The sequence below is a fragment of the Canis lupus genome, chromosome 7 (assembly GCF_048164855.1).
Source record: "Canis lupus baileyi chromosome 7, mCanLup2.hap1, whole genome shotgun sequence".
In the NCBI taxonomy this organism is placed as follows: domain Eukaryota; kingdom Metazoa; phylum Chordata; class Mammalia; order Carnivora; family Canidae; genus Canis; species Canis lupus.
The window spans coordinates 12048244-12120332 of record NC_132844.1 but is presented as its reverse complement, the minus strand read 5'-3'; the positions used below and the strand labels follow the sequence as shown (position 1 = coordinate 12120332).

The 72089-nt window shown below is 34.7% G+C and overlaps 2 long non-coding RNA genes across 3 annotated transcripts; one reads left to right on the top strand and one right to left on the bottom strand.

Annotated features, from left to right (window-relative positions):
* Positions 1-11842: 11842 nt before the first annotated feature.
* On the bottom strand, positions 11843-37141 carry LOC140636582 (uncharacterized). 2 transcript variants are annotated; one of them, XR_012033795.1, is made up of 5 exons: positions 36765-37141; positions 36446-36607; positions 17251-17363; positions 16074-16183; positions 11843-13043 (listed from the first exon to the last, which is right to left on the bottom strand). It is a non-coding gene; the product is annotated as an uncharacterized lncRNA (long non-coding RNA). The 2 variants fall into 2 exon arrangements; XR_012033794.1 differs by lacking the exons at positions 16074-16183; positions 17251-17363 and having other exon boundaries at positions 11853-13043; positions 36765-37133.
* An 87-nt stretch (positions 37142-37228) lies between these two features.
* Positions 37229-43819, top strand: LOC140636583 (uncharacterized). Its single transcript, XR_012033796.1, has 3 exons — positions 37229-37383; positions 38087-38257; positions 43664-43819. It is a non-coding gene; the product is annotated as an uncharacterized lncRNA (long non-coding RNA).
* Positions 43820-72089: the final 28270 nt, after the last annotated feature.

Genomic DNA, 72089 nt, shown 5'->3' with positions numbered 1-72089 from the left:
GGATGTAACTGACTTTTAAAAAAATCAATTCTCTTAGTTTATTTATAGTTACTTTTTTTGTTTATTTGTTTGAGAGAGAGAGAATGTGCAAGTGGGGAGGAAGGGGCAGAGGGAGAGTGAGAGTGAGGATATTAAGCCCCAGGCCAGAGCTTGATCTCATGGCTCTGAGATCATGACCTGAGACAAAATTAAGTTGGATAATTAACCAACTGAACCACCCAGATGTCCCTTATAAAATTACATTTTTAATTTTGTTTACATTGAGAATTAGCTCCACCATTCACTTATTTCTTCTTCAGCCTATTTTGCAGCATAAAATTGATAAGTACTTGCTCTATGTTGAATTTATCATAGTAAGTAGTTCACCGTCCCTACCCTGAAGGAGCTCAGAATACTCACAGTACAGTAGGGAAGATAAACAGATTATAACACTCATCCAATACAGAATGATGTAGGATTTTACAGCCTTACTTATAGGATGCTTTGAGACCTATACCAGCACCTCAGCCTTATATAGACTTTAAAGTCCTATTAGAGTAACTGATTCCAGTAACACTAATCCTAAATAAAAAGATGAGGAGGAATGGTAAGACTGGATTTCAAAAAATAAACAGCATGTGTAGAGAAGTAAGTTAAAAAATGGAATTGAAAGTTCCAGAAAACTAGAAGCTGAAACAAACAGGAAAAGAATTGTGAAACATGATACTAAAATACATATAGAAGTGGGTTACAAAGTGTTTTTTCTATGACATTTAGTTTTTTCAACTTAGAGAAATATTGACATGTTTTAAACATAGTTCGTACATATTTTTGAAGGTCATTTTAGGTCTAAGATAGGGAATGGTTTCCAGTAGGAACAATCTAGAACTTAATCTAAGTAGGGCTGGGATGGTTGAATTAACTGGAGCTTCTCTCTCTCTCTACCTAAAGTCCTCTCCACATGCTATTTAAGCTTTCTCATGCTATGGGGTCAATCTTCTTACATGTGTATCCTAATAGATATGGAGACTGCTCTTAAATCCAGGACCTGGAAGCTGACACATTATTATCATTTCTTCCATATTCTGTTGGTCAAAGCAGATACCAAACCTTACCCAGTGTAAGGTGAGGGATCATTGACTTCGACTCTTTATGGGACATCAAAGAATTATTTTTGGCCATCTTTAATTTGCCACACCCATTATTGTTACTAATTTATTCCTTGAGAATTGACAGAGGAAAAAAAAGGTTATAGAACATCAGAGTAATTGTTAGACTTCTAGCTATTGAAACTCTGAAAAGGAAAATGGTTTGAAAAAGAAAATGAATTCTATCTAGATAGCTGTCAGAGTATTCAGGAAAGATAAACAGTCGCATTTGGATCGGGAGACCCGAAACTGGGATCTCCTTTGGAGTTTGGCTTTAAAATGATTCATCCACACATTATGCAAATGGCAACTGAAGATCTAACAGTGAAGATGAACATTCAGGGAAATTAGAACAGTAAGTAGGAGCCTCAGAAAATGACAGAAGAAATGGTCACTTTTGTATGGGCAGAGGAAGAGAGTCTAGTGATAAATATTGGAAAAGAGTGGTCAGATATGCAGGTAGAAAACCCACAAAAAGTATTTTCTTAAGAGAAGCATTCAATCATGGCTTGTGCTGAGAGAGTAACTGACAGTTTATATATGTAGTATGCATTGTGTGTTGCCAAAGCAAAATTCGTGGTGAATTTAGCAACAGCATGGGAGTAGTTCTCTAAGAAAATAAATCGCATTATGAGTTTAGGCAAGAATGAAAGCTGAAAAAAAAAAAAACAACTAGATCTAGAAAAGATTCTGAGAATGAGTGCTATTGTCATGGATAACAAACAATGTTTTTATGTAAATTGTTTATTCACTTATCACATAAAAACATAAAAATATACAACTCAATACATTCTTAAAAGTGAGCACTCGGGGTGGCTCAGTCAGTACAATGTTGATTTTGGATCAGGTCATGATCTCAGGGTCCTGAGAAGGAGCACCTAGTTAGGCACCACACTCAGCAGGGAATCTGTTTCTTCCAGTCTTCCTCTCCTTCTGCCCCTCCCCCGACTCACACATGCTATCTTATCTCTCTCAAATAAATTTTTAAATAAATAAATAAATCTTTAAAACAAAGTGAGCACTAGTGTATTGTACACCCAAATAAAAATGCTATTAGAAGCTGGAAAGCCTCCCATCTACCCTTTGCTATATTCCATGATATTTTTCTCCAAAAGTAACTACAATCCTGACTTCTAACATCACAGACTAGTTTGCCTGGTTTTAAATTTTATGTAAATGGAATCATCAGGCATATACTCATCTGCATTTTTATTCTTTTACAAATACAACGTTTGAGAGATCCATCCATTCTGTTGCATGTAGTTAACTGCATTTATTCTCATTGCTAGTGCTGTGTAGTATAGATGAGTGTATTTTGAAGAAAAAAAAATTAGAAGTTCCCTCATGTTCTGAAATCACAATAAATAATTCAGTAGAACTTTACACAGTGAAAAATACTGTGTTACAAACCTGGTAATGGTTTCACATATATATAAAAAGATGATGTATTACAGAGAAGGCATTGCAAACCAGTGAAAATAAAATCAAATGTTCAATAAGTGACGCTGAAATAATTAGTTTTCCATATGGCAACAAAATAAAATACTCCTATACATACACACAAAAATATTTAGGTAGATCAAAAACCTAATAGGAAAGGTAACATTTTAAAATACATTTTATAATAAGCAAAAATGTCTGAAGTGATATAAAGAAATAGTCAAAAATAAAATACTAATAAATTACATTAAATTTTAAAAATAGACACAATAATAAAACTTAATAAGGATAACATAGACTCAAATAACACATTTACAATCCATATAACCAAAAGAACTTATAAGTTGTCCTGTGATTAGACAGCCCAAAAGAAAAATGAGAAAAAAAAAAAGCCCAAAGGAAATGTAAACATGAAAATAATGATTTACAAAGGTTCATCCAGAAGTCAATAATACTTGAAAACATGTCCATCCATTCTGGAGTGGACTAAAAACTACCAAATTCAGGTTCAGATTGTCTAATGGAGGAAAAACAGGAAAGTCATTAGGGAGAGGGGTCTGTAGGGATTGACTATTAAATAAATGATGTCATGTATTTAATTATAACTATTGTAAGTATAGAGAATGATAGCATTTGATAGAGCTGAGTAATTGCTACTCTTCTTCATGTAGGTTTTCATTTTTCTTTTTTTTTCATTTTTCTTTTATATATTTCTATGTGACTTGAAAATTTTATATTACTAGTTAAAAATTATTTCTGGTTTGCTTGATTTTAAATGAAAGATAACTGGAAAAATACTGACTGGAATAAACCAGAAGAAAGACAGAAGATACAATTGAGAGATACATTAATTAGAACACAAATTCCCTGAAAAATACAAGGAATTTCAAAGCAATTGTCTTTGAAAGTTGTAGGGTAATCTTCTTTTATTGTAGGTCCAGGTTAAGGAAATTAATTAATGAATAAGATTAAGAAGTATTAAATTGGAACTAAGTTTTTTGTATTTTTTTAACTTAATTGTATCTTTTAAAATTTAAATTCAATGAATTAGCATATAATGTATTATTGGTTTCAGAAGTAGAGGTCAGTGATTTATCAATCTTATGTAATACCCAATGCTCATCATATCACATGTCCTCCTTAATATCTGTCACCTGGCTACCCTGTCCCCAATCCGCCTCCCCTCCAGCAACTCTCAGTTTGTTTCCTATGATTAAGAGTTTCTTATGATTTGTCTCCCTCTCTGATTTTATCTTTTATTTTTCCTCTCTTCCCCTATGAACCTATTTTGTTTCTTAAATTCCACATACGAGTAAGATCATACAGTTATGTTTCTCTGATTGACTTATTTCACTTAGCGTAATACCCTCTAGTTCTACCCATGTCTTGCAAATGACAAGATTTCATTTTTCTGATAGCTAGGATATATATCCCAACATTATATATGGTGGGATATATATCCCAGCTTCTTTATCCATTCATCTGTTGACAAACATCTGGGCTTTTTCCATAGTTTGGCTATTGTGGACATTGCTGCTATAAATATTGGGATGCAGATGCCCCTTTGGATCACTACCTTTGTATCTTTGGGTAAATACCTAGCAATTGCTAGGTCATAGGGTATCTCTATTTTCAACTTTTTAAGGAAACTCCATACTGTTCTCCGGAGTGGCTGCACCAGCTTGCATTCCCACCAACAGTGTAAGAGGGTTCCCCTTTCTTGGCATCCTTGGCAACATCTGTTGTTTCCTGATTTATTAATTTTAGCCATTCTGACTGCTATAAGGTGGTATATGTCATTGTGGTTTTGATATGTATTTCCCTCATGCTGAGTGATGTTGACAATTTTTTCATGTCTCTGTTGGCTTTTTGTGTGTCATCTTTGGAGAAATGCCATTCATGTCTTCTGTCCATTTATTGATTGGATTATGTGTTCTATTGGTGTTGAGTTTGATAAATTCTTTATAGATTTTGGATACTAGCCCTGTATCTGATAAGACATTGCATATATTTTCTCAAATTCTGTTGGCTGTCTTTTAGTTTTGTCAACTGTTTTCATTGCTGTGCAAAGCTTTTTATTTTGATGAAGTCCCAATAGTTTATTTTTGTCTTTGTTTTCCCTTGCCTTTGGAGATGTGTCTAGCAAGATGTTGTCATAGCCAAAGTACAGAGGTTGCTGCCTGTGTTCTCTTCTGGGATTCTGATGGATTCCTGTCTAACATTTTGAGTCTACTTTTGTATATGGTGTAAGGAAATGGTCCAGTTGAATATTTCTGCATGTGGCATCCAATTTTCCTGACATCATTTGTTGAAGAGAATGTCTTTTCCATTGGATATTCCTTCCTGCTTTGTCTAAGACTAATTGACCATAGAGTTGAAGGCCCATTTCTGGGTCTTCTATTCTGTTCCATTGATCTATGTGCCTGTTTTTGTGCCAGTACCATACTGTCTTGGTGGTTACAACTTAGTAGTAGAGCTTGAAGTCTGGAATTGTGATGCCATTGCTTTTGGTTTTCTTTTTCAACAATCTTTTGTCTATTCAAGGTCTTTTCTGGTTCCATGCAAATTTTAGGATTATTTGTTCCAATACTGTGAAATAAATTGATGGCATTTTGATAGGGATTGCATTGAATGTATAGATTTCTCTAGGTAGCATAGATATTTTAACAATATTTCTTCTTGCAATCCATGAGCATGGGACGGTTTTCCATTTCTTTGTGTCTTCCTCAATTTCTTTCGTGAATGTTCTATAGTTTTCTGAGTACAGATCCTTTGACGCTTTGGTTAGGGCTATTCCTAGGTACCTTATGTTTTTGGGTGCAATTGTAAATGGGATTAACTCCTTAATTTCCTTTTCTTCTGTCTCATTGCTAGTGTCTAGAAATGCAACTGATTTCTGTGCATTGATTTTATATCCTGCCACTTTAGCAAATTCCTGTATGAGTTCTAGCAATTTTGGGGTGGAGACTTTTGGGTTTTCCACATAGAGTATCATGTCATCAGCAAAGAGTGAGAGTTTGACTTCTTCTTTGCCAATTTGAATGCCTTTTATTTCTTTGTTTTGTCTGCTTGCTGAGGTGAGGACTTCCAGTACTATGTTGAACAACAATAGTGAGAAGGGGCATCCCTGCCATGTTCTTGATCTTAGGGGGAAAGTTCTGTTTTTCTCCATTGAGAATGAATATTTGCTGTAGGCATTTTGTATATGGCTTTTATGATATTGAGATATATTCCCTCTATCTTTACACTTCCAAGAGTTTTATCAAGAAAGGGTGTTTTACTTTGTCAAATACTTTTTCTGCATCTATTGAGAGGTTCATATGGTTCTTGTCCTTTTATTTATATAATGTATCACGTTGATTGATTTTTGGATGTTAAAGCACTCTGACAGCTCAGGAATAAACCTCACTTGGTTGTGGTGAATAATCATTTTAATGTACTGTTGGATCCTATTGGCTAGGATTTTGGTGAGAATTTTCACATTCATGTGCATCAGGAATATTGGTCTATAATTCTCCATTTTTGTGGGGTCTTTGGTTTGAAGTAAAAATGCTGGCTTCATAGAAAGAGTTTGGAAGTCTTCCTTCCAACTCTATTTTTTGAAACAGTTTCAGAAGAATAGGTATTAGGTATTAATTCTTCTTTAAATGTTTGATAGAATTCCCCTGGGAAGCCATCAGACCCTGGACTCTTGTTTCTTCAATTCCCTTGCAGATGTTTTCAGGTTTTCTATTTCTTTCTTAGTTTTGGTAGTTTATACCTCTCTAGGAACGTATCAGTTTCTTCCAGACTGCCTAATTTGTTGTGTATAGTTGCACATAATATATTCTTATAATCGTTCATATTTCTTTGGTGTTGGTTGTGATCTCTTTCATTCACAATTTTATTTATCTGGGTCATTTCTCTTTTACTTTTGATAAGCCTCGTCAGGGGTTTATCAATCTTAATTCTTTCAAAGAACTAGCTCCTAGTTTTGTTGACCTGTTCTGTTCTTTTGATTTATATTTCACTGGCTTCTGCTCTGATATTTATTATTACTCTTCACCTGCTGGGTTTAGACTTTATTTGCTATTCTTTCTCCAGCTCCTTTAGGTGTAAGGTTAGATTTTGTATTTGAGGCCTATATTGTTTCTTGAGAAAAGCTTGTGTTGCTATAGATTTCCCTCTTAAGACAACCTTTGCTGCATACCAATGGTTTTGAACAGTTGTGTTTTCATTTTCATTTGTTTCTATGGATTTTTTAAATTCTTCTTTAATTTCCAGGTTGACCCATTCACTCTTTAATAGGAGGCTCTTTAGCTTCCATGTATTTGAGGTCTTTCCAAATGTACCCTTGTGATTGGCTTCCAGTATCAAAGCATTGTGTTCTGAAAATATGCAGGGAATGATCTCAGTCTTTTGGTACCAGTTGTGACCTGATTTGTGACCCAGTATATAATCTATTCTGGAGATTGTTCCATGTCCACTTGAGAAGAATGTGTATTGTTATTTTAGAATAAAATGTTCTGAATATATCTGTGAAGTTCATCTGATCCATTGTGTCATTCAAAGCCCTTGTTTGTTGATCTTCTGCTTAGATGATCTATCCATTGCAGTGAGGGGGTGTTAATATCCCCTATTATTATTGCATTATTATAGATGTGCTTCTTTAATTTTGTTATTGTCTTACATAATTGCCTGCTCCCATGTTATGGGCATAAATATTTGCAATTGTTAGATCTTTTTGAATAGATCCTTTAGTTATGACATTGTATCCTTCCTTATCTTTTATTATAGTCTGGTTTAAAATCTTATTTGTCTGATATAAGGATTGCCACCCCAGCTTTCTTTTGATGTCCATTAGCATGATAGATGGTTTTCCACCTCCTTTCAATCTGGAGGTGTCTTTGGGTCTAAAATGAGTCTCTTGCAGACAACACATTGATAGGTCTTGCTTTTTTATCCAGTCTGATACCGTGTGTCTGTAACTATTGAAAGATATGAATTTAGCACCATTGTATTACCTGTAAAGTTACTGTTTCTGTATATTGTCTCTGTTTCTTTCTGATCTATGTTACTTTCAGACTCTCTCTCTGCTTAAAGCCTCCCTTTTAATATTTCTTACAGAGTTGGTTTGAAGACCACAAATTCATTTTCTGTTTGCCCTGAAAGCTTTTTATCTCTCCTTCTATTTTGAATGACAGCCTATCTGGATAAAGTATTTTGGTATGCATATATATATATATATATATATATTTTTTTTTTTTTTTCTTATTTAGCACCCTGATTATATTGTGCCAGTCCTTTCTGGCCTCTCAGGTCTCTGTGGATAGGTTGCTGCAAGTCTAATGTTTCCACCCTTGTAAGTTATGGACCTCTTATTCTAAACTGCTTTCAGGATTTTCTCTTTGTTTCTGAGATTTTCAAGTTTCACTATTATGTATCAGAATGCTGACCTATTTTCATTGATTTTGCGGAGGGTTCTCTGTGCCTCCTGGACTTGGATGCCTGTTTCCTTTCCCCAGATTAGGGAAATTCTCTGCTATTAATTTGCTCCAATGTACCTTCTGCCTTGCTCTCTCTATCCTCTTTTTCTGGGATCCCAATTATTCTAATATTGTTTCACTTTATGGTATCACTTACCTCTCAAATTCTCCCCTTGTGACCCAGTAGTTATCTCTCTTTATCTAGTTGATTTTCTGCTTCTTTATTCTCCATTTTGTCTTCTATATCACAAATTCTCTCTTCTGCCTCATTTATACTAGCAGTTAGAGCCTCCATTTTTTATTGTATCTCATTAATAGCCTTTTTGATTTCAACTTGATTATAATTTAGGTCTTTTATTTCTCCAGAAAGGGATTATCTAGTATCTTCTATGCTTTATCTTTATAAAGCTAGTATCTTTATAATCATTATTCTGAATTCTAGTTCTGACATCTTACTTAGTCCACACGGATTAGGTCCCTGGAAGTCAATATTGCCTCTTGTTCCCTTTTTTGAGGTGAGTTTTTCTGTCTTGTCATTCTATCCAGAGAAGAATACATGAATGAAGTAACAAAATACTGAACTGGCAATAACAACCTCAGAGAAATATACACTCCACAAATCAGAAGTGACCCAAAACCAAATTTTATATATATATATATATATATATATATATATATATATATATATATTTACATATATTACATATATATTATGTAATATGTATATTACATATATATTACATATATATATATATATATATATAAACTCAGGTGAACACAATAGAGCAAAACACTGGATCCTGTGTATTTTGAATTCTAAATCAGAATACTAGATCCTAAAATTTTAAAGTGAGAAAAACTTATATATGTACAAAAGTAAAATTAAATCCAATGAAAAGATAGAAGGTAAGTGTAAAAATGAAAATTAAAAGAGACATATGCAAAAAAGAAGGAATATCAACAGACAGGTGAACAGAACAGAGCAATACGCTCTATCCTGAGTGTATTTTTCTTGGTTTGTTAGAAGAAACTCTATCTCAAAATTAAAAAGAAAGGAAAACATATATATGTAAAAATAAAATTAAATACATTGAAAAGATAAAATGTAACTGTAAAGATGAAAATTAAAAAAGACTTTAACAAAACAAAAAGGAAAAAAGAAAGAAAAAAAAAAACACAAACATACAAGAGAATATGACCAGACATGTGAAGAGAACAGAGCCGTATACTAGATTCTGGGTGTATTTTGGTATGTTAAATGAAATTGCATCCCAAAGTTGTAAAGAAAGACTTACATATATACAAAAATAAAATTAAATACAGTGAAAGGATAGAATATTAACTTTAAAAATAAAAATTAAAATGATTTTTAAAAACGGTTGATAAAATGAAAAATTGAAAAATAAAGAGACAAAAAATTGAAAGACTAAAGAATAGTGGGTAAAAAAACATGAATTCTAAGTTATATTCCCCAGAGCTGGAGGTTTGCAGTTCTCAGTGATCGGTAAACTTGTTCTTGGCTGGATGTTGGTGTTGATCTTCTCAGAGGCCTGTGCTTTGATTCTCAAGTGTCTTTGCATGGCACCACCATTGCCAGTGGGCTAGGTTAACTAATGCTCTAGATTGCCCTATGTGGGCCTCAGAGGATGAGAATGAAAATGGCAGCCTCCCAATCTCCAGCGTGGAGCTGAAAGCTCAGGGCCCTACCCTTTAGTGTACCTCAGTCCATCATTCCTGTTTCCCTGCTCTGGGTCTGCATTTTGTGCTCACCCAGCATGTGACTCCATTTCAAGTCTCCAAACCCTGAAGACTCCTGTGGCATGCTCTTGTGATGCTCCTCCCAGGGGAGGGAAGGGTTTATTGCCAGTTCTTCTGTTTGTAGAACCCCTGCTCAGACAGCAGTCACAGAAACTGTGCCCCAGTTTGTGGTTTATGGCAAGCCCGAGCTGGGCTCACTTCTGGGCTCATTGATTACAGATGGTTTCTCAGCTCTGATGCTTGAGAACTCTGATGCTCTCAGGCACTCCGGGTCTCCCCATGATCTCAAGAATCCTGAGATCACTCCGTTCCCCCTGCCCCAGCTTTACCACCTGAGTACCTTTCAGGCAGGGACCCTCATCAGGGCAAACTTCTGATTTTACACTTGGCTGCTATATTACCTTACAGTAGCCAGCTGATGGAGACTCCCTCTCTCCTGGGTTTATCTTCCCACATATCGCCTTGGATTCACTTCTCCGCACCTCCGATCTTACAGAAAGTGGTTGCTTTTCTATTTGTAGAGTTGCAACTATTCTTTTCTTTGATCTCCGGTTGAGCTTGCAGATGTTCAAAATGATTTAATAGCTATATAACTGAATTCCTGGGACCAGATGAAATTAAGTTCTCCTACCCCTCCACCATCTTGGACTCTGGAACTAAGTCTGGAACTTATGTGTGTTATCATGTTTGGGAAATGCTTTTTTAAACGTCAGCTTTGTGTTTAGAATTATTTTTCTTTTTAATTTTATTATGGTTTCAGTTTCATTTTAAATATTATATTATATAAATATATATAAACATATATGCTATGCATATATTTGGTCCATCAATGCTTTCTTATAATTTTGTGAGCACCAAAAAGTGAAAAAGTTGTAGGATGTCTGACAAATTTTTGTGGTAAACATTTTAAGGGTTAGACCTTCAAAATACTTGAAGTTTCTTTAAAGTGCCCTCTTAGAGGTTTCTCTTTTAACATTTTAGACGCATTTGGCTTTTCTAAAGCTAGGTATCAAGACAAAGAGATTTTGCAGAACATGCGATATCCAATCTGTCATGGGAGGCTTTGCTGCCATTTCTAAGAAATCTCCCTTTTTAGATATGATCTTTCCTAGAATAGAAAAAGATTTCAACCAGAATACAGCCTACAATAAAATGTCATTGTGCCATTCCAGAATTACTTATAAGTCTCATTAGAAGTCATCTCTGTTTCTGCATGAATAGTAAATATAATAAGTTTTCATGAAAGAAAGTATGAGTAATAAAATAAAGTCATTATAGTGAATACTTTAAAGGTAAAAACAGAATATATGCTTTATTTCCATAAGATGAACAGAATTTACAGTTCTAGAAGGAGAAAATTAGTCTTTTTTATATACTGGCTGCCATTGACTTGGGCTGTCATTAACTTGGGTTGTCACTATCTAGTTCATATATATATATATATATATGTACATATATATACACACACATATATATATGTTGAGAGAAAGAGAATATATATGTGTGTATGCATGTAAGTGTAATGAATACATACAGCTAAAGAACCATATCCAACTTTAATAATATATGGATATTTATCTGTGCTGAAAACTTCAAAATAAAATGCTTAGAGCTTAACAGTTTAACACATGTGGCCATATCTTTCTAAAGGAAAAAATATTTGTCTTCTCAATAAGAATAACTGTGAAATAAAACACTAACAAAACCTTGCATATTTCTTTTAGATGTTGCAAGTAATGCCATAAAGTATAATTATTTTCTTAAATGTCTCAGAAGGAAAACATCTAAATATTCACTATCAGTAGCTGAAATATTTGTTAGCTCTCAGTCTCAGTATTGATCATTAATTATAGAAGCAGTGGTAGGTAGGAAAATCTTCACAAACAAAAGCCTTTATGTCCAAATCGTGAAAGGGCATATATAGAAATTATGATAATACTAAATGCATAATTTATTTTATAAAATCTGATCAGGAAAAAATAAAAATAGGAAACAGATATCAGACATTGGATATATTTGATTATTTGCTTTTATGATGTCAAATTTCTCATACTATCCACTCACTAACAGAGAAAGGTATTATTAATTTTCAAAGGTATCATTTTAAATGAATCTTAAGATTAAACTTACATTATTAAGTTATTTTATTCAGAGCCAGCATAAATAACTAGTATAATTTCTAGTTCTATTGCTTCATCAGCTTCATACGATGTCTTGATAGCTTGGCCACAGAGCCTACAGAATTAAGTATGAATATGTTTACAATTAGACTTATGAATAGGGAGTTAGTGGACCTCTTCATACTCATTAAAAATATGCAACACCCAACCTCTACAGGAGAAACCAGCAGCCCTGCAGCTGCAGATGTTGAGCTCAACGAAAAGACAGCATGGGATGAAACTCATTACAAGGATAGAATTCCTCAAATAATTGCAGCATCCTGGTTAGCACATATTTGTCTAAGGGCTCAGGTTAAGAGAGGGGCTGGACAATCCTGAACAATTCATGAGGGTATTCTTCAATGAGAAAAATTAGAATGATCTTTCAGAAAGGTGACATAGTTTAAATTTGAAGACTGTAACAATGATACTATATATAGGACTGGTGACCAAAGCAATGAAGAATTTTGGAACAGGCCTTTAAGAATAGATTCATGTAAACATATGGAATATCATTATGTTACTTCTCTGCAATTTTCAACGAAATTGTGGGAGTAGAAGAAAAGCACATAAACCAATCGAAATGAAAGCTATGCCCAGCATGAAAGATGGCATCAATATAATGTAAAAGGAAGTTTCTCACCCATGGTGAGATGATGAAGGTAAGAACAGTAACAGAGGTTGATCCCACAATAATTGTTATAGCTATTTCCACATAAAATGAGTCATACATCAGGTTGATAAGAACTCAAATTCTGTGGAAAGATAGATTAATGCTCATATTTTAGGTTTGAATTCACAGTAAAATATGAATACCTGTTGTACTGTTTTTTTGCTTTATGAATCACATTGATTTCATACGTTAGTGGGATACAGCTACATACTAGGCTAGTTTTCCATAAATGAAATATAGATTTATTTTTTTAAGATTTATTTATTCATGAGACACACACACACACACACAGAGGCAGAGACACAGGCAGAGGAAGAAGCAGGCTCCTCACAGGGATTCCAATGCAGGACTCGATCCTGGATCCTGGGATCGTGCCCTGAGCTGAAGGGAGATGCTCAACCACTGAGCCACCCAGGTGTCCCTGAAAGATAGATAGAATGATTTCATATATGTTTAATCCACAAATTAAAATCTAGTCTAAATATCAATAAAACATTCAATTCAATAATGAAATTTGAAGGTTAAAAATAAGAGGATGCAGTTCCATTTAATTGTGTGTGGAATTCAATTAATGGGGTCCAATTGATAGTTTTCCTAATTTGTGCTGTATTTTTCAGTACTCATAGCCTTTGATGACATAAGTTGTAGCTCAGTCTTTGAGCTTAGTGAGAATCTTCTAAAGAAGATTTTAAATTTTGGTAGACTTAAAAATTCTTATTTAAAAGGCCACTGACAAAAAAAATAAAATAAAAAAAAATAAAAGGCCACTGACAGATCCAGAATAAATCATTCATTCATTTAATTACATTTATTTATTTATTTATTTATTTATTTATTTATTTATTTATTTATTTATTTAAGATTTTATTTATTTATTCAGGAGAGACACAGAGAGAAAGAGTGGCAGAGACATAGGCAGAGGGAGAAGCAGGCTCCATTGCAGGAAGCCTGACGTGGGACTTGATCTTGGGTCTCCAGGATCACACCCTGGGCTGAAGGCGGCGCTAAACTGCTGAGCCACCAGGGCTCCCAAGAATCATTGTAATACTTTATGAACTATCCATTTTTCCTATAATTTTCTATGAAACACCTTAGAAATGTTTTGAAAAAAAAAATCAATACCACTGCTGAATTTCATATACACAAAGGCAACATTAAACCATGTCTTATCATGTATCAGACTACAGTGGACAATGATATGTAGTTTGCAGTTTTCAGAAGTTGGAATATAGATTACATCATGAGCAATGTCGGCACTGTAAACAAAACCAGGGTTTAACTTCATATGTATGAGACTATCCATAGGAGCACTTGAATTACAGAAAAGACTTTTCTGTGATTTCTTTTAAAAGCAATTTTCCCCATGCTTATTTTTCTTGTCTTTTTAAATATCGCCAGACCATTCAAAACTAAGGCTGTTAATTAACTGTCAATATAACAAACAATCTTTGCTCTCCTTACAGCAAGATCACAGTGTGACAGCTGAATCCTCAAAGATAATGACCTAATATGTGTTGAACTGCAATTGAAAAGGGAGTAACCAGGAAAGGCTTTAAAATGTGATATTTTTATTTTTTAATAAAGTGTTTAATATCATGTAAAATATTAGAATACTGCCAGTGAAGAATGTTTGAACCATGATTAGAGTCATATTGAAGATTATATAGTTAATAAGAAAATAAGAATAACTGAAACAATGTTATGGATTGGTAACTTTATTTTTAAAAATCTGAATCAGGGATCCCTGGGTGGCGCAGCGGTTTGGCGCCTGCCTTTGGCCCAGGGCGCGATCCTGGAGACCCGGGATCGAATCCCACGTCGGGCTCCCGGTGCATGGAGCCTGCTTCTCCCTCCTCCTGTGTCTCTGCCTCTTTCTCTCTCTGTCTATCATGAATAAATAAATAAATCTTTAAAAAAAAAATCTGAATCAATTCTGTTGAAAAGTATTAAAAATATCCAAATAAGTACAGGATTATATGAATAAATTATTTCTAATCTTCACTGCAATATTATTTTAATATTTTAGGCCCTATTTTTTTCTACATAAGGGGCAATTTTCATGGTTGATTTATAATAACTTCAAAAAATTGATATGTATACAAAAATGTGCAAACATATATATAAAAATGAAAACTTTCCATATCAGTATGTTAATAACTTTCCCTCATTCTGAATGAATACTACTGCTAAATGTTGAGAAAACAATACTGAAGAAATACTAGATTTGGAGGATAAGTAACGAATATCTTTTAGTGTTGAATTGGAAGTCCCTTTAAAAAAAAATCTAAGTACAGAAGACCACTAGTTAGTTTAAATTGATTAGCTCTCAATAGATACCTGAGCTAGAAATATAAATTCGGAAGTATGAATACATAGATGGTAGAAAAACAAAAGGTAATATAGAACTGACTGCTGATGTTATGTTGAAAAAGAAAAATAAATCACAGATTCCTGAGAGACACTAATTCAATCTTTAGGGATAGATTAAGGGAAGAAAGCCAACAATAGGAATTAAAAAAGAAAAAAAGAATTACATTTGCCCTTTCCATTTCTTTAGTTTCACATATAACCCATCATCAGGTGTTGGGGTTTCTTCTGTTCAATGTCACTAGAATATTGTTTCTTCTTTCAGAACTTACTAGTTAGCTCCTTTCATCTCCTCAATCCCAAACTCTACCTCATGTTCATTTCCTGCCTTCTCTGGAAAAAAATGCACCCTGTTGCTGTATCTTACACACTCTACTATTTATAATTTCCACTATATAAAGCAGAATTTATGGTCACTACCAAAAAGAGAAATTGGCAACGAATACAAACAATACTTGATGGTCTTAGTAAATGTGATACTGAATTTACCTTGTTTTACTAAATGGGAATGGTTGAGACAGTCTTTCATAGTAGAAAGCATACATCCTTGGGAATTAAGATAGGCAGGAGGAATAGCACACATGGATTTCAGGTGTCAGACAAAAATCAATGAGGTCACCAGCTCACAGACATAAGGACATGGCCCCTTTCAGTTGTATAATTTCAGAGCAAAATGTTCAAATCAATAACTGATGTCACTGATTGTTAGTACAATCTTTTCTGATGTAGAATATAAACTTATTTTTTAAATAGATTGGAGAACATTATTGATGAAATCTTAGTTTGAATATTGTACACATTAGAATCCCCAAAATGTTGTATTATAGATCATCTGGTTAGGCAAAATCTATTGAAGAAATACATGAATTTATCTGAGAAAAAGTATCAAACTCATTTCTGTCATTAAAGACAAAAAAATTCAATTCATAACTTCTTTAATCATATAACTTTTATTCTAGATGTGGAGGCAAATAAATACAATATCGTGTTATGTTTCATGCATGTACAGAATGCTGACAGTTCATAGGAAAATGTGAATGTCTCTTTCTTAATTAAAAAAAAGTAGACATCTTATTTAAAGTACCTAATCACAGAGTGAGGTCCATGTAGTCTTCATCAATGCACCTTGCTCATTTGCTGTTCCTTTTAATGTCTGTATCAGCCATTCTGGAACTTACTCTTTCACCTGTAAATCTTTATTTTGCATGTAGAGTGGATGAATTTCTAGCAGTAAGATTATATTTAGTTTTTAAAAAATTTCTATCTATATTTAACAGAGACTTAGTCTTTACAGGAAGTCACTGAATACATATTGCATTTATTGGACTCCAGAGAAGAAACTGAGTTTCCATATCATGAGAATTGAACTCAGAAACAGAATATGTTCAAAGACCACAGAAATTCAAATTCAGATAAAATAAAATAAATAAAATAAAGGCATAAAAAGGCACAGAGCAACTAAGAGTAAAACTAGAAAATTTTACTGAGAAAATCTCTAATTTGACTTGGGTCATTTTCTGAGTTTTTCTTTCAGTCAAATATTTGTTCTTCTTTTTCTCACATAAGAGGAAATAAAGAAGTGAGTTCCTCACAAATTCTCATATTTGTTTTTCCTTTATTTAAACTTATCTCTACCTTGTTTTCTTCTTTTTAACATCTAGTGAGCTTATATATTTTATATCAGCACAACCATTACCTACAAATAATGCTCTTCATTCTTCCTACTCTTCACAGATTACCCTCAGAATAGAGGTAGACACATGGAAATAAATCCTTTTAGAACTGTTTTTAACCCAGGTGGAAGTTCATCATGCCAGCTTAGTTCTATGAGGCTACCATACCATATTATTGTACATATATTAACAATGAGTTCTCACTAGAGTCAGAGAATGATTGGTATATTAAAACCAATAGCAGAAATGAAATTTAATTGTGATATATATATATTTATTTATTTTTAGTTATAGAATCACATCATATTAAAACTTAGTTGTTTCATAAATATACATAATTATTTCATTGAGGGAGTATAGGGTCTATGTTAGATTTTATGAAATTTGTTGCATATTGGAATCACCTGGAGAGTCTTCAGTAATGACAATAGGTCGTACCTATACCCTCATTAAATTGATTTTCACTAATTAATTGAATTTTCAAAATTTCTTAAAACTTTTCAGCAAAGATTGAGAAACATTAACCAATATCATGTAAAACAGCTCTTAATTCCATACTGGTTAAGCTATATATATAAAGATACCTACATTAAGGAAGTATGGCAAAGTTCACTGTAATAATATTTTATGGTGATGTTTTGCCAGATAATTAAAAAATATCCAAGTCTTGTCTTCAACAATTCAACATATTTCTCAAGGTACTAAAGAAACACATACGCACAGAAGAGAGAACAACAAAAATTTACCCTTTTATTATCTGGGGTTTTAGAAAACTAAGCCAAGTTCTTTAAAAATAATCAAAGAATTTGATAAATATTTAAAAAGAAAGAAGACACAAAAGAGGGAATATAACTAGATTCTATAGGATAGTAAGAGCATATTATGAACTCCATGCTCAGAAATTCAAATTTGCTTAAATCAGCTAATTTTCCCCCAAATCACAAATTTACACACACAGTCAAGATAAAAAAAATAATATATATATCTATAAATCATGAAGAAATTTAATTGAGTTAAAAATACTTTGAAAAACAAGTATCTGGCCACTGATGCTTTCAATGGTAAATTCTGACAAGCATACTTTTATATGACATACATTATATTAGTTTCAAGTATATAACATGAATACTGAATATTTGTATACATTGCAAAATAACCTCCACAATACATCTGGTTAACATCAGACACCAACATAGTTACAAAAATAATTTTTCTTGTGATGAGAACTTTTAGGATCTACTCTCTTAATAACATTCAAACATGAAATATGGTATATTATTAACTTAGTTATCATGCTGTACATTACATATCCATGACTTATTTATTTTATAACCAGAAATTTCTATCTTTTGACTACCTTCACTATTTTACCCACTCTCTTATATCCCTCACACCACCCACCCCCCCAAACCCTTCTTCAACCACCAATCTATTTTTTTTTATTTATGAGCTTGTGTTTTGTTTTTAGATTCCACAAATACGTGAGATCATACGGTGTTTGCCTTTCTCTGATTCATTTATTTCACTTAGTATAATGCCCTTAAGGTCCATCCATGCTTTTGCAAATAGAAAAATTTCATTCTTTTTGTGATTGAATAATATTTCATTGTATATGTATATCTACCACAGTTTCTTTATACATTTATCTATCCAAGGACACTTCCTCTATTTCCCTATCTTAGCTACTGTAAATAATGCGAAGAACATGGGAGTATATACATATTTTCAACTCAGGGTTTTAATTTTCTTTTTTTTTTTTTTTTTTTTTTTTTTAATTTATTTTTTATTGGTGTTCAATTTACTAACATACAGAATAACACCCAGTGCCCATCACCCATTCACTCCCACCCCCCGCCCTCCTCCCCTTCTACCACCCCTAGTTCGTTTCCCAGAGTTAGCAGTCTTTACGTTCTGTCTCCCTTTCTGATATTTCCCACACATTTCTTCTCCCTTCCCTTAAATAACCAGAAGTTCAATTGTTGGATCAAATGGTGGTTCTATTTTAAATATTTTAGGAACCTCCATCTGTTTTCCATTGTGGCTTCACTGATTTACATTTCTACCAAAAGTGCACAAGGGTTCCTTATTCTCCACATCCTCACCAACACTTGTTATTTCTTGTCTTTTTGATAATACCGTCTAACAAGTGTGAAGCGATCTCTCTGTTGATTAGTGATGTTGAACATATTTTTCATTTGGCCACCTGTCTTTGGAAAAATATTTAAATCTTCAGCCAATTTTTTTTAATTGAATTGATTTTATTTTTGCAATTGAGTTATATGCATTCTTCATGTATTTTTAATATTAAACCCTTATCAGACATATGATTTGAAAACATTTTCTCCTACTCAGAGGCTGCTTTTCCATTTTGTTGATGGTTTCCTTTGCTATGCAGAGATTTTTAGTTTGATGTAGTCTCACTTAATTATTTTTGCTTTTGTTGCCTTTGCTTTTGGTATTAGATTTAAAAAAATCATTGCCAAGACCAATGTCAAGGAGCTTACCAATTATGATTTCCTCCAGGAATTTTATTTCAGATCTTACATTCCAGTTTTCTTAATTTTGAGTTAATTTTTGTGTATGGCATACAATAGTAGTCCTTTTTTTTTTCCCAATACCATTTATTGAAGAGATTGTCCTTTTCCCATTGCATATTTTTTATCATTAATTAATTAACCATATATGCATATGGATTTATTTCTGGACTCTATTCTGTTCTGTTGATCTATGTATCTGTTGTTTGCCAATACCATACTGCTTTGATTACTATTGCTTTGTAAAGTAGTTTGAAATCAGAGAGCATGATGTTTCTACCTTTGTTCTTTCTCAAGACTGCTTTGGCTACTTGAGGTCTTTTATGATTCCATACAAACTTTCAGATTGTTCTATTTCTGTGAAAAATGCCATTGAAATTTTGATAAGAATTGCATTTAATCTGTACATTGCTTTGGGTGGTATGGACATTTCAATAATATTAATTCTTCCAATCCATGAGCATGGAATGACTTTCCATTTATTTGTGTCTTCAATTTTTTCATTAGTTTTCAGTGTATAGGTCTTTAATCTTAGTTAAAGTTATTACCAGATATTTTCTTCTTTTTGAAGCGATTATAAGTGAGTTAGTTTTCTTCATTTCTCTTTCTCATAGTCCATCATTAATGGATAGAAATGCAACAGGTTTCTGTATTTTGGTTTTGTATCCTGAAACTCTACTGAATTCATTTATTAGTTCTTTCAGATTTTGGTGTTTTCAGGTCTTTTTATATGTAATCTGCATAGAGTGACAGTTTTACCTCTTCCATTCCAATTTGGACATCTTTTATGTATTTTTTCTTTCCTAATTGCTTTGGCTAAGACTTCCAATATAATCTTGAATAAAAATGGTTGTGTATTCTGTCTTTTCCTGAAATTAGAAGGAAATCTTTCAGCTTTTCACCATTGAATATATTAGCTGTGAGCTTGTTATATATGGCCTTTATGATGTTGAGGTGTGTTGCTTCTGTGCCCATCTTATTGAGAGGTTTTTTTTTTATCGTAAATAGATGTTGAATTTTGTCAAATGTTCTCTATGCATCTATTGAGATGATCATATGATTTTAATCTCCCATTTTGTTAATACAGTATATGACATCGATTGTTTTGTGGGTGTTGAATGTTCCTTGTATCACTGAAATAAATACCATCTGATCATGACGTATGATCCTTTTAAGGTATTTTTGAATTTGGTGTGCTAATATTTTGTTGAATATTTTTGTGTCTATGTTCATTAGGGATACTGGTCTGTAATTTTCTTTAGGTGTCCTTGTTTGTTTCAGTATCAGGGTAATGCTGGTCTTGTAAAATGAGTTTGAAAGTGTTAATTCATCTTATATTTTTGGAAGAGATTGAAGTGAATTAGTATTAATTCTTCTTTGAATGTTTGGTAGAATTCTTCTTTGAATTTGGTAGACCAGGGAAGCCACTGGTCATGGACTTTTCTTTGTGGAGAGGTTTTTGATGACTTATTCTCCTTACTACTAATTGGTCTGTTCAGATTTTCTTTTTCCTCACTATTGTCTTTTTTTTTTAAGATTACTTATTTATTTATTCATAGAGACACAGAGAGAGAGAGAGAGAGAGGCAGAGACACAGAGGGAGAAGCAGGCACCATGCAGAAAGCCTGACATAGGACTCGATCCAGGGTCTCCAGGATCATGCCTTAGGCTGCAGGCAGCGCTAAACCGCTGTGCCACCGGGGCTTCCCCTCACTATTCAGTCTTGATAGGATGTATGTTGCTGGGACTTTATTTTTTCCAAATTGTCAAATTTGTTGGTGTATAGTTGTTCATAGGAGTTTCTTATGATCCTTTGTATTTCTATGGTATCTGTTGTGATGTCTTTCATTTTTTATTTTATATGGGTACTCTCTCTTTTTCTTGGTGAGTTTAGTTAGGGGTTGATCAATTTTGTTTATTTTTTCTGAGAATCAGCTCCTAGTTTCACTATTTTTTTTCTATTGTCTTTTCAGGGTCTATCTATTTCATTTATTTCTGCTCTGATCTTTGTTATTTTCTTTGACTTTAGGCTTTGTTCATTTCCAAGTTCCTGGTGGTGTAAAGTTAGGTTGTTTGAGATTTCTCATATTTCTTGACGGAGGCATTTATTGCTATAAAATTCCCTCTTAGAGCTGCTTTTGGTGCAACCCCTAAGTTTTGGTTTGTTGAATTTTCATTTTTCTCAGGTTATGTTTCTATTTCATTTTTTATTTCATCTCTGACCCATCAGTTCACCACTAGCATATTGTTTAATCTACACATAGTTATGGATTTTCTAGTTTTCTTCCTATAATTCACTTTTAGTTTCAGACATTTGTGATCAGAGAATATGCTTCATATGATTTCAGTCTTCTTAAACATATTCAGACTTGTTTCATGGCTTGACATGTGCTCTATATCTTGAAGAATGTTCCATATACAATTGAAAAAAATGTGTGTTCTGTTGCTTTTGGACACAACATTCTGAGATACCATTTAGGTCTATCAGGTTTAATGTGTCATTAAAGTCAATATTGCTGTATTGATTTTCCTGTCTGTGATTGGAAATGGGATATTAATGTACTCCTATTATTGTATTGCTCTCTAGTTCTCTCTTTAGGCATGTTAACATTTGCTTTGTATATTTGGTGCTTTCTATTATGGATGAATAAACATTTACAAATGTTATATATTCTTGTTGGGTTTATCCCTTTATCATTATGTATTGCCCTTCTTTGACTCTTATTACAGTCTTTGTCTTAAAATTTGTCTGCTATGAGTATAGTGACTCCAGCTTTCTTTTGATTTCCATTGCCTGGAATATCTTTTTCTATCATTTCACTTTCAGTCTGTGCATGTCCTTATATCCATGTCCTTATATCCAATGTGAGCTTCTTGTAGGCAGCACATAGATGTGTCTTGATTTTTTTTCCATTGAGTCATCCTATGTCTTTTGATTGAAGAACTTATTTCACTTACATTTAAGTAATTATTGATATGTATATAGTTATAGCCTTTTGTTAATTGTTTTCTGGCTATTTTGTGGTTCCTATCTGTTCCTTTCTTCTCTTACTCCCTTCCTTTGAGGTATGATGGTTTTCTTGAGTAGTATGCCTGGATTCCTTCTCTTTATTTTTTGTGCATCTACTATAGGTTTTTGTTTTGTAGTTACTATGAGGTTTAAATAGGTAAACTTTTATTTATAACAGTCTATTTTAAGTTGATAACATAAGGTTGAATGCATTATTACACTACATTTCTTCTCTCCCCCACCATGTTTTATATTTTTGATGTCATAGTTTAGGTGTTTTTAAAAGGGATATCATAAGCTATCAAACTTTTAAGGAAAAAAAATAGCACCAATTCAACCACATTATCATCTATAAAGTAGGAAGGAAAGGAAAGCAAAAACTGCATAAGAAGAGTATAAAAATGAATCAAACAAGAAACAACAAAACAAAAAATTCAAATAACAAAAGATAAAGTGTAATGAGTATAGATATAAAAAATCCCCACAAAATATTAGAAAATTGAATACACCAATACATAAAAGAATAATATCATAATCAAGTGAGATTTATCTCAGAAAACTTAGCAGGTTTGATATTTGAAAAATCTAGCAATAAAATAATCATATTCATAGTCTAAAAAGCAAAAAGGACACTATCATATCAATTAATACAGAAAGAGTTTAACAAAATTCAACACTTAACACTCTCAACAATCCAAGAACATAAGAGAATTTCTTCAACTAAGTAACAAACACTGGCAAAAATTCTTAGTGATAACAAAATTAATAGTAAATGGCTGTATGCTGTTCTCTTGGGGTCAAAGACAATGCAGTATGTCCTTGCTCACTATTCCTACTGTATTGGAATAGGAGTGTAGGTCAAAGCCGTAAGGCAGAAGTGTAGATCAGAGCCATCAGGAAAGGAAAAACAAAACAAAACAAAAACTGACTAAAAATCATACAGTTTGGAAAGTAAGACATAAACTGTCCCTATTTGGAAAAACATAATTTTCTACTTAGAAAACACCAAGGACGGGGAATATAAAAATTAGTGAAAGGGAATAAAGGGAAAGGAGAGAAAATGAATGAAAATATCAGTGAAGGTGACAAAACATGAGAGACACCTAACTCTGGGAAATGAACAAGGGGTAGTGGAAAGGGAGGTGGGCGGGGGGTTGGGGTGACTGGGTGATGAGCACTGAGGGGGGCACTTGGCGGGATGAGCACTGGGTGTTATGCTAAATGTTGGCAAATTGAACTCCAATAAAAAAATTTAAAAAAACAAACACACACCAAGGAATCTAGAAAAAGAAAATAAATGCTTCTAAAATCAATGAGTTTAGCAAACTTATAAATTAGACTAGAACACACACACAAATCAACTTCTAAATGCTAACAAATAGAGACAAAAATAATAATTAAAAAAAACATTTAGTACAGTCTCTCATAAAACAATCTATAGGTATCACATGCTTAAAATGGAAAATATAATGAAATAAATGAAAAAAAGACCTACTAATGTATATGCATAACTTACTCTTTTTTTTTTTAAGATTTTACTTATTTATTCATGAGACACACACACACACACACACACACACACACACACACAGAGGCAAAGACACAGGCAGAGAGAGAAGTAGGCTCCATTCAGGGAGCCTGATGTGGGACCTGATCCCGGGACTCCAGGATCATGCTCTGGGCTTTAGGCAGGTGCTAAACTGCTGAGCCACCCAGGGATCCTCTGCATAACTTATTCTTGGCCTGAAAGACTACACCTAGTACTGATCCAACTTAATCTATAAAATCAGTAAGAATTATGTACATATTTACAAGCTAATTATAAAAGTTATATAAAAAGCCAAAGTAGAGAGAATAGAATAAAATAGCTAAAAAATAGTTATCTGATTAATGATTTCCTCTACAGGAATAAAGGCAGTGTTAAATTGCTAAAGGAGATAAACACATAAATGAATGTAACAAATTGGATAAAATGGAAATATACTTACAAAACTATAGCCAAATGATTTTTGACAACAATGCAAAAGTATTCTTGTAGAGAAAGAACAATCTTTTCAGAAAATGGTGTAGAATAACTGGACATAAATATTCAAAAATAAACTTGGATTTAATCTTCATAATGTATATAAAAATTCATTCAAATGGATAATCCATGTAAATTTATAAAGTAAAACAATAACTTTTCAGAATAAAATATAGGAAAAAATACTCATGATTTTGCACAAATTAATACCAAAGTCACAAATTATGTAGGAAAAAATCTTAATCAATTAAATTGCATTGACATTATAAAAATTTTATTCTAAAGGCAATGCTAAAAAAATGAAGTCAAGAAACCATTTTTTTTTGCAAAGAACATTCTGACAAAAATTGTATACAGAATATGAAAGATCCTCAAAGTTAATAGAGAGAAAAGATTTAAAGGGTAACATCAGTGAACCTGAGAGAGGAAGGTCCTCCATAAATTCTCTCCTCTACTAAAATATAGTTCTGGAAATTAACCAAAGATTTGCAGCAATCTGAAGAATGTTTAGGGGAAAAAAAAAAAAGGTCTGTATTCTATAACCATAAAGCAATAAAAATAGTCTCTAAAACTACCAAAATTTAAATAACTTTTATCCTAACAAATTAAAATAGAGAGTATTAAAGTAATAAAAGTGGATAATTTATGCAGCAAAATCCCTAAGATGTATCTAGAATTATATTGTTATTAAGTACTGAATAATAAGGAAAATAAGCTAAATATATAACAATTTTGCAGAAATAATAAAACAAGAATGAAAAAGAAGAGAAAAATAAGATCAATGTAGAACAAAATGTATTAGTAGGGAGAATAAATATCAATCAAAATACTAAAACACTATCCCTCCTCCGCTGATAAAGTTGTATAGGAAGTTTTAAAAATTCATTATATTAAAATTATAAGGATGATTTAATAAAAATTATAATTCAAAATATTTAATTCACTATTCTAATAATTTGAAAAATCATTATGAAATTAACTATAGGATTATAAATTTAAAATATAAATATTTTAAAAATAAATAACTACCTTAACATAAACATAACTAAACATAGAATTAATTGTTCCTAAAATCTCTTGCTCCATTTGTTTCCTTAAACACATTGCTTCCATATATTTAAGGCTGAGTTACAAATCATACAAAGAGGTTTAAAGCCAGAGAATTAATCATATGAAATTATCAAAATTAAAAAGTTGATAGAAAGTTGACATTTATTGTACAAAAATGTTCTACAAAAGCTATTTTCTGGGGCACCTTCATGTCAGTGGTTGAGCATCTGTCTTCGGCTCAGGTCACGATCCTGGGGTACTGGGATCAAGTCCCACATTGGGCTCCCTGAAGAGAGCCTGCTGCTACCTCTGCCTATGTCTCTGCCTGTCTCTGTGTGTCTCTCACGAATAAGGAAATACAATCTTAAAAAAAAAACAAACAAGACTATTTTCTTCCAAACTCTTAACAACAATCAGAGCTACATTTTGGAGCATTTTACAATGTATTATTCACTACATTGAGACCTTTTTTCATATTAACTCCTTTAATCTTCATATTTGGCCTCTGATAATAGATACTATTCTTATCCACATTTTACAACTAAAGCATTTGAATTACAGGAAAGTGAAGTTATTTATAGCCATAACGTAACTGGGTTATGAACCCCGAAAAATATAGTTTTACAATTCTTACTTTTACCACCTATGGTTGTTTATTTTATGTGTTAACTTGGCTAGGTTACAGTACCCAGCTACTTGGCTAAACATGATTCTAGATATTTCTGTGAAGGTAATTTTTAGACAAGACTAACATTTAAATTAGTAGACTTTGAGTAAAGCAGATTATCCTCAATAATGTGGGTGTATCTTGTCCATTTCAAGGCCTTAAAGGAAAAAAAAAAAAAAAATCTCCCTGGAAGAGGAGGAAATTTTGCCAAAGGACTGTCTTTGAGCTCAAACTGAAACTCTAACCCACGGCCTACCCTGTAGATTCTGAACTTACCAAGTCTCCACAACTGTATGAGAAAAATTCTTTAAAATCCCAGCCAATCAATCATTTCCCACTTCCCCTCAGCTTTCCTTTGCATTATTATAGGCCAGGACTGATGTCTCTCGTATGCTGCTATGAAATCTGGCTCCCTATTACCATTGGGAATAAGAGAATTTCAGTATCTCAGACTAAGTAGCAACACCTAATTGTAAAAGGTATGACAGATGTGATGGATAGCAAGCCAGAATACATACCAGGAGACCTTGACCTACAGGGATTCATGACAATTTGAAATAAACCATGCATGGTTCTTCAGGAGACAAGAAAAATGTAAACCCCATACAAATATTTCTTGACATGTATAACCAGAAAAGATCAAGATTTCTAACTGTGTCAGTTGACAATTACAAAGCACTATCCCACGTACAGTCTCTAGGTATAAACCACTTCTGAGACCTAGAGTTCATTGATTTAATGGAAGGCTGGGTCTCCTTGAAGAAGGGCCCTATAAAATCACAGGAAGTATGCATCACAATGGTCAATAATATTTCTTCACAGGAACCTACCACCATCTTTCATAATAACTAAATACGAGAAAGTTCAGATCTTCACAGGACCCTTGGATGCAGAGTCTGAGCTGACACTGAATTGATACCAAGGAATTCAGAAGTCATCAGTCCTCCTGTACCTTTGCCCCCTGTTTAGAGTGATAATTCAAATACCAGTCCAACGCATTTCACAGTTTTTTCAATAGGTCTGTGAATCTAGGATATTTCTATGGTTTACACTTAGGCACTCTCAGAATCCTCATTTTGGTTCTTAACTTGTGGGTTTCAGAGTTATGGTATCAGAAGCACATGATACCTCTAATACCCACTCAAAATAGAGTACCAACAGCAATACTAATTAGAACAGCAAAGCGTAGTACAAACTTCTTAAAGGGTACAAGGATGATAGTCCCCATCGTATCCTCACTTAATTCAATACTTTAATCCCCGCAAAAGCAAATAGATCATAGCAGAGGAGAGTAGTCTATTTTAACCTTAACTATATGATAGTCTCAGCTGTAATGAATTTAGTATATTTATTAAAACATATCCCACAAACTCGAGCACTTGCCAAATAGCTACTAAGGTGTTCCTATCAACCTCAATCCACAAGGGGAATCAGAAACCATTTAGATTTCCTCAGGATAGAGAGCAGTACACATACACTTGGCCTTGCAGCTATATTAAATTTTCTCTTTGTCACAGTAAAGTTTGATGGCAAGATCCTGTGGACAATGTATAGAGAGCATCATTCCTGTCCTTCATTATTGATAACATCTGAATCAGGTTTGCGGCTCTGAGTGGGCCAAGAGCAAGAGAGAAGACTATATCTATTTAAAACTATGGTACTAAAAAAATTAAAAAAGAAAAACAACTATGTTACTAAGTAGTACTGTCACTTGAGCCATATGGTTCTGTAGACGCCATGATGCTAGATACTAGATACATCTAGGGAAAACAGGTACCATATGGAATTTTGGGCTGACCTAGTGGGAGATTTGCAGCATATACTTCTGGAATTCTTAAGCAATGTCATGTTATGTGCAACAAAGAATTATCCTTCAATTGAAAAAGTTTGTGGATCTATCTCAGACTCTAAGGTCCTGGTATTAGCCTCAAGACATTAGGTAAAGAGAGGGCTTGGAGATGCTCATCACAAATGCATATTTTCCAAAATAATAAGTTTGAGTGACTCCACACCAGTTTATTATGTAACAGAAATGATGTCCTTTTCTATAGCTCAGGCAATTAAAAAGAACAAAATTGTATTATATAAATAGGTGGCCTAGACCCACTTGTTACCCATCACTATTGCATTGTTTATACCGCCCACTTTACAGGTAGTTGCCTAAGACCAGGTATCAAAGAAAGAAAAATACTAGTTCCACTTAATGACTAGACTAGCTCAGTATATTGCTGTGAGCAAAATATAGACTGTTTCAGCATTACTGGCTTAGAACCAAGGAATGGAAGTTATAATAGCTCCTCTCAGTGACACCCCAGGGAATTTATTCCCTACATTTTCAACTCTGTTAAAAAATTTCTTTTTGATTTCTTGGTTTTGATTTCCTGGGCAAGAGTTTTTCTACCTGGAAATACAGAAAGTGTTCAACTAAACCTATGTCTATTATCTGGTTACTTTGGGCTATTAGTGCCGGGCAAAAGAAATTGTTCCTACATTAGTAGGGGTAATTGACTTACATTATCATGATGAAATACAGCTACTGCCAAAAATTAAGACAAGGGGGAATATGGCTGCAACTTAAGAGACTTACCGTTGTGCTTGTTTATGCTTCCATATATGGAGATCACCATAAAGAGAAAATTATAGGAACAATGAACAGGCAACAGCATAGTTATCTTGGAGATAAAGTCAAGAATTGAACGCTCTACTGCATTCCCACCTAGGAATTTCATTTTAACATCATCTTTACACTAAAATGAAACCCCTTGAAAGTAAATAAAAAAGTATTGAGGCAGAGATATAAAGAATCTGAAGATTATTCTAGGATTGGGGATTATTGTGTATACACGTTAAGGAAAATTTGAAGCAAGATCAATAGTCCATTTCATCTTGTGTAGATAGTTTAAACATATTTAAAATAAACTGGCAAATTAGATTCAATTTTTCAGATAGCCAACAAACTAAAGCAGTACTCTCCACATTGTATATAGCTTTCTTAGGTCAAAATGTGATTAATATATATAATACCAAGTCAGTTAGGATTCATTTAATTATTAGCTTTTGTCAGATACAATGAAAACTATTTTCCTTAGAATAACATATAAAAAATTTAAGCCTCCTAGACTATTTTGTTTCTAAAAGGTACTAGTGTAAATTTCTGCTCTAACATGTAAATAGTGTAGAAGTAGCACTCCCAGTGTCACAATTAGATAAAACTAAACAAGCTGCAAAACAACTCTTTAAAGATTCATCAGAGAATAGAGGCCACAGGGCAAGCTGCTGCCCCAAATCTGAAGAGAAAGGCAGCTATAGAGAATCACAGAGAATAACAACTCACTGGTAGCAAAAGCCATTGTTGTTGCCAGTATCAGTAGGTAAACTTACAGTGTGCTTGAAGAACTGCTGGAAGCTCAGTGTGGAGTATCTTGAAGTTAAAATCTCTGGGAAGCCCAGTGTTAGGAGGGCCCCCACACGTTCATGAGCTTCACCTCCATGATTCCCACTAGCTTCTCACTGTGAAGACTGAAGGAAAATCCTTTGTGCTTTGGAAATACTGTTCTGATTACTGTAGCTTTATAATAATATTTGAAATTGGGTAGTCCGAGACTCAAATTTATGGTTCTTTTTGAAAAACAGTTTTACCTATTGAAAAATATTTATGGAATTTCAGGGATCTTTGACTTTCCATATAAATCTAAGAATTAGCTTGTAAATATATCCAAAATATATGGTAAGGTTTTGATTGGAATTCCATTGGATCTACAGATCAAAATGGGGAGATGAACACATTAGCAATATTGAATCCTTGAATCCATCAACAAAGCTTCTTTCTCTATATTATTTCTTTCATAATATTTGGAATTTTGATTTTTTCTAATTTTATAGTGATATAATCACCCAATAACATTGCTTCACGTTTAAAGTGCATAACAAATTATATATTGCAACATGATAAGTAAAATAAGTTAACATCCATTCCTTCACTTATAATTTTTTCTTTTAAGATATACTCAGAAATTTTTAAGTATACAACACAGTATTGTTATCTACAGTCATCATATTTTATCTTATATTTCCAAAACTTGTTAATCTTACTGAAAGTAGTCTCTTGACTACTTCTGCCCAACTCTGATACCCTCCATCCTCCAATTCTGGCAGCTACCATCCTGATCTCCTGTTTCTGTTTTTTTTTTTTTTTGATCCCATATATAAGTGAGATCATGTAATGGCTTATTTCATTTAGCATGATACATTGAAGTTTCATCCATGTTGTCAAAAATGGTGGAATTTCCTTTTTTTAAATGGCTGTATAGTATACACATATAAAATATATATACAATAAAAAATAAATAAAAAATAAAATATATATATACACAATATATATGATACATAGTATTTTGTAACACTTCATCCATTTGTTTGTTGACAGATTTAAGAATTGTTGTATTCTTTTTTTCCTGGAAGAGTGCTAGCAACACTTCTACTAGACCTCTAAAATCATGATGGAAGATGAAGATCCATATATATACAATTTAATTAGTTTATGTATTAAGACTGAAACATTGATGTAGCTCATCAGCCATCTATAACTGGATTTAATGAACTTTATCTATTAAGACAATTGTTTACCTTTGTATGTGACTTCTTTCATGGGCTTCACTTATATCATTGTAAAATCTTATGGTTTGTAAAATAGGAAACCTAATCTTAAAATAGCCCTATGTAGGAATGGTCTCATTTTTAGATGAGGAAATCGGTGCTGAAGGAGGAAAAATTTTTGATTTTACAAGACAATGTGCACTGAAGTTTGTAAACAGACTATTGCTTTCAAAATCCATGTTTTTGTTCCATACTTATTCTATGCCTTATGTAACAGTACACTGTAAACATAATAAAAATGAAAATTGAAGTACAACAGCATGTTTATAAAATTGATTAATATACAATTAATTAACAATGAGACTTTAGTCTATTATTATGAGTCATTTTAGGATATACAGTTCTTCATGGATGATAAAAGGTTTGACCTATATATTAGAATAGCATTCTATATAGCATGAATATTGGTTTCCTTTTTTTTTAAAGATTTTATTTATTATTTATTTATTCATTCATTCATTCATTCATTCATGAAAGACACAGAGAGGCAGAGACACAGGCAGAGGGAAAAGCAGGCTCCATGCAGGGAGCCTGATGTGGGACTCAAACCCAGGACTCCAGGATCATGCCCTGGGCCAAAGGCAGGCGCTAAACTGCTGAACCACCCAGGGATCCCTAAATATTGGTTTCCAACAAAATATATTTATATGAATTTCTGCACTACTTTATCATTGACAAATGATATCTATTTAAGAAATTAGTATTTAGAAGATAAAACTTTTTTTAACCCATTGCCTTCTTACTAGGGAAAATAAAGATTAAAGTAAACTGTAATATTAAATTTATCAGTGTTGAACAGATAAGTTACTAAAAAGAGGAAATATTTTCCTAGGACTTTATTCTAAACAGTCTTCTATACTAAAAATATGTTACTGTGCTAGATATCAAGCCAAGCCCCCAAGAAAAGCACTTAACAGTTTCACATTCCACTGACAAGTGTTTTATATGGTTTCTTTAAATCATAGCAGGATATTGGCATTAAATGATTTTATCTTGGCTTGAGAATTAACCAACAGCTGAGAACTTTACCTGTAATCTCATTCTGTGTAATTTTAATGGGCTAGCTCATGGTGGGAAAATGCCATCACAATTAAAATGAATCTTTTAGGTTTATGAGTCCTTGTGGAAGCTAATTCAAGAAGGATATCAATTGAGGTTACAAAGAATATTTTAAACTTGAAATTGTTCAAAATACTCTGAATTTGTGACATTTTTTATGAACTCTTAGACTTTATCATATTTTCTATTTTAACACATAATTATCATCAACTAAATAGTATGAATATTTTAACAAGTGCTATGGACCAAAGACTAATGTTTTTCCCTTTGAGTTATTTGTACTTCAGGGCTCTACCTTCTAATGTGTGGGATGCCACACCTAATAGTTTGCCAAAGTGCTCCTAATCCTTTCACTTTGTAAGATATTGCCACCATTGTATGAAACTTCTGGGTGAGAAACAATAGACACAATACCCTACTACTTTGGGAAGATTTCTAGAATTAAAATAATTGAGGCCGATTCCAAATCATTTTTTTCTCACTAAAATTTTAGCATAATTTGCTTCAAAAGAATATTTAAAATTGTTTTAATGGCAACAGTAATCCATTCCTTTATTTTCTTACTAAAATTTTAGCCTAACTTACTTCAGAAGAGTATTCAAAATTGTTTTGATGGCAATCACTATAGAGAGCATTAAAGATATATAGATTTTAATGAATTTATAATTGAAAATTCATTAAGAATACCTTGTCTGAGGTAACACAAAGACAGAAACGACAATAAAGATAAGTTGGTGATAGAGGTCGAAGTCTGAGGTATGTATTTAATTAGAAAGACTTGGGACTAGGGGTAGAGATAGCATGTCTTGGACTAGAATGAGGCAAATGTGGAACCCACAACGAAGAATTAAAGGAAGAACCCTCAGATTCTTGCAAGTGAGTGCCTCCTAAAATTTTGTGCCTTAGACTCATGGCTTGCCTTATCCTTGTTGTAACCCTGAAAAGGTGAAATACTACATAGATTTCCCAAATTTCAATAGTTTAAAGGACTCATTATACTTCTCACAAAATATTCACATAACACTTTTTATTTAAAAGTAAAAATAAGATATAGCAAATGGAAAAGAATACAGGCAAGTGTGGGGATCTGAAACATATCCAAGTGCAACCTCCCCAGGATCCTTAATGGAACAAGAGCTAGGCTTCCGTATCAACTGAACCATCAAGATCTGTGGAAGGAATCTTGGCCTCATGAGAAGCTCAAGACAGAAGTCAGAAAGGGGAATTACACACTGTGGCCATGTAGTTTAACCAGGTGTCTAACAAGCTACACCAGGTAAAAAAAACATAATAAACCTAAACTGAGAGGTGTCTGGAAGAATTTTAGGCTTTAAACTGCACATTATAAATCCCGTAGCTCTTATCTTGGTCAAAAGTCAAAGCCAACATCCAGTATCCCCAGAGATAAGTTTAGAGTTTTCCCAAACCAGCATGAATCAACTTGGCCCTACATAAATATCAGTATGACCTCCAGTTAGTAGGGCTTCTATGTAGAACATTTTAACAGATGCCAGTTGGATTGCAGGTTAGTGTTAACCAAATCTTAAGCATGCAAAGAGATCTTGACAGTCCTAGACCTGGCATTAGGGAAACCTTGCATTAGGGAAAAATTAAAGCAGTAAAAGCTGACGCTAGGAATTTGAATTCTCTAGATGTTTACCAAATTTTTTCATTACTTTTGATCCCTCCTTCATACACATATCTTTTACAAGTACTGAAGAACTTAAAATTTGAAAAGCTGCATTATGTTTAGCCATTTGCTAAACATTAGGCAATGCTGAACATTCAGTGGTCTGATTCTTAGAATAGGATTTTTTGGGATATGTTTCCCAAATCATATATTATCTTTGAACTCTTTTATTTGTTTGCTTTTCATAGGTAAAATAAAAAGAAATATAGAAATTAACCATTACTAGTTTTAAATGGTTAGTAATCAAATAGGGTGAAGTATTTAGATGAAACATCAGTGTTTATTAGGCAATAATATATCTGGGGAGTTTTTTTTTTTTTTTTTTTTTTTTTTTTTTTTTTTATATCTGGGGAGTTTAAATGCAAAAATGTAAGGCCATAAAAATTTCTCTACTGTTGATCTCTGATTTCCAATAGTGTATGAAAAAATCTTTATATTATTTTCTATATCACTAAATTAGTGAAACTTTACTGAATAACATACCATAATCCAATTTTAAAAATAAAATATTATCACTGAAAATATTCTGAATTTATATTTTATTCACAGACATGACTGCATTATGAATTATTTATGCATATCTGTTCAGATACATTTTTACTTTTTATTAACATATTCATAAAGTAGAAAAAAATTCTGTCATAAAAGAAGTTTTATCACATAAATGTGTAATGTCAAAGTGTACATTTACTATTACAGTTATAGTGAGATTACTAAAGTAAAAATGTAGTCATGGAAAAATATTCTGAAATTACATACTTCTGTAAAACTATTTAAGTAGTTAAAGTTCTGTAATATTTAAATGATAATTAGTTTTGTTTATTAAATGAAATACAGCATACACATAAATAACGATATATAATGTGATGAAAAAATTGATATTATGAAACCAGAGTATAAAGGATAAAACTGAAGAAATACTCATAAATAGTACATTATATTATAAATTCTTGGTAAATGATGTCAATAAAACCACAAAAATGTTTTAGAAAGAAGAGGATTTGAAATGACTCACAAATACGTGTAATAATATGCATGAATAAATAAATGAAATTTAAAAAAGAGTAAAACTGAGTTACATAGGAGAGAAGAAAAATAGCCATTAGATATATTTACCTTTTTTTGAGAGAAAATGATTTATATTAGTAAAAACATAAACTGTAATATGTTGAATGATTTTAAATTATCGGAGTTATTTAAATAGCACCTTATCCTTTTTCAGTTTTCTAAACTTGGTTATTGGGGGATCTCGGTGGAAGAAGAAACCATGCATATTATCCTGTTAAATAGAATTAAAGATGTATAAAATAATACCACTTCTGTAACTGAATTTAAGGCATTTGGTAGTTCAGTTTTTTTTTTTTTTTTTTTTTAAGATTCTATTCATTTATTCATGAGAGACACAGAGAGAGAAAGAGAGAGGCACAGAGACACAGGCAGAAGGAGAAGCAGGCTTCATGCAGGGAGCCCGACGTGAGACTTGATCCAGGGTCTCCAGGATCCGGCCCTGAGCTGAATGAAGGCTGTGCTAAACTGCTGAGCCACCCGGACTGCCCCTGGTAGTTCAGTTTTAATGACAAATATTAACTTCTCAATTGCTTTCTGTAAGAGTTTTTCTTAAGTATTGTATATATTATTTCTTAACATGGAAACAAAAAGAAATTTAAATTTTCTACCATGATAAACATTGACATCTACAAATATCTTTCTAAATTGTTATCTCCAGGATCCCTGGGTGGCTCAGTGGTTTACTGCCTGCCTTGGGCCAAGGGCGTGATCTTGGGGTCTTGGGATCAAATCCCACATCAGGCTTCCTGTGTGAAGCCTGCTTTTCCCTCTACCTGTGTCTCTGCCTCTCTCTCTCTGTGTCTCTCATGAACGAATAAATAAAATCTTTAAAAAATAAATTGTTACCCCCAAATTTTGTGTTCATAAGTGTGTTAGTTTTATCACGCCCAGAAATAAATTAAATCTGTATATCTAAAATAAGATTAAACAAAAAAAAAGATTAAAGACAAAATGGTACAGAATTCTTAAAATGTGTTGTTTTGAACATCATAAGCCACCAAACATACACATTGCTATTAACTGTCTTTTATATTTAAGAACCATAAAGATAATTCTCCTTGCAATTAAAGCCAAAAGGCCTCCTCTCTAAGACTAGGATGAAACGCTACATTGACATGATTAATGCATTAAAATTTGATGAACAAAATTCACACTTAATCTCACTCAATTTTGACATGGAGCTACAATTGGGTGAGCCAGGCAAGAAGGGCAAGAAGCCTGGAATTGTGTCGCCACTTAAATGAGATTTCCCAAAGGTGGAAAAGACCAAGATTAAGAAAGCTTGGAAGAAGATAACAAAGAGCTCCCCTCCCCACCTGCGTCTGCGCTGCTATCCTTGACTGAGCCTGTGGGCCCGACAGCTGAGCCACTGCCTGGAGGAAGTGAAGCCCTTAGGTCGCTGCTAATCCACATACCTGTGTACTTGCACAAGAGGTCCTGAGGTCGCCGCCAACCCACACACCCGGGTACTTGCACAGGAGGTCCTGAGGTGGCCGCCAACCCACACACCTGGGTACTTGCACGGGAGGTCATGAGGTCGCCCCTAACCCACACACCCGGGTACTTGCATGGGAGGTCCTGAGGTGGCCGCCAACCCACACACCCGGGTATTTGCACGGGCGGTCCTAAGGTCACCATTAACACACACACCTGGGTACTTGCACGGGAGGTCCTGAGGTGGCCGCCAACCCACACACCCGGGTACTTGCACGGGCGGTCCTGAGGTCACCATTAACCCACACACCCGGGTACTTGCATGGGAGGTCCTGAGGTGGCCGCCAACCCACACACCCGGGTACTTGCACGGGCGGTCCTGAGGTCGCCATTAACCCACACATCCGGGTACTTGCACGGGCGGTCCTGAGGTCGCCATTAACCCACACATCCGGGTACTTGCACGGGCGGTCCTGAGGTCGCCATTAACCCACACACCCGGGTACTTGCACGGGAGGTCCTGAGGTCGCCGCCAACCCACACACCCGGGTACTTGCATGGGAGGTCCTGAAGTCGCCGCTAACCCACATACCTGGGTACTTGCACGTGAGGTCCTGAGGTGGCCGCTAACCCACATACCTAGGTACTTGCACGCCTGCAGGAGGAATGAGACTGCACTTCACAGTTGGCGCCAGGCCCGCTGGCTCCCCGTACTCACGGAGCAGCACGATGCTGCCTACGACGTGAAGCCGGCCTGGAGGAAGGAGAAGGACATCATCTCAGGGGCCCCACGCATAACGTTGCTGTGTCTCCCACTTCCCGGAGGAGGCCTTGCAGCTGGCGGTGCTGGCGACGGCCCAGGGCCACCTCCCCAGCCAGAGGCCGCGTGCGCCGAGCTCTAGGGGCCTCACCTCAGGCTCCCGGAGAAAGCCAGCCGCCTGCGGATCCTGGCTGCGGAGGCTACGGTCGCTCCCCAGTGCTCCCCAGTGCTCCCCGCGCAGCCACGTCTCCCGAATCCTTTACACGGAGTCCACCATCGACTGTCTGGGCACAGCAATGTCTTATGGAGCCTCAACACCCACCCACCACCTGTCCCTCCACAAAAAGTGACATTCTCCTACAAAAGTGGGCGTGCGGGGTCCCTAGGAGGCGGAAGCCAACGTGTTTTCTCTTTTCTCTGGGCGTCCGCACACGGGTTGCGCGTGCGCCCCGGGCCTTCTGCACGCGGAGGTCGCCTGGGGCCGCGGCCGTCCCGAGCGCTCGAAGCGCCGCCCTGCTGCCGAGGGGCTCTGCGGCTGCGCGCGGCGAGGTGTCCCTCCCAGGCTACCGTCGCAAAGTTCCAGCGAGGCGCTTTACGGCTGCACGAGGAGCGCAAAAGGGCCTCGGTCGCGACAGCAGCCTCGACAGGAGGCCGCCCTCCGGGAACACGTGCAAGCGCGGACGGACGCCGCCGCGGCCCTGAGGCCTGGAGGAGGACGGGCCTAACTTCCGGCAGACAGTCTGGCTGAGGACCGCCCGGAGCTCTTCACGGTAAGGGCAGGGCCTGCGCGGCTCCATGTCCCCACCCACTCTTTTCCTGACCCGCCGGCTTGGTGGGGGAGGTTCCCTGCCCCGGGCCGGGCGGGAACCGTGGGCACAGGCGGTCCTCTCCTGTGACGGGAGCAGGTCAGTACCCGAAAGCGGTTTGTCGAGTGACGTAGAAGGGCAGTTCATTCTGTCATCATGTTAGGCCACACTATACAGATATTTTCATTTTTTGCTACATGGACTGAAATGTTCTTGGTCCTAACACCTCCTTATAAAAATTCTTTCTTTTTTCAGGATTTTATTTATTTATTCAATGGCTCTACACAGGGAGCCGGATGTGGGATTTGATCCCAGGACCTCAGGATGAGGACCTGAGCCTAAGGCAGACGCTCAACCACTGAGCCACCCAGGCGCCCCTAGAAATTCTTTCTTATTACATCCTACGTAAAATATTTTGCAAATGTACAAGGCTACTTTATATATATATATATATATATATATATATATATATATAAATTAAATTAAATTAAATTAAATTATATATAATATAAATATTATATATAAATATATAATATAAATATTATATATAAATATATAATATAAATATTATATATAAATATATAATATAAATATTATATATAAATATATAATATAAATATTATATATAAATATATATATATTTTATTTATTTATTTATTCATGACAGACACCAAGAAAGAGAGGCGGTGAGACCGGCAAAGGGAGAAGCCAGCTCCATGCAGGAAGCCCAATGCGGGACTTGATTATGGGACTCCGGGATCATGCAAGGCTACGTTTTTTTTTTTTAATACATTTATTTGTTCAACAAGAATTCATTGAATGCTAATTATGCTTAAGGGTGGGTTGATTTAAGATAATTTTCTGATAGTCCCATAGAGGATGTCAAAACTATACGTGTATAGTTGTTGACTTTTTCATTGCCTAACAATTTCGGTGAGTCTATCACAACTCATTATTTCCAAGCTAACTAATCAGAAGCCAGTAAGTTTCCTAAAATGTAGAATTGATTGATTGATTGATCGATTGGACTAGGCAGGTGATGTTATAGCGAAAGCTTCTTGGGTACATAAAAAAGGGATTGTACTAGTTCAGACATTGCATAAATTAATGCACGAACAAGAGAAAGTTCCAAATCATTCTTTCAAATCATGAAAGAGTTCACTGAACTATGTAACTAAACATTTTATGATTGACTTCAGTCTATGACTGAGACCAGAAGAGATTCACAGAATGTAAAAGGTGTAAAGTACATTTACTTTTCTTTATTGAGATTCCTTTGGAAATCAGAAAATTTATAATAACCTATCATCAACTAGGAGGAAAGGCTTTTTATTGATACTTTTATTAATCTCTACCAAGGATCTTTTTCTTCTCCCAAATCAAGCCGAATGACTTTTTTTTTTTTTTTTTTTTTTCAAGAAGCAAAGCTGTTATTTCCTGTAGGTCATAAAGGGCCTTCTGCAAAATCTTCTAAATCTCCCTGGAGGTTTGACAAGTAATGGCTTAGGAGGAATGACAAATAAATGAAATTCATACTGAAGCTCCCCCTATACCTTGACTCAAGTCCTCTAGAAAATTATGTAAGTCATTATTCCCTCTAGCACAGCATGTTCTTATATGTACTATTCACTTGGACCAGCAGTTTTCCAGATTGGTAAGTTCTAAAGAGATGGAAAGCTGAGAAAAACTCTTACTTCTTTCAATTTATATATAATAGTTATTTCTTCTTCTGATACTATTTTCTATAGATAGTTATCTTCTGATATGTACATTTCTATATTTATAATATAAATTTCTACTTATATATGGCTTTGAATTAAGGGACTCGTTTCTCTAATATTGAAGGGTTTCCTCTAATAACTTTTGCTTTTATGTTGGCATTTCAAGTCATCTAAAGTATTGATTTTTAAAAATTCTTCTATTTCTGTTAAGACATTCTATAATCCTTTCACTGGCTAGTATGAATCATGCAGAAAATAGATTTTAACAAAAGTAAAAGATCTATCTACCTATACTTCAGTGCCATGACAAATCAAGCCTTGGCCATAGATTATACAACTACAGCTAATCCTGAAGTGAAAGCTATGCATCATAAGAGAGCTTGGATAGGGCCATGTATTTAGGTCAATACAAATTCATTAATTATTTGAAAAAAGGGATCCCTGGGTGGCGCAGCGGTTTAGCACCTGCCTTTGGCCCAGGGCGCGATCCTGGAGACCCGGGATCGAATCCCACGTCAGGCTCCTGGTGCATGGAGCCTACTTCTCCCTCTGCCTATGTCTCTGCCTCTCTCTCTTTGTGTGACTATCATAAATAAATAAAAATTAAAAAATAATAATTACTTGAAAAAAAATTCAAAGGTCATAGTGAATGAATGATGACAGAGTAACATCATGGGTAATTTACAAAGGGCAGCACACACCATAACTGTATGTTAGAATGTCAAATTGAGTTTTTATTTAAAATTTTACTGTACAAACTAACTTCTCAGTTTTCTTAGTTGGTGATTTTTAAAATAATTTCTTGTTTAGTAGTACTATTTTAGAATAACTGAAAAAGTTAATTTAGGCCATTTTACTATTAGCATGAAGAATCAATCCATCAAAAGATTTTGAAAGTGCAATGAAAACAATTTCATTCAATAAATAAGAAAACTCATATGCAATGCATAAATTGAGAAAGAAGATAGTAAATTACAAGTTGATGGTTTGAACAAGCATATGAAAATAAAATAAAAAATAAAAAATGAAATTATAAACATCCTAAGTAAGTAAATAGTATGCACACCTAAGTACAAACCTATTGATCCCAGGACCGTGAGGTCATGACCTGAGTTGAAGGCAGACGTTTAACCAATTAAGCCACCCAGGCACCCCTCGCCATGATGTTTTCTAATCAGAAGTCTTTCAAAGTACACAAACTACTTACATGATATCAGAAAGTGACAAAATTAGAGAACCAAGAATGGTAGACAGTCTTGCAAGTCATTTTAGATACTGCTCTATTTTTTTTTTGTCAGAAATAAATTACCTTTTCAGAGATCACATGGAGTTACTGAAAAACTCAAATGGTGGAATGTTTCCCAATTTAGCTAACCTATGTGGCATTTTAATATTCATATAGCTAATGATGTACATAAAGATAAAAAGTGATGTTTCTATGTGTTTAATGCAATTCAAAAGAAATATTAAATGATCCTAAGAAATCAGGTTAGAGATGAAATACAGTTGAGGATATAAAAAGTAAAAATTTTTCCTGCCTTTTGACTGTGAAGAGATGTACATCATGAATAAATACAGCAGACAAAAAGGTATGTTCATTTAAGAACACTGCCATCAACACAGAAAAAAGATATTTTTCTTTCTTTCTTGTTCCTCAAGTTTTTATTTAAATTATAATTAGCTAACATACAGTGAAGTATTATGATTCATCACTTACATATAATACCCAGTGCTCATCACAGGTGCCCTCCTTAATTCCCATCACCATTTAGACCTTCTTTCTACACACTTCCCCTCCAGCAACCCTCAGTCTGTTCTCTATAGTTAAGAGTCTCATGGTTTGCCTCTCTCTCTTTTTTTCTTCCTTCCCCTAAGTTCATCTGTTTTGTGTCTCAAATTTCATAATACGAGTAAAATCATATGGTATTTGTCTTTCTCTGAATTCTTTCGCTGAGCATAATACACTCCAGCTCCAACCATGTCATTGAAAATGGCAAGATTCATTCTTTTTTATGTCTGAGTAATATCCATTATATATATCTATCTCACATCTTCATCCATTCATCAGTCATTGGACATACGGGCTCTTTCCATAATTTGGCTATCATTGATAATGCTACTATAAACATCAGGGTGCATGTGCCCCTTTGAATCAGTATTTTTGTATCCTTTGGAGAGATACCTAGTAGTGCAATTGCTGGGGTATAAGGTAGTTCTATTTATCATTTTTTTGAGGACCCTCCCTACTGTGTTCTAGAGTTGCTGCACCAGTTTGCATTCCCACCAACAATGTAAAAGCATTCCCCAAAAGATAGATTTATTTTATTTATTTTAAAGAAAAAAATGGGCATAATGTACTTTAGGTAATTATTAGTTTTTTTTTTTTTTTATTAGTTTTAATAAAATAAATTTTACAGTGGTTTACAATTCAGATATATACTTTTTTAAAGAAAGCAATGAACAAAACTGAATAGAAAGGATAAAAACAAGCAGTAACACGTGAAAGAAAAGTTATCTACTAAAAATAAATTCAAATCAAAAATGTCAATGGGAACTAAAATATCAATGAGAACTAAAAATAGAACATTTATGATAATATGTGTCACATAAGAGTATTAATTTACTAAGTAATATAGCTTTAATGGACTCTAAGTTAGTGAAATAAGGACAAAGCTGAAAACTACAGACTCATAGAGGGAGATAACCTTAAATACTATCCTCAGAAAAAGGATAAGCAGACTTAAAGTCATAAAGTACAAATGCAAAACTTGGGCTGGCACACACATAAGAAATCCCAACAAAAACCATGTATGTGATCCTGAAGACAAACCATTGAGATCCAAACAGGAAACATTTTACAACCCATGTTCACTGACCAGAATTCACTGGTATTAGAATTAACAACAAAGTGATGGCCAAATAACAAAAAAATCTTTCCATTCAGGTATTTAATGCAAGAAACAGGCAAAAGCCAAATACATATTTATGCAAAAATGAAATCAAAACAGACTATGAAATGTGTAGAAATGAATCAAACTATATTACAAAGCTTGTGTGAAAATGTACAGATGTAAATATTTATTGAAAAATATAAAAAAAAGTTAAAATAATTTATCAAAGTCATCAACTCAAGAGGTTAGAAAAAATAACAAAATAAGCCTTAAAATTGAAGAACTGTATAAATCAATCTATGAACATATATTGACATAAAAATCTCAGGATATAACTAATCAACAAAACCAAAATATTTTTATCAGAAAATGTATATAATGAAATGGCTACATAGAAATTTGGATGAAAAAGAAAGAGGTGAGGAAAAAATATATTTTGAACAAAATAAAGCAGATAAACTTAAGACAATGATGTTTTAAAATAAAACAATCATAAAAATTTTACATTAACAATCCTAAACTAGAGGTAAAATGATTCAATTCATGAAAAATATAAATTAAAAAATACCTGAAGAATAACATACATGCATATATTAATAATTTTACAAGAAAATTGAAAATAAGGATCTATTCAATACATAGATTTGTCATTTAGATTGAAATAACAAACCAAGATCAGTGAGGCCTCCAGGGACTAGATACCAAGGAACTCCATTACTACCCATAGAGGCAAGGCTAAAGGAATGGTGTTACAGGAACCTGAAAAAAAATTCTAGCCTGGAAAATAGGCCCTTTGCCAGTACTTGTAGACACTGAAAGAGGAATGGAGTCTGCTAAATCTCCAGGCCTAGATACAAAAATTTGGGTAATAATTTTTGCTGTCAGCTTATTCCATTAGCCAAGTGAACAGAAGCCAGATGCAATCAATAGAGGTCAGCATTTCTAGCCCTAGGAATAGAAAGGTAGAAATGTTTCTGAAGTGGCAAATGAAGAATAAGTTATCCAGTTATACCAAAAGTGGCCCAATTAACCTTGAAACATTGTTAGGATAAACTTTGGATGTCACATGTTATTTCAAAGCACTGTTTGAATTCATTAGGTCATATGTTGTTTATTATAGTTACAGTTGTATTTATGAGCAAGATAGTCCAGTAGTTGTGTCAATTTACGTTAGTTTTTTCTTTTTATAGCTTTTGATATTCATTTTTTTCTTACATATACTGGCTTACTACTTTTGACTTACTGCCTGATAGCTCACTTAAACCATAATAGTGCTAATTGCTGGCCTTGTTTATAATTATGAATATGTTTAGTTTTCAACACTGAATATTATGTGTGCTATAAATTTCAAACAGATAGCTTTCAATAGGGTAAGCCAGTTTTTTTCTATTAATAATCTGATTAAATCATTATTTTATGTTTGTATTAAATAGTGCTATTAAATGTTAGAAACATATATAAAATATTATCCATCAAATAGGTACATTGGAATGTTATTATGGTAAAGTGATCCTGACTAGGAACTGTATACTCAATAGATTCAATGAAAAATATTAGTAAATGTCAGCTATTAAATGTAAGTGATATCAGCAAGATGACCTAATAGGGGATTTCCCACTGGTGCCCCCACAGCAATAATAGTTTGGCAACCATCCACGGACAAGAGTGCCTTTGTAGGAGTGTTGGGATCCAGGTGGCAGACTATGAAACCCCAGTGAAGCCCAAGGCTGAGGTGAGCCATTTTGAAAAGGCAAGTCCAAGCCCAGGTGGCAGATTCACTGACCATAGTCCTGGCTTTCTTTCTTTCTTTCTTTCTTTCTTTATTTATTTATTTATTTATTTATTTATTTATTTATTTATTTTTGATTTTTTTAAAAATATTTTTTATTTATTCATGAGAGACAGAGAGAGAGAGAGAAAAGCAGAGACACAGGCAGAGGGAGAAGCAGGCTCCATGCAGGGAGCCCGACATGGACTGGATCCCGGGGCCCCAGGATCAGGCCCTGGGCTGAAGGCAACGCTAAACCGCTGAGCCACCTGGGCTGCCCAGTCCTGGCTTTAGACCCAGAAATAGCCCCACCCATTGTGGACTCAGCTGCCTCCTTGATTGGCTTTGGTTCTGTCATTAGCGCCACCCACAAAGGGACCTGGGAGGAATCATGCATGCCTGTCACAGGAATTAGACCCAAACTCATTTTACAAGATCAAAATTACCCTGATATCAAAGCCTAATAAGGATTCTGCAAGAAAAGAAAACTACAGGCCAGTGTTCCTGATGAACTTGATGCAGAAGTCCTCAATAAAGTATAAGCAAACCAAATTCAATAGCACATTCAAAAGAGCTACAGAACAATCTATTGGGATTTTCCTGAGATGCAAGAATGGTTCAATATATGCAAATAAAAAAATGTGAAAACTGTCAATGAAACGAAAGATAAAAACCATATGATCATCTCAATAGATATAGAAAACTATTTTGACAAAATTTAACATCCTTTCATAAGAATTCTCAACAAATTAGGTATAGAAGGCCTGTACTTCCTTATAATAAAGGAATATATGACAAGTCCACAGCTAAACTCTGAGATGAGTGGTTATAAACTTTTCCTCTGAGATCAGGAACAATACAAGGGCACCCAGCCTCACCACTTCCTTTCAACTACTTAGTTCACCACTTCTGTTCAGGTACTTACAGTAGTTAGTAATGAAAAAGAAATAAAAGACATCCACATTGGATGTCTTGGAAGAAAAGTTAAATTGTCTCTCTTTGCAGATGACATGATCTTATATATAGAAAACCCCAAAGACTCCACCAAAAAGGTATTAAAACTAATAAATTCAGTAAAGTTGCAGGATACAAAATTAACATACAAAATCAGTTGCATCTCTATACACTAAAAACTATCCGAAAATATATTAAGGAGACAATTCAATTTACAATAGTATCAAACAAGCAAACACTTAGGAATAAATATAACCAAGGCAGTGAAAAACCTGTACACTGAAATCTATTATAAGACAGTGATGAAGATAATTACAATAGAAATAAATGGAAATGTATCCTGAGCTCACAGATAGGAATAATTAATATTATAAAAATATCCATACTGCAAAAATTATGTATAGAGTCAATGCTATCCTTTCAAAATGATTTTTTTTTTTACCGATTTAGAAAAACAATTATCAATTATAAAATTTGTCTGGAACCACAAATGGCTCCAAATAGTCAAAGTATCGTGAGCAAGAACAAAGCTGGAGGCATCACATTTCCTGATTTCAAACTATATTACAAAGGTATAGTAATCAAGACAATATGGGACTGGCATAAAAGCAAATACATAGACCAATAGAACAGGATAGAGAACCCAAAAATAAAGCCACATGTACAGGGTCAATTCATTTTTCACGAGAGCAGCGAGAATACACAATGGGGGAAAGGACAAGTTAGTCTCTTCAGTATTGGGAAAACTGGATATCACCATGCAAAAAATTAAACTTTTACACAATACATAAAAGTAAACTCAAAATTAATTTAAAAATGTATTACCTGAAACTGTAAAACTTCTAGAAGATAGAGAAAAAAACTCCTTGACATTGGTCTTAGCAATGATACTTTTTGAATATGACACTAAAAGCACAGACAACAAAGCAAAAATAACAAGGAGGACTACATCAAACTAAAAAGCTTCTGCACAGCAAGGGAAACATTATCATAGTGAAAAGTTAGCTTACAAAAATGAGAGGAAATGTTTTTAAGGGGTTAATATCCAAAATATATAAGGTATTGCTAAACTAAATAGAAAAAAAAATGAGTAACATGATTTTAAAAAGATCAAAGTACCTGAATAAATGATAATTTTCCAAAGAAGACATACATATGGCTAACAGCTATATAAAAAAGTGCTCATTAACACAAATAATCAGAGAAATGCAAATCAAAACCATAATGAGATGTCACCTCACACCTGTTACAATGGCTATTATCAAAACGATAAAAAATTACAAATGTTTTCAAGAATGTTGAAAAAGATGGAACCCTTGTGCACAATCATTGGAAATGTAAATTGGTACAGTCGTTGTGGAAAACAGTATCTCAAAAAATTAAAAATAGAACTACCATATGATCCAGGAATTCCATTTTGGGATATTTTTCCCAAAAGAAACAAAAACAGTAACTTGAAAAGATATGTATACTCCCATATTCATCGCAGCACTATTCACAATAGCCAAGGTATATACATAATTTTAAATAAAATACAAGAGAATTTAAATGAAGAAAATAGAGGCACCTGGGAGGCTCAGTGGCTGAGCGTCTGCCTTTGGCTCAGGGATCTGGGATGGAGTCCCACATCAGGCTCCCTGCAGGGAGCCTTCTTTTCCCTCTGCCTATGTCTGTCTCTCTCTCTCTCTCATGAATAAATGAAATATTTAAAAAATGAATAAAATTTTAGAAACAAAACATTTTATGAATATTTTAAAAATAATCATTCCAGGTTAAAATTACATAATTCTCAGAGAAATACTTGTCTTAGAATTAAAGACAGTTAAAGCAACTGATTAAGTATGTGAATATTTACTAGAATGATTATCCTGTTATGGTATATAGTAATTTTCTGATGATCAATATAGGTAAGTTTTAAAGATAATCAGTATTAATGAGGAGCTTTAAAGTACACCAAACTATATTATATTTATTTTAGAAGTAATGTCTTTCATGGGATGCCTGGATGGCTTAGTGGTTGGGCGCCTGCTTTCGGCCCAGGGCGTCATCCTGGAGACCCGGGATCGAGTCCCACATTGGGCTCCCTGCATGGAGCCCGCTTCTCCCTCTGCCTGTATCACTGCCTCTCTCTCTCTCTCTCTCTCTCTCTCTCATGAATAAATAAGTAAAATTTTTTTAAAAAGGCCTTTCTCAAAGATAGCATGGGTCTTCAGAATGTCTCTCCCACCACCCCTTGCCATCTGCTACAATTTTATTATTTACCAGGAACAGCCAATACTGTATAAGGACAAGGGAGTCTCTTTTTCTCTCTTGATATTTTGTAATTCTTAATTTTATTGGCCAGAACCACATCATACACTTCCTGAAACAATCACTGTGAACAGAATAATGGAATATAATGGTCATTTAAGACATTCATGGCCTACCCTTGGAAGGTCAAGGAGGAGTAAACCCTTCCAAACTTGATGGATGAGAATGAGGAGGGGTGAATTTGCAAATGGGAAATCAAGATATCTTTGGAAAAAATGCAGAAATCAAAACTATGAAGGACGCCAAGTCACTTTCATCATACTATTTCTGAACTCATCATATACAAGCCTCCTCTACTCTTTAAGCTGTAACTTTTCAGTTTCTTTTCTCTTTTTTTTTTCTTCAAGATTTTATTTATTTATTCATGAGAGACACAGAGAGAAAGAAGCAGAGACATAGGCAGAGGGAGAAGCAGGATCCATGCAGGAGGCCCCATGTGGGACTCCATCCTGGGACTCTGGGATCACACCCTGAGCCAAAGGCAGATGCTCAACCACTGAGCCACTCAGGCATCCCTCCTCAGTTTCTTTATAACACCAATTCTCATTCTCCATTTCTAAGCATGACTGGCCTTCTCTATCTTAATTGTCACAATCTCAGAGAGACCTTCCATATTCATCCTGCATTTATCATATAGACTTCCCTCTTATACTACCACCATGAATTTTTAACAGAGGCTTGTATTGTTTTCTATAAACCATGTATCATAGTTTTCAGAATTATAAATTCACTCCACATCAGGCTTAAGTAAAAAGGTGTACACTAATTTCTTTCTTTGTTTTCTGTTTCTTCTACTAGAAAATATGCTTTGTGAGAGTAGGAGCTTGGTCAGTTTTTTTCAGTACTAGAACTCCACAACCTGAATAGTGTCAAGCACATAGGAGAGAACCAGTTGGCACATTTGAATTAATCAATAATAGAATATTGATATCTATAATTGACTGTGGGAGAGAAACGTCTGAACTCATGCACATCTATATTCTGGGCAAAGAAAAGTGACCATAAGATATAGTTAGTTCATGAATACTTACAAACCTAAAAGTCAAGCAAGAAGGCAAGATTCACAAATACAAAACAACTAGGAAATAATTCAAGTTGATACATAATCAGGTAGATTTATTTACGTGAATGTATTGGTACTGTAATGAGCCTTACTGAATATTATCTAGTATAGCCCCCACATTAAATAATTAAGAAAATGCTCAGAGATAATGACTAAGCTTTGCATTTAGGATTGCCTGTTGCAGAAAAATCTTACTAGTACAGTACAGACTCATTACAGGGATAGGCTGTGCATATACTAATCTAATAGGCTGTGCATATACTAATCTATTTCAACTATAGATATAAATATACATGTAGATACATATTAATAGATACATACTGAGTCAATTTGGTTTATATCTAGCTATACCAATTACATATACTTATATAAAATTATATAAAGCTATTTTAAACAGTTTATAGATAGGTTAGTCCTTTTAGTAAAAGATTCCATATATATGTTCTTTGAGTATACGTATGTGCTTCGGTATGTTTCTGAGTGGATTAAATCAATTTAATATCTTTATCTTAGCACAACCTCTATTACTCTCCTTTCCTGCCCTGTCAATTAAAATTATGGTAAAATATGATTCATCTAACTCAAATCAAATTCACCTAAAAGAATCTCTGAAGATATTAAACTAAGAAATCTGATATTCAAGATCCATTTATTCTAATATGACACTGACCCTAAGATTCACTACCTTCAATATATTACGTATCCATTCTTCTGAGAATGAGAGGGGCCAGAGGAGTTGCCAGTAATCTCATGACCCTGGTTCTAGTATATACTCCATGCTATTACTCTGGTATTCCAAATTTATTTACCACTTCTCTCCAGAATTATCCTTTCACTAAACCCAGGTCAGTTTGTTCATTTTTCCACAAACTCACTATGGTCATTTCTGTCTTAGTTTCTCTTCTCTAAGTGTCACTTTCCCCATGATTTTTTTTCTTCTGTTTTTCATTTCTTACCAGCTCCTGGTCTCACTAACAATTTTCAGTATTCTTTTCTCTAGGTGCAATCCAGCAGTCATATTCAATTTTCATATGTGCAACAAATGTCTCCACTGAAACTGAAATGTTATAGCCACAGTAATCAGTTGTGTATTTCAGAGTCATTTAAGGTTGTAAAAAATAATTTAATACCAGAAAATCTTGCCTTCTTAAAGAATGGCTAACCAATGCTTTTTTGTAGCCCAAGGGTACCCTTTTTACTAAACACAAACTTCTGATACTTACAGCATCAAGTTCTGTAGCTAACTGATCACTCCTCTAAAACAGGGCTATGTTCTGAATTGCTGTTTTAACATATGATTAAGATAAATGGAGAATGGGAATAAGTTTCATGTGCATTACCTTCCTAGGACTGTAGGCCTCCAGGGCAAGGAGTTGTCTTCTTTATTTCCTTTATATGACTATAACAAATGATAAGTAATAACCAGTCTCACACAATATAGCAGCATAGCACATTTCTACAGTATAGGTTAAACTTTTTCAATGTAAACACTTGACTTTATCCAGAATTTATTCCTTATTAATTTTTTTTTCAGTTGGCTATCTTGTCACAAGCTATGTGGTAAAGCCAGGTAAACTTGTTATCAAGTGGATCTTATATGATTACTTATGAATTTGCAACAGTAACATGGGAAAAAAGCAACGTCCTCTTTATAATTCCTTTAGAATAATTCATTATAGAGAAAAAATATACCAAAAGCTAATTAGAATGTTTTTATCTTTCTTTTTTCTTTTTTTTTTAAGATTTCATGTATTTATTTATTCATTCATTCATTCATTTATTTATTCATTCATTCATGAGAGACACACAGAGAGAAGCAGAGACACAGGCAGAGGGAGAAGCAGGAAGCCCAATGTGGGACTCTATCCTGGGACTCCGGGATCAATCCCTGAGCCAAAGGCAGATGCTCAACTGCTAAACTACCCAGGTGTCCCTGTTTTTATCTTTCTTATTGATTCTTCATTTAATTGCAGTTAGACATGATTCTACAATTGATTATGTTATCCTCTCATTTATTTTTTTTTAAGATTTTATTTATTTATTTGAGAGAGAGAACATGAGCGGGGAGAGAGGGAGAAACAGACTTCCTGCTGAGCATGGAGCTTGATGTAGGCTCAATCCCAGGACCCTAAAATCATGACCTGAGCCAAAGACAGAGGCTTAACTGAGTGAGACACCCAGGTACCGCTCACTTTCTTGCTTTAAAAAAATCCAGGCTTTCTTCAACATATAAATAAGTTTATAATTTATATGGAATACATATAGAGACTTTCAACATTTTACAATACGGTAACTTAGAAAGTTGTGGTTAGGAATTTGACCAGCACTATTTAGGGATTTGGTCATGTCAGAATTTTATGTTAATAGATATTACTTCATGTTTTATCTATCATAAGTGTTATTAATTGGCTAAGAAAAAGAGAAACTTCATGAACAAAATCATGTGGCTATCAGGTACTCAAGAAAAAACTACTTAACAATGTGTATTAATGATAATAAGTATCTTAGAAAAATAAAGGGAGGGAGTGAAGAGTAGTCCATGCAAATTCTGTGCCCCTCCTATAATCCCTTAGCTATAGTGGATATAAATAAATAGATTGATACATATCTCAACATTAAAAGTAGATGAAGATTATTTTAGTACTATCACCATTGCATTATATTTGGTTTCCTTTTATAATTTGTTCTCTTACAAACAGTTTCTATTTATCTATTTATTTTCTAATTATCTCTCTATAAGGCCAGACATTAAACTGGGAAGAACAGTCTGCACTTGAATGAAATAGGCACCAGGAATGCTGTCCATCATACATTTTGTCATCATATATATTTATATCATCATAAAATTCTTAGTTTTGCTAACATAGATTGAGTCACAGTGAGCTCACATGGAGTATTTTTTAGACCTGCTCTCAAGATTTTGTGATATATCATTCCAAAAGTTTAACATCTGAGACTTGTAGTTATAGAATAATAATTTAGAAAAAAACTAATTTCTTAAACATGGCTTTACAATTAGATATCTCCCACCACACAGTTTTATCTGCATTCAGAAACGTGTATTTTCCTATCTATTAGTGGGACAAAATAAATGATAAAGTTTACTGAAATTTATTTATTACATTCTCATTGTTTGAGTACTCTTTCTGTTGCTCAATACCTTTATGATCTCTTCTATTTTGTATTGTTTCTCCCACTATTTTGGTTCATTATAACTTAGCTTGTTTTTAAAATGCTTTGTTTTAAAAATAAAGCAATATTGGTATACTGAAAAACAGCAAACTGCTAAGGGTATTGTGTGTTTATTTTTGATTCTCAGAAGGCCATTGAAAGGTCTCCATGTAGGAGAGCTACAGCTGCAGATTGTATGGTACAGTTGTGAATCAAAGAGCACTAGTAAACCACATTGCAAACAAACCAATCAACAGTCATGTTTTACTGTGCTGTTCTGATTTGGCTACATTCTGCAACATGTGTTGTTTATTCCTTTGTGACTTCCCTCTTTTTTTTTTAATTTATTTTATGTTTTAGTGAAGCATTTTTACTCACAATGGCAGACAAAATTTATGCACAAATAAAACAAAATGAAAATCTGATACTAGATACTAGAATGCAAGTTTCTCAAGGTTTAAGTTGTCTTCAAGGAAATACTTGGAGAAATGAACAATACATATTAGCACACAATTAAGAATGATGGAATCATTGGTATCGTTAAAAGCAATATAAATCATATTGCAGCTGGAGAGCCATGTCCCTCATTTATAGGATTAGTTGCTTGAATAAACTATAGGCAGGAATATTGTGTGACTTTAAGGAATTTGAAGGAAACAGAAGAATGACTTCCATGATAAAAATCTGGGATAAAAACACTGAATAAAAGTGACTCTGTTAGCAGTCCACAATTTCCAGAAATGGATGCTGATTACTACAACAGATTTTTTTCTGATGCTCATAACAGACTAACAATTGTAGACTTCACAAAGGTTAATTTTATATTCATTATTGAAAGAGTCACTGAAAGCTATAGATATATTAAGATGCTATATATATATATATATATATATATATATATATATATATATATATATATATGTAAGTAAGTATATATGTACATATTGGGGTCATTCTAAGCCAAGACTTCAATAGTTTAAATCAATTATAGATACAGTAACTCTAAAGAGTGTAAATGGTACTTCAGTGCTTTTCTGACTAAATTCTAATTCTGTAAATTAGTATAAAATTATGTTCTACTGATCACAGACTGAGATTTTTAAAAATAAAATGACTTTAGCTTGTCATTATGGTAGGATTTGTTGATCCAAACACTATTTGATTTCTACTTTTTGTTTTTTTATTGATAACCAAGTTTGAGATGAGGCAAAGACTTGCTGTAAGCTTATTTCTGTTTTGTGAGATTCTATTTTGATGCAAGGACAAAAGTTTTTTCAGGAAGGAGAGAGAAAGAGAGAGAGAGAGATTAAAATATTTTAGGGAGAGCTACTGGTTTCTCAATAGCAGAAGCAGATTGCTCAAAAAGGCATTTTAAGGAAATGGTTAAAACTGCTTTCTTGATTGACAGGTTAAAAGATGGGAGGAAAATTAGTGAATTTTTTTCAGTAGATCAACTTGATTTTTCTCATGCAGGAAAACCACTTTATGGAAGTTGCTATCATATCTTGTTTGCAGCTATAATTGCTAAGTAAGTCACCTCTTCCAAATTCCTGCTCCAAAGTGTGGCCTTTCTTTGAATAGCAAGTTTTAGCAAATTCAGGTAATCACTAAAATCCTATAATATCTGCCTTCAAAATAGAAGTCAAATGCTGTGCACCTCACTACCTTCAAACCACCAGAAAAAAGTATGTGCCTATTCTTTTTTTTTTTAATTTTTATTTATTTATGATAGTCACACACACAGAGAGAGAGAGAGGCAGAGACACAGGCAGAGGGAGAAGCAGGCTCCATGCACCGGGAGCCCGATGTGGGACTCGATCCCGGGTCTCCAGGATCGCACCCTGGGCCAAAGGCAGGCGCTAAACCGCTGTGCCACCCAGGGATCCCGTATGTGCCTATTCTTGGCGTGACTATAAAAATAGCCTCCTTACTGGCCGGCCACAAATCCTCCCTTCCATACTATCTGTTCATCGCTTTACAGGCTGTTCATGTTCAAAGAGTCTAAGTTTCAATGACAATTCTCACAGTATAAATTTTAGTGTTATACTATTGCTTGTACAGTAAATTCCAAGGTTCTCTTTATTATCCCAACATTTTTTCTATATTTCTCCTCTCTCAGTGTATCCTCACTGCTGGCTGTCAGTGATTCGAATGCTATTTTTACATATCAGAATTTTTGCACACACCATTCCCCTTACTGGAATAATAGCCTCTCTCCCAACCACCCATCCCTTCCTTAGTCAACTCATGCTCACACTTTATGTCTGAGTTGAAATGGAATTTCTCAAAGATCTTGTTCTCCAAAACTCACAATACCATACATTCCATTTTAGCACTCATCACAGTATTTAAGAAGGAATTACAATTGACTCTTGAACAAGGTAGGGATTAGGGATGCTGATCCACTGCAAAACTAAAAATTTACATATAACTTTGACTCCCCCAGACTTAACTACTACAGGCCTACTGTTGACTGAATGTCTTAGCAATAACATAAACAGTTAATACATATTTTGTATGTTATATGTATTACCTACTGTATTCTTACAATAAAAGAAACTGGAGAAAATAAAATGTTACTAAAAAAAATCATAAGAAAGAGAAAATACATTTGCATTACTAGAAAAAAAGTTGCATATACCTAGACCAGCCCAGTTCAAACCCATGTTGCTCAAGGGTCAACTGTACTTGTATAAAATTATTTTTAATTAAAATATATTTTCCTGAGGTGTCTGGGTGTCTCATTTGGTTAAGTGGGTAACTCTTGGTTTCAAATCAGGATTGTGGGCTTGAGCCCTGCATGGAGCTCTGCACTCAGTGGGGAGTCTGCTGGAGATTCTATCTCCCCCCTTCCCCTCCCCCTGAGCATGCTGTCTCTCTCTCTCTCTCTCTTTCTCTCTCTCTCTCTCTCATAAATTAATCTTTAAAAGAAATAAAATATGTTTTCCTTTTGGCTACATTCTCTCTTTTTCTTCTTCGTCCCATCCCTGTGTGTGTGTGTGTGTGTGTGTGTGTGTGTTTTGTTATGTGCCAAGGAGATGAGATTTTATATACATATGTACATATATACACATATATACAAAACTATCATATATATATATAAAACCATGTGCCTCACATTTTGATATACATATATATTAAATTGTATATAATAAATATATTCATATGTATATAATGAATATATACATACATATAAATATGGGCACATGGTCACATTGTTGTCACTTAAGTGTTTGTTGGTGGATAAATTGGAAATAAATAACACTCAATTTAGAAAGTGCAAGAATATTAATACTTCATGTTTTATATTGGTAGAAAACACAGATAAAATTTCAGAGTTTTGAGAAAGTTCATTGTAGTAGAAGTTTCCTGAGAGGAAAATTTGGCAATATAGATGTTTAACAGGGAAAACGGTTAATTTTCTATTTTTTTTTAAAGATTTCATTTATTTATTCATGAGAGACACACAGAGAGACAGAGACACAGGCAGAAGAAGAAGCAGGCTCTATGCAGGAAACCTGATGTGGGACTGGATCCCAGGACTCCAGGATCTCGCCGTGGGCCAAAGGCAGACACGAAACCGCTGAGCCACCTAGGGATCCCAATTTTCTATTTTTTTATTGAAATTTAACTATAACATTAATGGTAATAGTCACTACAATGTATTTAGTACTAAACTGAACCATACAATGTACTTAGTCCTGTATATATGTTCTTTGATTTAGTTTGCTCAGAAATTCCTGAAAAAGAAAAGTTCATTCACTTCTAGAAAAAGATTAATTGCCTTATGATACAGGTAGCAATCCAAACCAGTTTTAAGCCTGTTTATTCAATAAGCAAAAACTTTCCTTTCTGAGTATACTTTTACATACTGACCAATTGATTACAGCTCTTCATTAATCAAAGTGAGCCAATCACAGACTTACTCCAATAGATACACCTCTGAGTACTAACCAACTAGCTATTAGCAACCAATTAATCTTACCTGGGTAATCATGCTTTTACAGACTATATCATCCTACTGATAGTCCACTAATCCCCAAACCTCACACTTCTAAAAAAATTATATAAAAAGAACAGTCTGTTCTACTCAGATTCAGAGAGGCTATACTTACATGGCATAACTCTCTTAATGAGATAAGCAATAAATTTAAATTCATCTTCCTATTTCAGATACTGAGCAGTGACATCGTTTGACATTCCTAAGCCATCTATTACTATATTCATTTTAAAGAAAAGAAAATGAGGATCAGAACAGATAAGCAACTTAAATGAGGTTGCAGAGATAATAATATATCAATATTGGAACATTGATCATACTTACTCTAAATATAATTATTTAGTCACTATAATATATTGATATGGGCATGTCCTTAATAAACGTGTTTTATCTAGAATTTTTAAAGGATATCTAGCCACCAAATCATTTAAAAGCATGAAAAGCAACAAAACAGAGGAAGAGGTAAGAATAGAGGGACATATCGAGAAAACATAAAAAAAATAAAAACAAGACATTGAAATTAGAAATAAGAATATCTACTATAAAAATTAATATAAAGACTTAAAAACTAAGTGAAATGCTTTTAATTTTTTTTAAATAACAATGCAACCACAAAATACTTATTAAAGACAAACTTGATGGGTTAAAGAGGTGGTGGGGATTAAGGAGTGTACTTGTGATGAGCACCAGGCATTATATGGAAGTTTGAATCATTATATTGTACACATGAAACTAATATTACACTGTATGTTAACTAACTGGAATTTAAATTAAAATAAAATGGAAAATAGGCATAGTTGATGGATAGGATGAAATAAAATTCAAGTGAATATTAGTGTGAGATCAGGGATCCCTGGGTGGCGCAGCGGTTTGGCGCCTGCCTTTGGCCCAGGGCGCGATCCTGGAGACCCGGGATCGAATCCCACATCAGGCTCCCGGTGCATGGAGCCTGCTTCTCCCTCTGCCTATGTCTCTGCGCCTCTCTCTCTCTCTGTGACTATCATAAATTAAAAAAATATATATATATATTAGTGTGAGATCATTTGACAATTTGTGTTGATTTAAGATAAAAATCTCAATAAAGATATAGTTATGAATATTCAAGTTCAAAACATCACACTAAGGAAGTATTTTTAAATCTTAGGAGGAAACTGAGATACATTTTAGATGAGTTTTTATACACTAATGGATGTTAAAATGGTACATGGTTAATTAATAATTCAATGTGATATGCTTTCTGTATATTATAAAGGAAGAATAGGCTTTCTACAGGATTTTTTATAAAATATAGTTGGGATTTTTAATAAACTTTGTATACATAGGTTTTCTCCATACACAATTCTGATTTCAAAAAAATGTGAATGTATATTAAAAAAAAGTAAATTTCCAAGGATAGATGAAGTAAACAAAGATGACCACAGATAAGAAATGTCAGCCAAGTTTGCAAGAAGAAAAGTAGATGTATAAATAATAAATGATATAGAGTTTATGTATATCCCCTGCCTGACAAGAGCCTAAATTAGTGGGTAGAGGGTAGTCCAAGAATCTGATTCCTTCCACAGAATTTGCTAAAAATGGTCAGTGATTCAGTGATTTAGGGCCAGTGTACCACTATGAAAATATATGTGCAAGGGAGAGATGCTGGAAGAGGATTGTTTGAATCTGTATGAAGAGAATTGATGAACCTTGTCACTAACCAAAGGAATGTCTTCCTCCACTCCTGTTGAAAAGAAATTTACCTCTCAGGAAAAGGGGTATCAGTGAAACTGTCCTGGGGCCTACTAAATGCTGATGAAGTTGGGAAGAGGTGCCTTATTCATGAAACTCCTTTGTCATACCTCAAAGTCACTAACCACATTAAGCCAAACTTAAAATCCTCTTTAGGAAATTGAGAAAAAAAAAAAAAAGAGAGAGAGAGAAATAAGAGATAAAGCCTACAGATAGAGATTTTGGTGTAGATGGAGATGAGAATGGCTGCTCCATATAAAGCAGCTTGGTCTCATTGTGTATGGTGGATTTAAACACCTATCAGTGGACAAATTGTTCACACATCTGAGCTATCAGTTTTTTTTTTTTGTTTTGTTTTTTTTTTTTTTTAATGAGACTACTAGTTTAAAAGAATGAAAAAATAATCACAAAGAATCATCAGATGTTGGGGCACCTGGGTGGCTCAGTGGTTGAGTGTCTGCCTTTGGCTCAGGGTGTGATCTTGGGATCCTGGGATAGAGTCCCACATCAGGCTCCCCATGGGGAGCCTGCTTCTCCCTCTGCCTATGTCTCTGCCTCTCTCTCTCATGAATCTCTGTGTCTCTTATGAATAAGTAAATAAAACCTTTAAAAAAATAATCAGATGTTGAAGGAACACCTCAAAAACACCAGATTAAAGCAGAAATCTTATTTGAATAATATAACTATATTCCTGAATATATCCTGATAATAAGAATATTATTAGAGACTTCACAGCACCAATTTAAAACATACCTTTTATGCCACACAGCTAGAGAAAGATCATCAACATATTTTATATTTTCACACTGTATGAAAATTCATTGCATAGTTTACAGTCATTAAGACCTATTGGACTTAAGTCTCAAGAAAACATTTTCCCGTTTTGACAAGTTCATGTTACTCATTATTGAATGATGTATCAGGATATTTCTGTCAGGTTTGCTAGTAATACGTGTTATTCTCATTTGCAATCAATGACTTGACTGGCGGGCAACTCCCAGAGAGAGAGAGAGAGAGAGAGAAAGGATATTAAACTGCTTGTTTTGCCATGCTATGTCATTTAACTTCATTTTTCAAGCTTTTTAAATATGTCACAGTACAGAAAATGCCACAGAACAGTGCTTCATAATTAGCTTCCTATTTCTTTTTGGTATTACTGCTTTTATGAGAGGTAGTATTTCTTGTTACAATATGTCATCCTAATACCTTGTAACTTGTTTAAGATTTTATTTTTTTTAAGTATTTTATTTATTCATGAGAGGCACAGAGAGAGAGAGAGAGAGAGGCAGAGACATAGGCAGAGGGAGAAGCAGGCTCCATGCAGGGATCCTGATATGGGACTCGATCCCGGGTCTCCAGGATCACGCCCTGGGCTGAAGGCAGCACTAAACTGCTGGGCCACTGGAGCTGCCCTGTTTACGATTTTAAAATGTATTTTCTTTCCTACTTTAAAAGAGACAAGGAGTATAATGTATATTGTCAACATAATTAATAATCTCCAGACCCCCCAAAATATCTGTCTGCAATTTCCAAATATCAAGTCCTAACATTTATTTTCAGCATTCGTTCAAGACATAGTATTGTTAGGAAAAACCTATTTAGAGATCTTACATATCTTACATATCATTATAATGCAATGAGTGAATTATGGTACCATTTTGTTTTGCTTGCTCCAGCTCTAACCTTGAACTCAACACTGAAAAGTTCATATTTTGAAGACCGGATTAAATTATTAAATTATTTTCCTTCAGGAATTTTATCAGAAGAAAAAATACAGGTGTACAAAATCTATGGCTTATAAATCTGGGTTGATCACAGTTAATGGAGATTTCGATTTCGATTAAGGGAATATGTTGTAAATTAAACTGCTTTGAATCATTTATATCTTAGTTAAATGGATGAAACTATGTGAAAATCTCATTATCAAAGTTTGAAGAAACTCAGATGCAGATAGAAGTAAGTCATACTTCAAACTAGTAAATATAAAGGTATAAATGAAGATGCATTCTGAATTAGGAATGTCTTAATATTTCCATCACTACAATCTTAATGTGAATCATCATCCATGTTCATCTACATGACTAACGTTCCCCCTGTGTCCTATCCTGGCCCCCTATACACCACCTTTCAGCAGCAGCCAGTTTTCTAATATGTTATCAGATCATATCACCTCTTTCTTTGAACTTATCAATAGATTTCTATTACAAATTAAGTAATGACTTTATTAATTTTCTATGGACCACAAGGCTGTACATGAACTGGATCTGGTTTCCATCTCTCCCCTATGCATGAAGCACATCTAGTTTCACCTTCATTCTGCTTTTATTTCACAATATTTGTATTTGCTCTTCTTTTAGCATGGCTTTTTTCCTAGATCTTAGTGCTGGGCACTGGACACAGTCCATCAGTAGAACAGGAAAGTGAACTAACAGTTATATACTGTAAGGTTAATACTGGGATCCCTGGATGGCCCAGCGGTTTAGCATCTGCCTTCAGCCCAGGGCGTGATGCTGGAGTCCTGAGATTGAGTCCCACATCAGGCTCCGTGCATGGAGCCTTCTTCTCCCTCTGCCTGTTTCTCTCTCCCTCTCTCTCTCTCTCTCTCTCTCTGTCTCTCTCTCTCTCTCTGTGTCTCATGAATAAATAAATAAAATCTTTAAAAAATAAGGTTAATGCCATTCTCTATATTTGCAGAAACAAATACATGAGCTATCTACATTGTATGGGGATCAGGGAGATAATGGGCAGGGAAAGAAATGGTCAACTTAGCTTCAGGCCTTGAAATTTACCTAGGAAGAACTAATATGAGATGGAGTCTGTATGTCTTCAACTGTTACTCCAGTTCTTAATGCATACATTTGGTTATATGATTGAATGAATGCACTTGTGTGTGGGTGTGGGAGATAATAGTGTTTATATGTGTTCAAGGGAGGAATAAATCTATTAATTTCCTTATGTTAACATTAGTAAGTTATCTTGGGAAAAATATGATCCACAATAGTTCTTCTCAACTTTAAAGTGGTCTATGCAAATTTATACCTCTGTAATTCCTCTTCAGATGCTTATTCCTGATCAGTTTCTTAGTCTTTCTCTTCACCTGTGTAACCATTGCATTAAAGTCCTTCTGCTATAAACACTCAGAGTGCTTTATGTTTTAATAGTTGGGTCCTAAGTAGGCCCCAAAGTATTCCCACAAACTTTCCATTTATGTATGCTGTCAGGGTTGAGCAATTTGTCTCAGGAAATATAGCTGAATACAGCATATAATAATAACCTAGCTATACTATCAGAAGAAAACTGTGAGAGCTTTGACATGGAACCCCATTCTATACTTCAAAACATCTGGGTGTTTATTGATTCCAGCTGTGAAGAATACATTGCAACTCTGGCTCTCCATGTGCCCAGATGTGGACAATCATTGTGTGAAGTGAGCATTGACTGATGTATCAAATCTGCAAGTACTTCAGATACAGTATTTCAGACATAAAGATTATGCCATTTCAGGTTATCAAGACCTTGAATTACAGCTTAGTAAATATGAAAAACTAGTTGGACAGCTTGTGAAGGCTCCATTGTAGGCCTGGCTGACTTGTAACACGTAGTAATGAAGGTGTTGGTCCTGCTATAATTTTATCAGGTTGGTGAGCAATAGTGAACTTGATGCCTATTTTTTGTGGGTACTTCTTGAATATTGTGTAGACCCTAGTAAAACTGTGGTGGCTATGGCTATTTATAAATACAGATACATTTTGTGAAGGTACTGTGTCTACTTTTCTGCTGTCCTGTTATCAAGGACTGGGTTCCATATTTAACAATATACAGCTTGTCAGATTTGACATTTGGCCAGGGTGGTTGCCTAATCCTTGAACTCTGGACTAAGGAAGGGTGCCTGGAATCCATGAAAATACTGAGTTGTATTCAAACTACTGTATCCCTTCAGTTTTGCTTTTCTCAAACCAAGTACTTGCTAATGCATCTTCCTCATGAACTTGTTTCACAACAGATTTTATCTCTGCATTTTGGACCCTAGCTCTGAACAGTTTTTCACTTGTCACTATTTTACCCACTATAAACATGGGTGTGGAGTAATCAACCCATAATGGTAAAACAAATGAACACATCACCTGATAAAGTCACGATCGTTCGTTTATCTTTTGTTTCCCTTGCTTCTGGAGACACGTCTAGCAAGAAGTTGCTGCATCCAAGTTCAAAGAGATTGCTGGCTGTGTTCTCCTCTAGGATTTTTATGGATTCCTATATCTCTTTTAGGACTTTAATCTATTTTGAATTTATTTTTGTGTGTGGTATAAGAAAGTGGTCCAGTTTCATTATTTAACATGTAGCTGTCCAATATTCCCAACACCATTTGTTGAAGAGACTGTCTTTTTTCCATTGGATATTCTTTCCTGCTTTGTCAAAGATTAGTTGACCATAGAGTTGAGAGTCCATCTCTGGGTTCTCTATTCTTCTCCATTGATCTATCTGCCTCTTTTCTTTTCTTTTCTTTTCTTTTCTTTTCTTTTCTTTTCTTTTCTTTCTTTTTTTTCTTTTCTTTCTTTTTTTTCTTTTCTTTCTTTTTTTTTCTTTTCTTTCTTCTTTTCTTTCTTCTCTTTTTTTGTGCCAGTACCATACTGTCCTGATGAATACACCTTTGTAATAGAGCCTGAAGTCCAGAATTGTGATGCCTCCAGCTTTGGTTTTCTTTTCAACATTACTTTGGTTATTTGCCCTCTCTGGTTCCATATAAATTTTAGAGTTGTTTTTTCCAGCTCTGTGAATAATGATAATGGTATTTTGATAAGGATTGCACTGAATGTGTCAGGATAAAAGCTTTTGCACAACAAAGGAAACAGTCAACAAAACTAAAAGGCAACCTGAAGAATGGGAGAAGATATTTGCAAATGACATGGTACATAAGGTGCTAATATCCAAAATCTGTAAACAACTTATTAACAAACTCAACAACCAAAGAACAAATAATCCTGTTTAGAAATGAGCAGAAGACATGAACAGGTATTTCTCCAAAGAAGACATACAAATATCTAACAGACACAACAAAGTGCTCAATATCACTCAACATCAGAGAAATACAGATCAAAACCACAATGAGGTACCACATCGCACCCATCAGAATATCTAAAATTAACAACTCAGGAAACAACAGATGTTGGCAAGGATGTGAAGAAAGGAGAACTCTCTTACACTGTCGGTAGGAATGCAAATTGGAGCAGCCACTCTGTAAAACACTATGGACTTTCCTCAAAAAGTTAAAAATAGAAGTATCATGCAACCCAGCAATTGTACTATCAGTTATTAAAAGGACACAAAACTAGTGATTCAAAGGGGCACATACACTCCAATGTTTATAGCAGCAATGTCCACAATGTCAAAATATGGAAAGAGCCCAGATGTTCATTGACAGATGAGTAGATAAAGATGTAGTATATAGGGGTGCCTGGGCGGCTCAGTTGGTTGAACGAAATCAAGCAACTCTTGATTTCTACTCAGGCCATGATCTCAGGGTCATGAGATCAAACCCTGATTGTGCCCTGTGCTCAGTGAGGAGTCTGTTTGAGATTCTCTCTCTCCCTCTCTGCCCCTTCTCCCTGCACTCTTCTAATCTCTCTCTCAAATAAATAGATAGATGATAGATGATAGATAGATAGATAGATAGATAGATAGATAGATAGATAGATAGATAGATTTTTAAAGAAGATATGGTATTTATATATAATGTAATATTACTCAACCATCAAAAAGAATGAAATGCTATTTGCACAACATGGATGGAACTATAGGGTATTATGTTAAGCAGAATAAGTCAGAGAAAGACAAATACCATATGATTTCACTCAAATGTGGAAAGAAACAAAACAGATGAACATAGTGGAAGGGAAGGAAAAATAAGACAAAAACAAAGAGGGACGCAAACCATAAGAGACTCTTAAGTCTGGGGAACAAACTGAAGGTTGCTAGAGTGGGAGGTGAATGGATGGGGTAAATAGGTGATGGGCATTAAGGGGGGCACTTGATAGAATGAGCACTGGGTGTTAAATGCAACTGATGAATCACAAAATTCTACCCCTGAAACTAGTACTATAGTACACTAATATATATTAACTAAATTGAATTTAATTTTTTTAAATAAGCACATTTATTTACTTTGAATAAAGAAACAACAAAAAGTTTATTATTTGTCATAAAAAACAGACATTATTTACATTACCTCTAATGTGAAACCTCCCTATCAGTGTTAACTATAACCTTGTTTGGTCGACTACATTTTAAATACAAAAACATGCACTATGGCAGTTTTTAGCATATCCTTTAAATGAACAAAGTGTTTTATTCTCATGTTCTGTTTCATGAAATTTTTATTATTTAGGGCTGGTCTTCTTAAAGGAGACTTGGCTTTTTTCATTTTGTATTTTTTTTCTCAAAGTAAGATCTTCTTATTTGCTTGGTAGATTTATTCTGCTCAACTTCAGTTGTACAACCTAGCCAGCACAGCCCTCACTGACTATGGCAGTGTATTATATTAGAATCTATTTTCCTCCAGTTGTGGGACTCATGCAATGCCTCATTCCTCATCCATCCCAGCTCTTATTGTTGGTCTTGCAATGAGGGCTGCATTCTGTGGAGGAAAATAAGCCTTGGTTCAGAACAAACTGATGTTCCAGATATTATATAGTCACTGAGGTTTCCTATGTTCTGTCTTCCTTCAGCCAGTTTCCTGAAGCATTCCTGTTATAACTTTTTTTTGCAGATGTATTAAGATTTGACTACTAAATTAATAGAAATATACCTACTAGGCACAATAAGAAATACATAAAAATAATAAACACAAAATAAAGCATGGTAATATATATCACCTGTCAAATTAACAAATATTAAATAATAATCATAATGGCTAAACATAGTGATGATATAGTAGTAAACTGAGTGATAGGCTTATACACTTAAAAAATCCTTTATGAAAACCTTCTAAAAATCTGCATAAAATATTTTAAACTGTCCAAATCCTTGTTTTCACTAAAATCTTGTAAAAAACTTTTAAGGGCAGTCCAGGTGGCTCAGCAGTTTAGCTCCTGCCTTCGGCCCAGGGTGTGATCCTGGAGACCCAGGATCAAGTCCCATGTCGGGCTCTCTGCATGGAGTCTGTTTCTTCCTCTGCTTGTGTCTCTGCCTCTCTCTCTCTCTCTCTCTCTCTCTCTGTGTGTGTGTGTGTGTCTCATGCATAAATAAATAAATAAAATCTAAAGAAAAAAAAAACTTTTAAGAAACATGTAGTGACATACAGTCAAAAATGTTGGCAAGAACAAACGTATAACCTTCTTAAGTGTTCAAATTAAAAGAATGTCCAAGTAAGCTAAAGTCGAACTACTCAAATGTGAGTAGTGATCCTTAGAGAGGCAGCATGAGTGTTACCTGGGATCATTTTATAAATGGAAACTCTTGGTCTCTATTCCAGACCCACTGAATCACAATCTAGAGAGAAGATCCAGAACTCTGTGCTTTAATAAGCTTTCTTGGAAAATCTTAAATGTAAAGTTTGAGAAGCATTAAATCATAGTACATTTTAAAAAATAGCCACCTATCAAAGTCTAAGTAGAAAATTAATTTATGTTTTAAAAGTCTATCCTATACCTGCTACCAAATAATATTATCCTAGTTTTGTAAAGAGACAAATGTATACATAGAAAATATTGGAAAAGATGGCATTTCAAATGTTATGTGGAAAAGATAAATATTTCAATAAAAGAGAAAAATACATTTTTATAACAAAACAACAGTTTACAAAGTGTTCTGATAAGTAGAGTTAATGTAAAATTTACAAAAAAGTAATACAAACCAGGAAGAAGTTCACTTGTTATGAATTTGCCTTTATACAGACACATACTCAGAAAGAAGGCAAAAAGTAGACTCTGATAAGATGTAATTGATCCAAAAAACAAGTTTATATCATTGCATTCTGAAAACTCACTTTAAAAACATAGCCTTATAAATAAAAAGGGAAGAAGCTGATTGTGAAGGAGAGAGGTAAAAGAATGGAGTAGCAATAAAGCTGATTAATCTTCTGCTAAACATAGCTTAATGCAGAAAATAACTATAAAATCTGGACCCCTTCAAAAAAAAATGGGTCCATATGAAGGTTACAGCACAGGTGAATTTCTCATTTTTATGTCTTTTTGTTGTTGTTGTTGTTCATCCTTGAGGCTTTACTTCCTTGCAGTATGGCAAAGACTACAGTATAAAAGGCAGTTTTTCTGTTTTGAAGAGCCACACTTCAGAATTTGGAGAAATCACAAATACCTGAGTCTGAAGAGATAAACCCAGAAAGGAAGGAGTTACAGAAGGTGGACCCTAAGCCTTGTGCAAAATTACCTGCAGTCACTGACCCTATAATTCTGTATAAAGCAAACATATCTTTCAAAACAAGGCTTTCAAACAAAGATCCCTGTATATTAAAAAAAAAAAAAAAAAAAAAAGTTAAAAACTAAGAATTTGTCACTAGCAGATATAGTACAAGAAATGCTAAGGAAGTTTCTTCAGGTAAGTGATGTCATATAGAAATTCTAATCTTCCAAAAATAATAAAGATGGTTGGTAATGATATATACTATCAATACATTCTATCAATAGGAATAAACAACAGTTTTATGCAAGTCTTTTAAGAAAGTGTAGGAAGAAGGAATACTTCTCAATTCATTTTGTATGGCCAAATATGAATACTACTAAAAAATTAAAAAAAAATTAAGAAGTACTAGTAAATATTCCTATGACCATACATATATTTAATAACTTATTAGAAAATCAAGTCCCTATGTAGTAGAAATATAACATTTTTCTTAGAAATGCAAGGTTGATTTAACATCCAAAGAACAAAAATTATAGTTTACTAAATTAACACAATAAAGGAGAAAACTATATAATCATTTCCAAACATGGAGAAAAAGGATTTGACAGAATTTTATATCCATTCATAATAAAATACTCTCAATTTGATAAAGGGTATATGCCAAAACTCTACAGCTGACATCAAGCTTAGTGACAAAATGCGAAAAGTTCTTCCCCTAAGGTCAGTAATAACAAGACAAGGATGCCACATCTACTCAACTTTTCATTAGAACTTCAAGAAAACTTCAATAAGACTATAAAAAATGGAAGGGATAAAGATTGAAAAGGAAGAATTAAAATTAACCTAGAGATGACATCATTGTATATACAAAATATCTTAAGTGACCAATGAAATCACAAGCATACCTCAAGAGATATTATGGGTTTGGTTTCAGACCACTGCAACAAAGTAAATGAGGAAATAAGGCAAGTGAAATGAAATATTTGGTTTCCGGGGATCCCTGGGTGGCTCAGCGGTTTAGCGCCCGCCTTTGGCCCAGGGCGCCATCCTGGAGTCCTGGGATCGAGTCCCGCGTTGGGCTCTCGGCATGGAGCCTGCTTCTCCCTCTGCCTGCGTCTCTGCGCCCCTGCCCCATGAATAAATAAATAAATCTTAAAAAAAATATTTGGTTTCCCAGTGCATGTAAAAGTAATGTTCACACTGCATTGTTATCTATTCAAGTGTGCAGTAGTATTATGTCTAAAAACACAACGTACATACCTTAATTTAAAGTTACTTTATTGCGGGAGGAGGGCTAGAAGGCGGAGGAGTAGGGTCCCAGAGTCACCCGGCCCCACCAACTTACCTAGATTACTTTCAAATCATCCTGAAAACCTATGAATTCGATCTGAGATTTAAAGAGAGAACAGCTGGAACGCTACAGAGAGAAGGGTTTTCGATTCTAACAAGGTAGGAAGATGGAAAAAAAAAAAAAAAGGAATCCAGTGCGGGGGCCCTCGAGGAGCCAGGCTAAGGTCGGCAGCAAGAGCCTCTGGGACAGGAAGGCCCAGCCCCAGGGAAGCAGGAACTTTAAAAATTCACACTAGATTCTTCCCGGATGGAAAGGCGCTCAGCAGGGAAACCGGGCAGAACCGCAGGAGGGGCAGTGGAGCCTCGCATCGTCTGGAATCCCTAACAGAGGAAGTGTGCCCGGCGGAGAGACGCCACGACTGTGGCCTGAGCTCCGTAAAGGGCTGGAGCGCCTGCAGGCGGGGGTTCCGGGCGGAGGGGGCTGCGCCCTGCTGCCTTGGGGAGCCGTGGCCCCAGGAGCGCGATTCCAGCAGCACGGTCCCGTCCCGGGGCGCTGGGGGACACAGCCCAGGATCCTGTGCCCCCCCCGCCCCCCGGGACAGCGAGGACTCTCCTGCCGCCGGGTGCCCCCAAGCTGTGCAGGTCAGTGCCCCCCACCATCCTGGGAGCATCCAGGCCTGTGTGGACTGGGAAACTGCGGTAGTTACTGCGGGAGCAGTATTATGATGACACTGAATCCATATCTTTCAATAGTAACTCTGAATGTGAAGGGGCTTAACGATCCCATTAAAAGACGCAGGGTTTCAGACGGGATAAAAAAGCAAGACCCATCTATTTGCTGTCTACAAGAGACTCCTTTTAGACCTAAGGACACCTCCAGACTAAAGATGAAAGGGTGGAGAACCATTTACCATTCAAATGGTCCTCAAAAGAAAGCAGAGGTAGCCATCCTCATATCAGATAAATTAGTTTATCCCAAAGACTATAGTAAGAGATGAAGAGGGACACTATATCATACTTGAAGGATCTATCCAACAAGAGGACCTAACAATCATGAATATTTATGCCCCGAATGTGGGAGCTGCCAAGTATGTCAATCAATTAATAACCAAAGTAAAGATATACTTAGATAATAATACACTAATACTGGGAGACTTCAACACAGCACTTTCTGCAAATGACAGATATTCTAAGCACAACATCTCCAAAGAAATAAGAGCTTTAAATGATACGCTGGAACAGATATTTACAGAACTTTACATCCTAACACAACTGAGTACACATCTTCTCAAGTGCACATGGAACTTTCTCCAAAATAGACCACATACTGGGTCACAAATCAGGTCTCAACTGATACCAAAAGATTGGGATTGTCCCCTGCATATTTTCAGACCACAATGCTTTGAAACTTGACCTCAACCATAAGAAATTTGGAAGACACTCAAACATGTGGAAGTTAAAGAGCATCCTGCTAAAAGATGAAAGGGTCAACCCGGAAATTAGAGAAGAATTAAGACTCATGGAAACTAATGAAAATGAAGATACAACCGTTCAAAATCTTTGGGATACAACAAAAACAGTCCTAAGAGGGAAATATATCACAATACAAGCATCCCTCAAAAAATTGGAAAGAGCTCACATACACAAGCTAATCTCACACCTAAAGGAACTAGAGAAAGAACAGCAAATTAACCTACCCAGCAGAAGAGATTTAAAGATTCAAGGAGAACTCAATGAAATAGAGACCAGAAGAACTGTAGAACTGATCAACAAAACCAGGAGTTGGTTCTTTGAAAAAAAATTATAATAAGATAGATAAACCATTAGGCAGCATTATTAAAAAGAAAAAAAAAGACAAATTAATAAAATCATGAATGAAAAAGGAGAGATCACAACCAATACCAAGAAAATACAAACGATTTTAAAAACATATTATGAGCAGCTATACACCAATAAATTAGGCAATCTGGAAGAAAGGGACACGTTTCTGGAAAACCACAAACTACCAAAACTGGAACAGGAAGAAATAGAAAAACTGAACAGGCCAATAACCAGGGAGGAAATTGAAGCAGTCATCAAAAACCTCCCAAGACACAGAAGTCCAGGGCCAGATGGCTCCCCAGGGGAATCCTATCAAACATTTAAAAAAGAAACAATACCTATTCTATTAAAGCTGTTCTGAAAGATAGAAAGGGACGGAATACTTTCAAACTTGTTTTATGAGGCCAGCATCACCTTTTCCAAAACCAGACAAAGAGCCCACCAAAAAGGAGAATTATAGACCAATATCCCTGATGAACACAGATGCAAAAATTCTCAACAAGATACTAACCAATAGAATCCAACAGTACATTAAGAAGATTATTCACCATGACCAAGTGGGATTTATCCCCGGGACACAAGGCTGGTTCAACACTCGTAAAGCAATCAACATGATAGATCATATCAGCAAGAGAAAAAACAAGAACCATAGGATCCTCTCAATAGGATGCAGAGAAAGCATTTGACAAAATACAGCATCCATTCCTGATCAAAACTCTTCAGAGTGTAGGGATAGAGGGAACATTTCTCAGCATTTTAAAAGCCATCTACGAAAGTCCACAGCAAATATCATTCTCAATTGGGAAACACTGGGAGCCTTTCCCCTAAGATCAGGAACATGACAGGGATGTCCACTCTCACCACTGTTCTTTAACATAGTACTAAAAGTCCTAGCCTCAGCAATCAGACAACAAAAAGAAATAAAAGGCATTTTAATTGGCAAAGAAATCAAACTCTCCCTCTTTGCAGATGACATGATACTGTACATAGAAAATCCAAAAGACTCGACACCCAAGATACAGATTCAGTGAAATGTCAGGACACCTGCACCCCAATGTTTATAGCAGCAATGTCCACATAGCCAAACTGTGGAAGGATCCTTGGCATCCATTGAAAGATGAATGTAAAAAGAAAAGAAAAAAAAAAAGAAAGATGAATGGATAAGGAAGATGTGGTCTATGTATACAATGGACTATTATTACTCAGCCATTAGAAATGACAAATACCCACCATTTGCTTCAACGTGGATGAACTGGAGAGTATAATGCTGAGTGAAGTAAGTCAGTCGGAGAAGGACAGACATTATATCATCTCATTCATTAGGGGAATATACAAAATAGTGAAAGGACTATAGAGGAAAGGAGGGAAAATGAGTGGGATATATTAGTGTGGGTGATGAACATGAGAGACTCCCAATTCTGGGAAACGAACAAGAGTAGTGAAAGGGGAGGTGGGTGGGGGATGGGGTGACTGGGTGATGGGCACTGAGGCAGGCACTTGACGGGATGAGCACTGGGTGTTATACTATATATTGGGAAATCGAACTCCAATAAAAAAGTATACAAAAAAAGTTACTTTATTGCTAAAAATACTAACACACATCTGAACCTTCAGCAAGTCATAATCTTTTTGCTGATGAAGAATCTTGCCTTAATGTTGATAGATGCTGAATGATCAGAATGGTTGCTAAAAATTGAGGTGACTTTGGCAAATTTTTAAAAGAAGACACAATGGGGCCCCTGGGTTGCATAGTCAGTTAAGTGTCCAACTCTTGGTTTTAGCTCAGGTCATTATCTCACTGTCTTGAGATCAAGCCCCACATCTGCCTCCAAGCTCAGCAAGGAGTCTGCTAAGGTTTCTCCCTCCCTCTTCCTCCACCCCTTCCCATGTTCTCTCTCTCCCTCTCAAATAATAAATAAATAAATAAATAAATAAATAAATAAATAAATAATCTTTAAAAAAAAATACACAATAGGGGACCTGGGTGGTTTAGTCCATTAGCATCTGCCTTTCGCTGTGGTCATGATGCTAGGTTCCTGGGATTGAGCCCCATGTCAGGCTCTCTGCTCAATGGGTAGTTAGCTAATCCCTTTGCCTCTCCCTCTGCTTTTGTTCACTCTATCTCTGTCTCTCAAATAAATATTTTAAAAAATACATAATGATATTTGCCACATTGATTTACTCTTTCTTTCATGAACAATTTTCTGTAGCATGTGATGCTGCTTAATGGCTTTTTACCTACCCACAGTAGAACTTCTTTCAGAATTGGAGTCCATCCTCTGAAAATTCTGTCACTGTTTTATCAACTATGTTTATGTCACATCCTAAACCTTATTTCAACAATCTTCACAGCATCTTTACTAGGAGTAGATTGCATCTCAAAAACCAGTTTCTAGGGATGCCTGAGTGGTGCAGTGGTTGAGCGTCTGCCTTTGGCTCAGGGCGTGATCCTGGAGTCCCAGGATCGAGTCCCACATCAGGCTCCCCACATGGAGCCTGCTTCTCCCTCTGCCTATGTCTCTGCCTCTCTCTCTGTCTCTCATGAATAAATAAATAAAATATATTTTTTTAAAGTTTCTTTACTCATCCATAAAAGCAACTATTCATCCATTAAAGTTTTACTATGAGTTTGCAACAATCACATCTTTAGGCTCCAGTTCTAATTTTCATTTTCTTTCTATTTCCATCACATCAGAAGTCATGTCCTGAACTGAAGTCTTAAACCCCTCAAGGTCATTTGTGAGGGTTGGAATCAACTTCTTCCAAACTCCTGTTAATGTTGATATTTTGACCTCTTCCCATAAATTATGAATGTTTATACTGGCATCTTGAATGGTGAATCCTTACCAAAATTTTGTCAATTTATTTTGCTCAGATCTATCAGAGGAATCACTATCTATGGAAGCTATAGTCATATGAGGTATATTTCTTAAATACTAAGACTTAAACATTAAAATTGCTCCTTGATCCATGGGCTGCAGAATGGACATTGTATTAGCAGGCATGAAAACAACATTAATCTCATTGTACATCTGCATCAGAGCTCTTGGGTGACCAGGTGCATTTTCAGTAAGCGGTAATATTTTGAAAGAAATCTTTTCTTCTGAGCAGTAGTTCTCAACAGCAGGCTTAAAATATTCAGTAAACTGTTTTGTAACAGATGTGCTGTCATTCAGGCTTTGTTCTTCTATTTATAAAACACAGACAGTATAGATTTAGCATCGTTCTTAAGGACCCAAGGAGTTTCACAATGGTAGATGAGCACTGACTTCAACTTCAAGTCACCAGCTGCATTAGCCCCAAACAAGAGAATCAGCCTGTCCTCTGAAGCTTTGGAGCCAGGCGTGGACTTCTCTCTAGCTACCAAAGTCCTAGATGACATCTGCCAGTAGAAGGCTGTTTTGTCTACATCGAACATCTGTTTAGTGTAGCCACCTGTATTGATTATCTTAGATCTTCTGGATAATTTACTGTAGCTTCTACATCAGCATTTGCTACTTCACTATGCACTCATGTTTTGGAGACAGTGTCTTTCCTTAAACCTCATGAACCAAATCTGCTAGCTTCAAACTTCTGCAACTTCCTTACCTTTCAG